This window comes from Lactuca virosa, chromosome 4 (genome assembly GCF_052849685.1).
Source record: "Lactuca virosa cultivar CGN04683 chromosome 4, Lactuca_virosa_CGN04683_v6, whole genome shotgun sequence".
Classification (NCBI taxonomy): Eukaryota; Viridiplantae; Streptophyta; class Magnoliopsida; order Asterales; family Asteraceae; genus Lactuca; species Lactuca virosa.
Window position 1 is genome coordinate 531,150,659 of NC_136429.1, and position 60,948 is coordinate 531,211,606.

The following is a 60,948-nucleotide window of genomic DNA, read 5'->3' on the forward strand; positions in this document are numbered from 1 at the left end:
TCGATTCTATGTGACTTTCACTGACGATTATAGCAGATATGGATATATCTACTTGATCAAGCATAAGTCAGAAACTTTTGAAAAGTTCAAAGAGTTTAAGCATGAAGTCGAAAATCAATTGGGCAGAAAGATAAAGATACTTAGATCCGATAGAGGCGGGGAGTATCTTAGTATCGAGTTTAACGACTATCTGAAAGAATGTGGGATAGTCTCACAATTGACTCCTCATAGGACACCACAGTTAAATGGTGTAGCTGAGAGGCGCAATCGAACCTTGTTAGACATGGTTCGTTCTATGATGAGTCGGGCTTCGCTTCCTATTCACTTCTGGGGGTATGCCTTAGAGACAGCCGCCCACATCCTCAATCTTGTCCCTACAAAGAAGGTTGCCAAAACACCTCACGAAATGTGGACAGGGAAAGTTCCCTCGTTAGCGCATATTAAAGTCTGGGGTTGTGAAGCTTTCGTAAGACGAGAGACTCACGACAAGCTAGCAGCTAGAAGTGAGAAATGTGTTTTCATTGGTTACCCAAAGCAGTCTTTTGGATATTTGTTCTACAGGCCTAGTGAGAACGTGGTCTTTGTAGCACGAAGAGGAGTCTTTCTTGAAAGAGAGCTCATATTCAAAGAGGACAGTGGGAGCACTATTGACCTTGAAGAAATTCAAGAGTCAGCCAATGAGGGAACCTTAGATGACACTAGCACTCAACCAGAGGAAACAGTTCCTGTTGAACCAATTGATAACTCATTACCTCTTAGAAGATCCACTAGGGTGAGTGTGCCACCTGAGTTGTATGGTTTTCATATTACTTCAGATGGTGACACATTCATAAGTGATAGAACACTGGTAAACTTAGATGAACCAGTCACTTATAAGGAAGCAATGGCAGGCCCAGAGGCTTCCAAGTGGAAAGAGGCAATGGACAGCGAGATTAAGTCCATGTATGACAACCAAGTTTGGAATTTGGTTGATAGTGCACCAGGTCGCAAGACAGTTGGGTGCAAATGGATCTTCAAGAAGAAGACAGACATGGATGGAAATGTGCACACATTCAAGGCTCGACTGGTTGCCAAAGGTTTCACTCAAACCCCAGGGGTTGACTATGATGAGACTTTCTCACCAGTAGCTAAGATTAAATCTATTAGGATATTGCTCGCCATAGCTGCCTTTCATGATTATGAAATCTGGCAAATGGATGTCAAAACTGCTTTCCTTAATGGGAAGTTGGCTGAAGATGTTTACATGAGTCAGCCAGAGGGTTTTGTTGATGCAAAGTTCCCCAATAGAGTGTGCAAGCTTGAGAAATCCATTTATGGATTGAAACAAGCATCTCGCAGTTGGAATCTTTGCTTCCATGAGAAAGTCAAAGAGTTTGGTTTCTCTAGAAGTGAAGATGAGTTTTGTGTGTATATCAAGGCTAGTGGGAGTATAGTAACTTTTCTGGTGTTATATGTCGATGACATATTACTCATTGGTAACGATGTTCCAACCTTGAAAGAAGTTAAGTCTTGGCTTGGAAAGTGTTTTGCCATGAAAGACCTTGGAGAAGCTGCCTACATTCTTGGGATTAGAATATTGAGAGATAGAAAGAAGAGACTAATTGGACTTAGTTAGAGCACATACTTGGATAAGGTACTAAAGAGGTTTAGTATGGAAAACTCCAAGAAGGGAGAGCTACCTATCCAGAGCAATACCAAATTGAGTAAGACTCAATGCCCGAGTACAGATGTTGAAATAGATGACATGATTCGTGTACCTTATGCTTCCGCTGTCGGATCGATCATGTACGCTATGACATGTACTCGCCCTGATGTGGCATTTGCTTTGAGCATGGTCAGTCGCTATCAGGGAAACCCAGGTAGAGCTCATTGGGTAGCAGTTAAGAATATACTCAAGTATTTGCGAAGGACAAAGGACTGGGTCCTTGTGCTTGGTGGCAGTGATACTTTGAGAGTAGATGGTTACAGTGATGCCAGCTTTCAGACGGATAGAGATAACTTCCGTTCTCAGTCAGGCTGGGTGTTTTTACTGAATGGAGGAGCAGTTACTTGGAAGAGTTCCAAGCAAAATACGGTGGCTGATTCTACTTGTGAATCAGAGTACATAGCAGCAAGTGAAGCGTCGAAAGAAGCAGCTTGGTTGAGGAACTTCATCGGGGATCTCGGAGTTGTTCCAACCATCCAGGAGCCTATGGAACTGTTCTGCGATAATGAAGGAGCGGTTGCCTTGACAAAGGAACCAAGAGATCATGGTAAGACCAGACATATCGACAGAAAGTACCATTTCATCAGACATAGAGTAGAAGAAGGCCATCTTATAGTAAAGAGGGTGTCATCTAAAGATAACCCAGCAGATCCTCTCACAAAGGGTCTGAGTAGGGCTAAGCATATTCAGCATGCTCGGAGCATAGGACTGAAAGATGATATTAGTTTTAGTAGTTAGATTAGTTTTTGAAACTTGTAACAAAGTAAATGTAATTGACTTTTGGTGATTAAATAATAAAGTATTATTTATAAGTTTGGCTACTACCTTTTGTCGATTGTTTATTATTGTGTTTCATTTTTGCATGTTTTACTTCCTGAATAATGAGATTATTCAAACTCCACAGTCGCTCGTACTCTTGGAAGTAAGTAGTGAATTAAGACTGTCATGAATTGGATTGCAGATTGTCTAAGGATAGACATGGCAATAGAATTGCTGCAACGTTCATGAGTACTCAGAAATTGAGATTTGAGTATTGGATAAACCCTCGCTCAGAGTATTACTTCATGGAATTCATCACGAGTAATACTGAGACGATAATATCTTATAATCTTGAAACGAAGATATATGAGTTGTAATTTACAAGTCGGTTGTGCATTGGTGATACGAAAACGCATCAGTAACTTGGTGTTATAAAACGTATTGTCATGCATAATTTGATGAGTAAAAGATACAAGCATATGAGTCAACGTTTATTCGTTCCTTTTTCCCTAACAGGAAAAGCGATATATGTGGGCCCCTCGATGATTTGGTGTTGACTTATGTGCTGGGCCCAGCCAGGACTAAATTGATGTGTTCGACTAGAAGTCCTACATCATCACAAATCAGGAATCGGGAAACATAGATTCTGGACAAACAGATTGATTACATTCCATGTCTTTTGTCTGGGGATATCAAGCAGAACGAAGGGTTATATGATCACTTATCTTAGGACACGTAACTGACTGGGTCAGAGTTCGGCAGCAGCTTTTTGGAAGCTACAATTTGCTGGTCAAATTTAGAAGGCATACTAGCAAATATAGTTACAGACTTATCCAAGTGGGAGACTGTTGGATTAGGTGTCTAAGCCCATAACTATAATTGGTATGTACTTGAATTGATAGCAGCACAGTCCTTTTGGGTTGCCCTCAACCTAGCAACTGGACAAGGAAATTATGAAAGGAGAGATATTAATTTATAAGATTAATAAATTAATATATATATATATATAAATGATTTATTAATATGTTAATGGATTAATATATTAATTAGAAATCATTATGTTTAATTAATTGTTAGCCAGAAATTAATCAGAATTGATTTTGGGGTTAAAAGAATTAATTATAAGGTGCAGGGACTAGTTTGCAATTATCTAATAGTTGAGTGGAAGGCTCTAGAACCCCCTTGGAAGAGGGTGGACGAAATCTTTAGGGGAAACCCTAATAATTTCGTCCATAGGGGCTTGGATAAGGCCCTTGGGTTTGCTTAGGCCCTAAGCAAAGGATAACTAGGGTTTCCCTTAAACCCTAGATCCCTCAGCTATATAAGGAGCCTCCTGGTTCATGTTTTTGGTCACTCTTTCTTTTGAAGAAACCCTAAGGCCGAGATTTTGCATACTCCCTCTCCCCTCTCTCTTCTACTTTCCTTCTTGCTAGTCATTGGGTGTGATTCCATTAGAGGCATTACACTTGTGGTGCTGAAGCTTCCAAGAAGATCAAGATCAAGATCAAGGGAATATCAATTGTTTGCTATAACAATTGAAAGGTATGTAAACCCTAAACCCTAGTTTGTTAATTTCGAAATTAGCCTCTTTCCTCTAGGGTTCTAGTTTTGCAATTCAAAGTTGTATGTTCAATAGTTAAAACATAGATCCAAAGTAGGTCGCATGTGAACTTAGGAATTGTTTTCTAGTTTATTTGTTGTACCTAAAACCCATCATCTACGATCGCTAGCATATAAGCTCGATCTCTTCCACGCGATGCTCTCTTGCGTGATGTATCTACGATCGCTGGCAGCTGAGCCCGATCTTTTCCATGCGATGATCTCCCACGTGACATCTCCATAATCACTGGCTGCTAATCCCGAACTATTCTTCCAAGTCGCGCAACATAAGTCGCGTATTGTCGCACACCGTAAGTCGCGCATCATAAGTTTATGTCATGCTTAACACCACATTTGGTGTCTCTTCTCTTATAATCAGCATGGTTTTCCTATGCTCGGACAATCAATAAGGCGTTTTGTATGTTAAATCTTGCTATAGCAAGGTTACTCTCCAAGAATAACTCTATCGACAATAGCACTACCACTTATAATCCATCAACATCTATGTTGTATGGTTCTTGGAAAAAGTATGGTTGTCGATTATCACGGAAACAACCTCGTTGTGTATTCTTATAGCAACCTTGCCATATGCACCATAGTCTGATACAGCTACCTACGCTACCCACATCAGACTGGGGGGAATCCAGCTAGGTATAGCTCGAGCAAGAAACACCTTCAGAATGGTTAGCAATGCTCATGAAAAACAAGATATGAAGACAATTATCGATGACATTCCTCCAAGACGATAGAAACGTCGCGATATCCATGTCGAACATTCATATAGCAGCCCTGCTCCGCAATAACATTATTAGCAGCTTTGCTCTGCATAATCGTAGCAACAGTTGTGTTGCATCTCACCGACCGGATCACACTCCTCTCAATGAAGGACTATCAAGTCAGCTCAAGCTGCATAAGCAACGTTTGGTTCGTCACGCAACACCACGACTCCCATGGGCAAGGTTCGGTCGTTCTCTTTATTATTTAATGTATTGGTGCTTTGTCTAGTCCAATCCGATTGTCAGCAATCCAATCACATCGGACTAGGGGACTTGACGACACACAGTTTATATGACTAAGTCCAGTCCAATATCATTGGTCGCATACCAATAACATCGGATTGCGGGGACTTGATGATATATGGTCCATTAGCATGGCCTAGACAGCTCTGGCGTGCCAGCCTTGCTTGGCGCTCTCTTGCTAGTCTTGTTGGGGACTCTCTTGTCGGCCCGGCCTGGTGCTCCTTTGCCATCCTTTCCTAGTGCGCACCCACTAGCCTTGCCTGGGGCACGCCCGCCAGCCTCGCCCGGTGCCTCCGGGTAGCCTTGCCTAACTCCTTGCTAGTTGGGCCTGAATTGGGCTGGCCCAAGGCCTGACCTATTTCCCGTTGACCTAATTGTCCACTATAAATAGAATGGTGCCTCCTCCTTGGAAGAGGACCTTCCCCCAAATGGCTCAGTCACCATTAGACTTTGGCCAATGGCTAAACCGCCACCCACACTTCTCCCCTTGGCTCAGCCGCCACACTATACTTCGGTCGGGTGGCTCAGCCGCCACCCGCCCCCGTCAGCCACCATACACCACCACCAACACGGTTCTCTCCAGCTAAGGAGAACCATCTCATATCTACCAGCTGGTCTAACTTGATAGTCGGAGCCTGCTCCTGGGGCACAGTCCCTAGGGCGGTTCTAACGCATCTCTCTGATTGTGACCTCACAGATCCTCTCTGGCGCATAAGCAAATCCTCAGAGCAGGTGATCGGATTTCTATGTCACATCACCCTTCATCGTGGCATGGGACATCTAGCATGGCGTTGGTGAATCTAGTGAAGTATTCTTACACCGTCTCTTTCTTTCTGTTTGCAACCATGATCGAGTGTGAATCTACCTTGTATTTACGCAATTGCATGAAATTTGTCAGGAAGAGGTATTTTAGCTAGCCGAAGTTGTAGATGCTCCCTGGTCGCAACGTCTTGAACCATGTTCTAGCGTTGCCATCTAAGGTTGTTGGGAAGTACGTGCACCAGAATCGCTCATCTAGTTTGAGCGAGGTCATCGTCTATTCGTAAGTATCGATGTGGCTATCTGGGTCTGTGGTTCCATTGTAGGTCTTCAGGTGTGGTAACGTTGTTGTGTTTGGAATTTCATAGTCTAAGAGTTCCTTTGCGAACGGAGATGTCACACTTCGTGATAAATAATATTGGTTTGGAATGGGGAAACCACCTTGTGAGTTATATTGTTGGGTGGGCAGGTGAGGTTGCATTAGCATGCTGTTATATGCTGAGGGGTGGTTAGGGTTCGGTCCGTAGAAGGTTTGCTGTTGAAACGAGAAGGTTAGTATTTGGGCGGACGGGAGGGGTGGTGTTTGTAGTTGCGAGCTGTTAAGCATTAATGGTTGATGGTGTGGGATTGTGGTATTGAAGGACATATTTTTCACAAACGGAGATGTTTAGAAAGCCATTGGTTGTCCTCTCGTCGTTTGGTGTAGCGATGGTGTTTAAAAAATCGTTGGTTGTTCGCCCACCATCTGGTATACTAGAGATGCTTGCGAGAAAACTGGTATGCTACTGACGTTGCCTACCGTTGGTGGTGTTGTGCTGCTGGAGATCACTGCCAGTTGTGGTGTTCTCACGGAGGTGTTTTGTGCCGTTACGGCGGCGTAAAGTACTGATCCTTCAGCAACCGGCCTCCGTGGTTCACTTGTTGCGGCGGTGGTTACCGTCAGGCCGCCTTGCTGCGACGTTTCGTCGGTGTTTGGTGTGAGAACTGGAGCGATAACCAGTTCCAACGACATCATGGGTCTGATGGGGTTGTCGGTGTCCCACCAGTTCCGTCGGTGTCATCGGATGCCATCGTCGAGTGTTGATTAGCGTGCTTTTGGTTTGTTGTTCGTCACACAACGGATGACACCAAATGATGTGACATGGTCACCGGACCTTAACACCTTACTCCTCTGATTGTTCCCATGAGCCTGCAAGGTCACAAAGAAAGAGTGTCGCCAGCCGTTCGCCGGGAGGAGACTCTCGGGAGAACGCTCCGACTGTCAATTCAGTGGGTAGACTTGGATGTGTTGAGGGATAAAATGGGAGATGATGACTTACTTTCCAGGGCACCGGAGGTGGCCTTTTATACTGGATCCCTCTACTAGTCCGTACGGGACAAGGACATCAAACCCCACATGTAACATCCTGGCTCCGGGGTATAACATTTCTATTGTAATAATGAGTTTCATGGGTGAATCGATGAGTTGGTGCCTCAACTAGTCGAGTAGGGTCGCGTTGGGTGACGAGGATTAATAAGCTTACTCGACGAGTCTGTGTTGCGACTCGCCGAGTCAACGCTGGTGAATGAAACCCTAAACTTTCGGGCCTGTGACCTATTTAAAGGCACTTATAGCCTCATTTGTGGCTCATCTTCTGATCAACTCTCCTGTGGGAAACCCTAGGCGGCCATGGAAGCTAAGTGAGAGTCCTTGAGCTTGTAGCAAGTGTTTTGATGGACCTTTTTGGAAGAAGAGGAGTGAGCTTCAAGCAAGGAGTGGGATGAGGCTGTGGGATCTAGCATTTCTTCTCAAAGAGCTTCTCTGGAAGGTAAAAAGCCCACACCTTTCTCATCTATTTAGTTGGATCTCATATCTATGAAATTTAGGGCTTTTTTCATTTTGGTTGGGTTTTTGAGTAGCATGTGTTATCCAGAAGTCTAGACCTTAGATCTGGACCTTGTGAGGTCCTTAGAGTTTAGATGTCCCAGCTTTATTCATCCATATGAGGGTTTTTGGGCCTAATCATTCATGAAAGGCATGTATTAGTATTTTGGAGCAATAACCTCATGTATGAACGTAAATATCGAAGCTTTTCGTGATCTTTGAGCCTTGAGATGATAGATCTAGTGTTTGGGGTGATAGATCTGATTGAAATCGTCTGAATGAACATTTGGTCTGAATGAACTCGCCGAGTCAATGAGCCGACTCGACGAGTTGGTTAGCGTTTGTCCCGAAGAGCTGAATCATGCGATAGCTCGACGAGTTAGGGGGGGTCAACTCGACGAGCTGAGCTGGACTTTCACGAGACTTCTGAGGAAATAAGTGGACTTGACGAGTCACAAGGGTGCACTCGGCGAGTCGGGTCAAACGCGGACTGTTGACTCGAGTTTGACTTCTGTTCACTTTGGGGCTTTGGTCAACATAAGTAATAGAGACCATGGAGGGGTAAAATGGTCTTTTATCCACTTCGAAGAGTTAAAGAGAGGAAGAATAGCCTTCGGTCATTAGAGTTGTGATTTGAGTATTACTTAAGTGTTGTTTGTTTTTTCTGAGGCAAAATGTCTGCAGTCTGCGGACCACATATGTAGACCTCTTCAGTAGAAAAGGTGGACCAAACGTCTGCAGTCTGAAAAAAGAAGACTGATTGTTTTTTTAACATCTGCGGGCTACTAAAATAAACAGAAATCTAAATAAACTGATTTTTTTTAAACTTCAAAGTGATTTTTTAATATTTTTATGACTTTGTTATAAATAATTATGTATTATTGTATAAAAAATAAAAATAAAAATGGTTGCAAAGTTATAACTAATTATGTCAACTTTTATGTATTATTGTATAAAAAATAAAAATAAAAATGGTATGAATTAACGTATATATTTGATAAAAAAACCAACAACTTTGGTTGCAAAGTTATAACTAAACATTATAATTAGTGATCAAAGAATTTGATACATAAATGGATGGAAATAAACTTCGATTTTTTCAATTAAATCCATTAAAAACGTACCATAAATATTTTTTCTCGAGAAATTGACGATACTGTATTAAATAATGTTTTACAAAATTTGGCAAAAAAATATAAGAATATATTATGATTTTTTTTCATATTTATATAAACAACTTCAACGACTATTATTGTAATAAATATTTATTTATAAATTTGTCAAAAATATCATGTTTGTATCGTCGAACGTTTTTTTTTTTTAAGTTTTGTAATTTTTTTTTTCAAATTGTTTATCATTAATAAAGTTGGAAAAAATATAAATTAAAAAAAACTTAAAAAAATAAAGATATATATGTTTTTTTAGGCTAGAAGATGTCTGAAGTTGTTAGAAGACTCTAGTCCACATCTGCGCCAAGAAGAGGGCGCGCAGACATTTTTAGGTCTGCAGTCTTCAAAAAAACAAACAGTCTGCAAAGGCTAATGTCTGCGCGTCGCAGACAGAAGAGGCCACGCAGATCTGCAGACAAAAAACAAACACTACCTTAGAGATATTCATCCCTTGTGTTAGGCGGAGGCTAGTTCGAGATTCGGGAGCGAGGTCTTTACTGGCTGCTTGTTAGGTTAGTCTTCTCACTATACATTACCTAGAGTGGTATCTATGTGCAGACCGGAGGGTCTTATGTGTTATGTGTATGTTTGAGATTATGTGCATTGTGATATATGTATGCTATGTGTTATATAGACCGGACCGGAGGGTCCAACGACTTACGAGGCCAGAGGGTCCTCGAGTAGACCGGACCGGAGGGTCCAACGATTTAGACCGGACCAGAGGGTCCAACGAGCTAGACCGGACCGGAGGGTCCAACGAGCTACGGGATTGGAGGGTCCCGCTGAGACACATTGACCAGAGGGTCTTACCGAGTTATAGCCTCGAGTGGCTTATGTGCTGTATGTGGTATTTTGGGGAACTCACTAAGCATTTATGCTTACCGTGTTATGTGATATGTGTTTCAGGTACTACCGAGGATCACGGGAAGGCGCCGGCATGATTTGTACATACTGGCAGAGGATTATGTTTTTTTGAGATTCTGGGATATGTTTTATTGTGATGACATTTGATACACATGAGATTTTGAGAATATTATATGAGTTTTATTGTGTTTGAAAAATGAAAAAAATCGTTTTAAAATTTACGTCGTTACAAGTTGGTATCAGAGCCTTGGTTTGAGGGATTCGGATGCACCTTCGGGTAAATCTGGACTCAAACTGAGGATTTGAGAAAAAATTTCCGAGAAATGATTTTTTTTTCTAAAGCGAGAAAGAGTTTCTAAGAGAAAACGAGGAAGAGCAGTTTGTACAATCAGCTAGAGCCCGAACGGTGATTTCCCAAATTACCCTTACTTTTGTATTATGAGATATTTATGAGATATGTTATGAGATATTATGCATGATAGAGGCAGGCTAGGTATTTCATATTTTAGGACTAGAGTGGCCTGATTTGTGATGCCTTAGCCTAGGAGTTGCTATTATATGTGATGTGCTTCCGAGTATGTGCTGAGTAAGAGTATCCAACAGGAATCCTTTTAGAGAAGGAATTGAGTAGAGGAGTAATCTAGGAGAGATACCTAGATGATCATTTGTGGAGCCTATTGAGAGAGTAGTTAGATACCCGCGAGGGGTAGAGTTGCTGAGTTCGGTGATATCTTTTGAGTATGAGTACAGAAATTGAAGTTATCACCCGGAGTGGGTTTTACGTGTTTATTCGATACCCAAATGTTGCCTGCTTCGTGCTTTATAGAACTCCCGATGATGGGAGTCAGCTACTAAGTGAATGTGACGATATTCAGGAGGTAGATGACTGGCATCATAAAGATTTTCTCAGCAGCTGATGGCGGAGAAGTGTGAGAACCTAGGAAGAGCCTAGGAAGTGACATTAGTCAGATGAGTACGCTGACAGAGTAGAGCATTTTGCTGGGAAGCGAGCACGCGTGACGGGATTGGGAATTGAGAAGGTTGAGCAGCTACTTAGGGACTCTGGGATGGTCCGTGTAGAGAGTATGGGTAGATGTGGCAGGTAGTATGGGCCCGTACTACTGAAAGCAGAGGACCCATACTCGATGCAGGGAGTATTCCGGAGGATCTAAGTAGCAGATCGAGAGGTGATGTCATGGTTCGAGTACCATGATTTGAGGCGGATTGAGAAGAGAGAACATGGTTCGAGTACCATGATTCATAGCAGATTAAGAGGAGATAACATGGTTCGGGTACCATGATTCATAACAAATCAAGAGGTGGTCACATTGTTTGAGTACCATGACATGTGGTGGTTAGTGCTTCTGGTTTTACCGGTTATTCCGTGGTGATTGTCTAGGCTGAGATCAGATGTGAAAGAGTATGGGGCCATAGGGCCGTGATGAACGCGTTTTAGTGGAGCATCCCTTGGGAGGGAAATCGAGTTAGCTCCGAGGGAGTGTTGGTGAGACGCCGGTTGGAGTCGCAAGACTCAGGAAGGAGTAAGGATGGTGCGTTATGGGAGAATTCGGTCTGGGCTGAGCGACTGGCCGATAGTGGAGATGTCACTTTCTGTGACCTAAGTGGTGCTACTTCAGTTTTCTGCGAGAAGCAGGAGAGATACTGAGTTTTTGGTTCAGAGTTGAAGGTAAACCCTCTGGGTAGCAAGCATGTTGACCTTTCCACCAGAATGTTTGGGCAGTATGTTGACTGCGAGGTATTCTTATACCAGGAAAGAGTCATTAGTGGGACTAAGACGGATGAGAACAAAGAGGTGCCTTGTTGGGGAAAAGGTGTTGTTATTAGTAGTTTCCGGTGGTTAAAAAGGAGTATATCGGGGCAGTGGCCCTCGTGGCTTACATTGTGTATCAACAGTGAGAATGAGGTATGTGCTTTTATGATTATTCCCGATTTGGGAGGCGGGCCGAAGAGATAGAGTCGAAGTGCGCGATAGGGCACTATTTCCGAATTAGAGACAGATTGGATTCGGAACAGTGGGGTTTCTGGCGGTGTGTCAGCCCGAGTCTTCAAGGTGACTAGATGCAGTCATGTGGGGAGGATACCAAGATTTTGTCAGGGACGAAAATTTGGAGAGTGTTTGGTCTCCTTTGGGAAAGCCCTGGGATGATTGCGTAATACTTTTAAGAGTCAAGTGTGTCATGATTGGTGAGACAATCTTCTGAGTAGGTTGTGGATGTGCCAATTGGTGATTGTTCGAACCCCGAGTGGGGGAGAACTGGTTTTCCAGTTAGGGGACCAGTGATCCATTCATGTGCGGTTAGAGAAATGGTATGGGAATTTGCGGTGCGGACGCATGAGCCCGAGGAGGCGGCGAGGTGCCAGATGGGAAGATGTATGAGTTTGTGTTTAAGAAAAGATGAGTGGATCCACGACAGGTGGCCGTGGATTGGAAAATTCATTGTGGCCTGTGATTTTCGGGGTTAGCATATGTCGAGTTCGAGTGCGACCGGGTCGCTGTATTGCGGATGCAATAGCTGAGATTTGCAAGTGAGGGTATAGATTCTAATCTATACCCCTGGAAGGGCAGCAGTGGATTCGTCAGCCAATTTCAGGGTCGATATGAGTAGTTCCGTAAGGGTAGTGACCAGTAGAAGGGGAATTTCGGGTTTTCGACAACATGTTCTGGGCCATTGACGATGCCTCGGTATTTCAAATTGGGAGATAGAATACTCTGAGGTTACAAGTGGTGCGAGAGGAAGATCGGGTGAGAGATTCTGGAAGAGCAATGCGGTATCCAAGCACGGTGTCGTGAGTATGAGATCAGTGGATTGGGCAAAACATCGTGAGATTCTGTGTTGGTGTACCGAGGTATCTGGGTATGATGTCCTTATTTCTAGATTATTCTGAGTTCTGAGTCGAGAGCTGGCAAGTGGTGTAGCAAGTATCTATGGTTCCAATGGGAGCACTTCGACTATTTGATGTTAAACGAGATTAATTAAGAATGAGGATTGCAGTGAGAAAATGAGTTTGTCATGACGGTTGCCGTCAGGAGTAATAACGCTTATTTTTGGATGGGTATGTGTGCATCTATCTTTGTGGGCCGTGGAATGTGGGTTAATGGATGCAGTGTGTGGCGTCAACTTGAGGATGAGACTGTGAGTGGTAAGAGAAGGTGTTGTAAGGCTGCAGGGAGCTGCAGCATCCATGAGTTAGCAAAGGGATGTGGTGATACTACGGGGAGCCGTAGTATTCACCAGTCAGCGAGAGGTTGTTGTGATGCTACGGGGAGCCGTAGTATTCACCAGTCAGCGAGAGGTTGTTGTGATGCTACGGGGATCCGTAGTATTCACCAGTCAACGAGAGGTTGTTGATGCTGCGGGGAGCCGTAGTACTCACAAGTTAGTGAAAGGTTGTTGTGATGCTGCGGGGAGCCGTAGTATTCACCAGTCAGCGAGAGGTTGTTGTGATGCTACGGGGAGCTGTAGTATTCACCAGTGTAACGCCCGTGCTTCTGGGCTAGGCATTAATGTTGATGTAATAGTCTATGTTAACCTTTGTAACTCATTTTGAAATAATAAGAATGTATTATTTGAGTATTATGTGTTTTATGTTTAATTTTGTGGCTGAATTGAATTAAGAATAAAAATAAGCGTAAAAATAAAATGTTAGATAGAACCGATATCGATACATGAAGACGAAGTGGTCGTGACAAGGTTTCCGAATATATAAAGAATGCCGAAATCCGAGTTATAACGAAGAAGTTATGACTTGTCGAAGTTTTGCGACAAAACCGGCACGACGCTGAATGACGTAAAATATGAATTTAAGATAGAGCGATATTTAGCCTTAGTGATCTAAACGAAAGTCGTAGAATACGTTAAACCGACAGCGTGCATAGAAAGAACGTCTAAATCTGACTTCGTATGAGGAAGTTATGATTTTTCTAAGTTTCAGCTTAGCAGTATGCAGCCCGAAGTTCGATTTTGAGATCGAGTGATTTCTAGCCGAAACAATCTAAACGAGAATCGAAGATCTCGTCGATAGTAGTCCAATGGTGAAAAGACAGACGAAAACAGATGTCAGATGAAGAAGATATGATTTTCTAACGGAGTTTTCCTGTCCCGGCCTACTAAAAATAATATAATAAAAATAAATCAAAATTAGCCAACGGAGTCCACACGAGAGTTATAGAGCATGATCTCACCTACGCGTGGATATAAAGAACGTCGAAAACGGAGCTCGTATGCGAAAGATATGAATTTCTGAAGTTCGTAACACAAAATTCGAGGCTGTGTCGGAGCTCACGACGTGAGCACATTGTTTACGACGTGAGCAAGTGATGGATGTCTTCCACAACAAGTGGATGAGTGACGAACGCAGTGACCTACTAGGCTCACGACGTGAGCATCGGAAACTCACGACGTGAATCCCGGATGTTGGCCCTATAAATAGAAATCGAGGGTCAGCCGATTTTGGTTGCTCTATCCCTTCTCTCTCACTCCCGATACTCTCTCTAAGCCCTATTTTAACCCCCCGAAGCCCCGGTATCATCCCGAGACCCGAAGCGAGTCCCGAAGCACCGAAGATTCTGAAAAGAAAAGAGTTTCCGAGCCGAAGCCCTGCCCGCGAGAAGCCCGGTGTGTGAAGATCTCCCGGTTTCACCGAAGAACACTACTCTTAGAGCCGTAGTGTTGTCCGATCATCTTCTGATCAAGTGAGTGTATATTCGTTTTCTTCTAACACATAGATATGAAGTATTGTTTATAAAATACGTGCTATGTGTGTATATATTATTTGTTTATTTGAACTAGTTGTTGAATGGATGTTTGTACAGGTTTTAAGCTGTATATAAATGTAAATATTTTATCTACTAATATGTTGGGTGGAACATGGGTAGACAGTTGGTGTGTGATGAAATAAAAATGATGAGAGGCCTCGATGTTGTTGTTGATCTAGTCATCTAGCGGAGTATGGATGACGACCACGGACTCCTTCTAGACAGTCCAATGGAACACTAGCAGGCTCATAACCTGTAGGTGTTATGAACGATGTGTTCACCGGTGTACTCTATCCCCCTCATGGTTGCCTTTAGGACATCTATTGTTAAGGAAACCCCTTTGCAGTAATGTCCGTCCCGATGAAAATCCTAGATTAGGTCCCTTGTAATAGTTTTTGTTTTAGGGACATAAAGTGAGGATAACGGGAATGGGTAATCGGGTTATTGTTGGTCGATGAACTAAATAAAATTGTTTATTGTGGGTTGAAAACCCTATATGCTCACCAGGCTCCCAAGCCTGACCCACTCAGTTTTTCTTTGTATTACAGGTAGTGGCACGAGAGCATAAGTTGGATGACATTGTCAAGATATTTTTGGATTATAGACCAGTAGTTATATGTAACTGTTGTAAGGTCTATTTTGTATTGTTTATGCTTTTGGTCTGTATCGGAACATGACATCCCGAGTTTTGATATATAATGAAAATACATTTCTTTAAGAAATGCTTTGATAAAACTTTTTTTTATCATGTTTTGTTTTGGGGACAAATTTCCGCAACTCTTTTAAATCAATGGATTTACTCTGAAATTATTTTAAAAGCATAAATGAAACCGGTCTTTTCTGGCCGTGATTTTGGGGATGTCACAGTTGGTATCAGAGCATTAGTTTAAGCGAACTAGGAATTTGTAGGATTTCTAGACTTAAACTTAGAATGCTAAGTGAAGATTGTGAGATGAGTATCTGTTATATTTAAGACACGAGCACTGGTTTATTTTAGGAAAGTTGTCTAAAATGCTTTTATGTGCTAAATGTTATATGTTTGCCATATATGATATTATTTGTTCGGATCTATGGTTTGTTGCCAACCGGATCTGGAAACCTTATGTGTTTAGGGTTCTAAGCGTATGACGACGGTATTAGAACTAGCATGTAAACGTTTCGGGGTGATAAGGATGATTTGATTATCTATCGTGATTGAGGATCTAAATTCACCTTGTTCGGTGTATAGATAAACGATGGCAAGAACAAGAAGTGGCGTTGGAAACGCAGACGAAAACAGGAATCAACAGCCTCAACCACCAGTGATTGAGCAAATACCTGTTGTAGCAGCAACACCTGAGCCGGTGACAATGGCTGGTGTACAATTGATGATTCAGACGATGTTGGATCGTCAGATGGAAGAAACTAGACGCCTGCTTCAACAAAATCGTGAAGAACTTTCAATTCAAGTTGAAGAGCCCGAAGTGAATGGAGAGCCGTCGGATGGAGGAAACTTCAGTGGGACTGTTGGTCAAGCCAACCCACCGATTGTTAGACAAAACAATCGTGATGGAGGAAATGATGGAAGAGGATGTAAATACAAGGATTTTATGGCATCTAAGCCACCGTGTCTATCCGGAAGCCCGACGCCGGTGCAAGCTATGGACTGGATCTCCGAAATGGAGACATTGTTTGAAAGTTGCGAGTGCAACAACAGGCAGAAGACCGCTCTTGCGATCCCTTTGTTAAAATCTGGCGTGTTGAGTTGGTGGAAGCTGTTAGCTGACTCGATGCCCAAGGGAGAAGCGAGCAAGATGTCTTGGGAAGACTTCGTGGTGTAACTCAAATTGCAATACTGCTCCGAGCAGGACCTTCTGGAAATCAATAATGAGTTTCAGAATTTGAAGAAGGGAAAAATGAGCGTTACTGAATACGCTGCTAGTTTCACGGAAAAGATGAAGCTTATTCCATACCAAGTTCCAACAGAACTCTCAAAGGTCAATAAGTTTGCCCTCGGATTACCAGCTGTCACACCCCGAAACCGATGGAGGAAACAGTCTTTTATCCACTTCGAAGAGTTAAAGAGAAGAAGAATAGCCACTTCCGTCATTAGAGTTGTGATTTGAGTATTACTTAGAGATATTCATCCCTTGTATTAGGCGGAGGCTAGTTCGAGATTCGGGAGCGAGGTCTTTACTGGCTGCTTGTTAGGTGAATCTTCTCACCATACATTACCTAGAGTGGTATCTATGTGCAGACCGGAGGGTCTTATATGTTATGTGTATGTTTGAGATTATGTGCATTGTGATATATGTATGCTATGTGTTATATAGACCAGACCGGAGGGTCCAACGACTTACGAGGCCAGAGGGTCCTCGAGTAGACCGGACCGGAGGGTCCAACGATTTAGACCGGACCAGAGGGTCCAACGAGCTAGACCGGACCGGAGGGTCCAACGAGCTACGGGACTGGAGGGTCCCGCTGAGACACATTGACCAGAGGGTCTTACCGAGTTATAGCCTCGAGTGGCTTATGTGCTGTATGTGGTATTTTGGGGAACTCACTAAGCATTTATGCTTACCGTGTTATGTGATATGTGTTTCAGGTACTACCGATGATCACGGGAAGGCGCCGACATGATTTGTACACACTGGCAGAGGATTATGTTTTTTTGAGATTCTGGGATATGTTTTATTGTGATGACATTTGATACACATGAGATTTTGAGAATATTATATGAGTTTTATTGTGTTTGAAAAATGAAAAAAATCGTTTTAAAATTTACGTCGTTACACCACAGGATCAGGGACGTTGATTGGGTGATCGTGTTCCTTAATCTGTCAGAGCCAACGATTGGTTCAGGCGGTAATGCTCTAAGCACATGCTTTGTCGCATGGAGCCGTTACACTTTGTCATGGAGTAGAAGGCGCCCCTGGCGGGGCCGGGCCTTCTTCGCGGGCGCCCTGCTCTTAGGGGCGTCTGCGGGCGCTAAGTTCCGTCAAGGTTGTTTCACTGGACGCGGCATGTTTTGAGGGATTCTTTGGCGCGGGGCGCGACTCTTCATTGGTGCTGATGACATGTCATTAATTAATAACAATATGTGTTGATAAAACGTTTCATTACATCGACAACTCATCAACCTTAGAGGGTGTTTGGGAAATCTTTTAAAATGACTTTTAGAACTTTTAGCTTTTACAAAAAGCTAAAAGTTAAAAAGATGTTTGAGCATTTCAAGAAATTCTTTTAGAACAACTTTTTGGCAAGAACAAAAATAAGCTTTTGAAAAGTCATGAATTTGTGACTTTTTGCAACTTTTGAGTTTTTAGCTTTTGAAAAGTCAAAAGATAAACCAAACACATTTTAAAACTATTTTTTGTAAAAAAGCCAAAAAATCAAAAATGACTTTTGTCAAAAAGAATTTTTAGCGTAAAAAACCAATCCCAAACACCCCCTTAATATTTAAGAGAAAAAGAAAGGCAAAGTCCTGCTCTTAGACGAGGAATAAGACTAGTCGTCTAGATGTCTTATTCTTTGCTTGTTAAATTGAATCCGTGGAAACCCCGAGTGCCATCTATGTCTCCTGTCGCACAATCCTCACTCGACCCTCTTCCCTGATTTTTAAACCCCCAAAACGAACACAGAAACAAGATTCTCGCTGCTCTTCGAAAGTTCAAATTTGGAACTTCCATATAATCAAGTATTAAAAAAACCCACTCATTTGTCGAACTATTCTTGGATAGATAATAGAATACAATAAATACAGGGTGTAGTAATAGTATTCACTCCAAACCCCTATGATTAATTATCTTGCCAGAAAGACTTGTGTGTCATCCCTCAACTTGAGTTTATTCAAATAACTTTGGCTTCGGATTTGCAAGATTCGGGTTGGATTTGATGCTGGAAACTTGAGATCTGAAGTAAGTAAGGAGCAGGAGGAGGAGGAGGAGGAGGAAGAGGAAGAAGAAGATACAGAAACCTGCACCTTCAATGGAACCTCCAACAGGGTTTTGGAAATCTTTAGGCCAATTCATCCTTTTCTTGCCTTATTTCATTGGCCTTCTGCTTCTAGGCTTCATTAAAGGTTAACTCTTTCTTTCACCCTTTGTCAATTTTGTGACTTTGATGTTATTTTAGGGTATTTATGAAACCCTTTTCGAATTAGAACTAAATAAGCTCCGTTTTCAATTCTTGAATGCTACTGCTAGTGGGTGTTTTTTTAAAAATTGTTTCTTGATTTCAGAAATCATTTTCGCTCCAGTTGTTTGCATATTTTTATTCTCCTTTTTTGTTTTATTATGTGGTTGTTATTTTGAAACCCTTTTGCAAATTATAACTAAATGAACTCCTATCCTAATTTTTGCAAGGCTGCTAATTGTTGTTGGAGTCTTGTCAGAATTGCTTCTTTGAATCAAGCAACCTTTCTTTTTCCCATTCGTTTCTGTTTGTGATTGATGTTATTTTGGTGTATTTATGAAACCCTTGTCTAATCATAACTAAATAACTTCAATCTCAAATTTTTAAATGTTGGTGTTTAGTAAAAGTTGCTTCTTTGATGTCAGGAACCTTTCTTTTCCCAATTTGTTTTACTCTGTGATTTATTATCTTGCCGTATTTACAAAACCCTTCAGTTAGAACTAAATGAACTGCATTCCATATCTTGAAAGATGATCTTAATGGGTATCTTGTACAAATTATTTCTTTGATTGCAGGAATCATTTTTGCTCCATTAATATGTGCTATTCTGACAATTGGAAACTCTACTATTGTAATTGGTCTTTTCCCAGTACATGTTGTATGGTCTTACTTTTCCATATTGAGGTAACTTCTTCAACCATTTTAGGTGCTTGTTTTGAAAGTGAATACTATTTTCAAAACCCATATCCAAACACCCCCTTAACCCTTAAAATACTTGTATCCATATATAAAGATTCTCTATTTAATTTCTTTAATGGCAGTGCTAAACGATTAGGACCTGTGATGAAAGTGGTTGCATGCATTTTGTTTACACCAGTCTTGATTTTCTGGCCTGTTGCAATGATTGTGGGTAGCATTCTTGGTGGCTTAGCATTTGGTTTCCTTGGGCCAATGTTTGGAACTTTTAAAGCTGTTGGTGAAGGGAAAACTGATCAGTTCCTCCATTGTATTATCGTAAGCAAGATTTTCTTTAATTACTTAAATTGTCGTTGCTGTTGTTTCGTTTGTTAAATCAAGATTTTCTTTAATTACACTTGTCAGGATGGAACTTGGGACACTGTTGAAAGAAGCTTTACACTTGTCAGAGACTTATTAGATGTATGCTTCTATTCATACTTCTCTATGATGGATGACCTTCGAAAACAAGGCCTTCCAGATTCTAAAATTGAGATCAGGTTCATTATGATTTCATCTTTTTGAACCCTACATACCATCTTGAATGTTCAATTTAAACTTGTTATCACGTAGAAGTGATTATTTGGTTATAATTACAGGATAGTCTATTGTCCTGTATCGATTCTGCTAGGTGTAGTTGGAGTGTTGGTTGACTTTCCAGTGATTACAGTTATAGCTGCATTGAAAAGTCCATACATGTTGTTCAAAGGGTGGCATCGTTTGTTTCAAGATTGTGTGGGTAGAGAAGGCCCTTTCTTGGAGACCATTTGTGTGCCATTTGCAGGTTTAGCCATCTTGCTATGGCCATTGGCTGTTGCTGGAGCTGTGTTAGCTTCCATGATATCTGCTATCTTTCTTGGTTTATATGCAGCTGTTGTATGCTATCAGGTGACTGACTACTGCAATTTCTTTTTCTTTATACTTTTTTCTTGATGTATATTGAATAAAATTTGTCAACTTTTTGTGATGTATATTGCCTAAAGTTGAAAACTTGAAATATTTTTTGGATTGATGAAGAAGTTGTTGGGGGTAAATGCTAACTTATTGAGTTTGTGGGAACAGGAATCGTCTTTCTATCTTGGGCTTTGCTATATTGTATCTGCATTGTCCATCTTTGATGAGTATAGCAATGATATTCTTGATTTGCCCGAGGGATCTTGCTTTCCCAAGTAATAATCAGATTCATTCACATATCTTTTTTTTTTTATTGGTAAATTGTAAAATAAGTTGGCTAATAATATATTTTTGTTTTTCAAGGCCTAAATATCGGCGCAACCCTGGATTGTCTGGTTCGAATTCTTTCTCAAGGGCGGGATCGTCTAAACATCAACCGTCTCGGTCTGGATCTCTGCGGGCCCCCATGATTGAATTGAAGCCGTTGGAGGTTTGCTCTTATTATAACTTTAAGTCTTAACAAATAAGTTATAAAGGGGTGTTTGATTTGTCAAATGTTTTTGCAATGAATGATATCTGTCAATGGAATTGGAATCTGAAGGAATTGAAATATGTCATGTGTTTGGTTGGGAGAAATGGAATGGAATTGGAATTCACTTATTATTTTGTTTCTTTCTTTTGAGTAAGTTACATTTTTTTTTAATCCCTGAACATATCTGATTTTTGCAATTTGGGTCCCAAAAAGTTCTCTTGCAGTTTTTGTCCCAAAAAGTTCTCTTGCAATATTGGTTTTATTTGAGCTTCTTGTAATGTTTTTGGTCCCTGTTCCAAGTAAAATGATTGTTTTTGGTCCTTAAGTATAGCTGATATTTGAAATTTTGGTCCCAAAAATATAGTCATTTGACTCTAAACGAGGACCAAAGACATTACAAAAACCTCAATTATGGACCAAAATGGCAAGAAAAAACTTTTTGGGACCAAAACTGAAAAAATCAACTATACTCAGAGACCAAAAATGTAAATTTACTCTATAATGAGGGTATTTTCGTCATTTAATAAAAAATGAAGAATGAAACAGAATTCCTTCCACCCAACCATAGGAATGGTGAATACGAGGGAAGTGAATTGTGTCCATTTGGCAACCAAACACGGCATGGAATGGAATCTCGAATTCCAATTCCGTGGACTGATTATTCATTTGATATACTACGAATTGTGTAGTTGCTGGATGGTTTCTTCTCAGAATGTCGTCGACAGGGTGAATTCTTGGTGTTGGAAGGATTAATAACAGTAAAAGAGATTGTGGATGCAAAATCCAACAAAGAAAGTGGAACCGTAATAACCATCGGTGTACCCGCTTATTGTCTTTACCAATCACTTTTACGCTCCGCAAAAGCCAATACTGCCGGTCTATTGCTCGGTAATTTTTATCATATTTTTTATTGATTTTTTTTACTTTGTTTTTTGACAACTCTTTTTTACACCAGCGGATAATACGGAGATAACCACCCTAAACAGACCCAAAGACACGATCTATGATTGGTTCTTGAACCCGCTTTTGGTCATCAAAGACCAAATCAGAGCACAAAATCTCACGGAAGCCGAAGAGGATTATTTAGGAAAGCTAGTTTTGTTGAGTGGTGATGCCCAAAAGTTGAAAATTTCCAACATTGGTCCCCCACCCGAGTCCGAGCTTAGACGGGCTGAACTTGAGGCCGTAGCTCGAAGGTAATATTAACATTTTTGTTTCTGACTCATTTGACATTTTAGTTAATTTTTTTTTCTATTCGACACATTTGATCCATTAGAGTTTGTTAAAATATAATAGGGATAATCAGAAAAATGACCAAAATGGTATGTTCTATTTTACGAAAAGAAAATGAACTCCTTTTTTATCCTTTACCCAAAACGACCAACAGTGGGCCCATTACTGGGAAATTGCTTTCTGAATGGTCCCCACCACAAAAGACCTGTGAAATATAAGATTTTTTAATATTTTTTAAGGTTTGTTGTGGTGTGGACTATTCAAAAATTAATTTTGCATTTCACAATGGGACCCATTGCAAAATTGGTGGTCATTTTGTTAAATGGACAATACCATTTTGGTTATCTTTGTGATTATCCCTAAAATATAACCAAAACTCAAAATAGCTATATGAGTGTTTTTTTTTTTTTTCTGAATCTTGATGGTGGTGGTTTCAATGAAGGCTTCAAGGGATAACAAAGTCGATATCAAGGTACCCAACATACAGAAGACGGTTTGAGAACGCGATGAAGGCGATATCTGAAGAGCTTGAGGGCAGGGATGGTAGTAACAGAGGACCTCAAACTGTTCCAAGGTCCAAAAGTACATTTGGCCGGATTTTTAGCAGACAGAGATCCTCTAGAAACAAAACAAGTAATCATGGGGTTACACAGGAGGATGAACGAGATGTCAATATTGTATAATCACACCCCTTTGTAAAAACAACGTATATTTCAGGCCATTCAAGATTCTTTGTGTTTTCATATGTTGTTATCTGTAATCATTACAACCGGAAACTTTCCCAAGAATAGTCGATTCTTTGAATAATTTAACTTTCAGGAGCTTTTAGCTTTTAAGAAAAAGCTCGAATTAAAGAAAAAGTTTGAACTAATGAAAAAGCTTTGTTTGGAAGTACCAACTTAGAACTTTTATTTTAAATAAAAAACTCAGAATTCAAAAGCTATTTCAAATAATTTTTTAGAACTTTTGATTTATAGTTTTAATGTTTTGTCATTTTAAAATTTTCATTATTTTTTTCGAACACTTTTATACAAATAAAAGTTACTACTTACATCCAACAACCAAATTTTTGCTGGCTACCTTTAAAATAGCGGTTGAAAAGGTAAACACACGAGCGGGTTATTGTGCACGAGCATTATGATATATCATCTTGAGGTTGGATTCAAATCCCTCATTATAATTGCGTTCCCAAACCTGAGGTTTCGACAATGAAATCGAAACACATTTGAAAGAGCCACCATCTTTGATAAGCCAGATAGATACATTTTTTAAAAATGTATAAATAAATTGTCAACAAAAACATATTTTCGGTTTTCTTTAGATATATGACATTGTTGTCGTGTTCACAAGATTCATGTATTATAATTTAAAAAGTATCTTGGATATTTTACTGATGTTACTGTAGGTAACAAAACTTTTTGAATTGATTTAAATGGTCTTCAAAGCTACTTTATGGCTTTATAAAGACGTAAAGTGGATGCTAACATGTTCTTTTGGTCACTCACATCTATTATAACCGGTTTTATATGCCACATAGGTATTTGAAATTAATGCTCAAATGTTGATGTAGACATACACACATATGTTTAGGGACCATTATCATAAATATAGGGAAAATGAGTACTATAACTATTAACCCATTTAGACAATGTACTTATAGTAGATTCTAATTCCCACTTTACTCAGAAACACATACACATTCAAAATATTATTTTCCTTGATCTTTTCTTTGTTAATTTCTTCCACAATTTCATCCTAGTTATTGATTATGCTATGCAAATGCACAACAAGTGGTTACCTAGAAGGGGGGATTTTTGATCGAATGGACTGTTTTATGGAGTTTTTGGCTGTGTTTTTTTTTTCATGATTGATTGAGGAGGGTGGAGATTAATTGAATGGTGTTTCGGTAGTTATAACTCCACGGTGAATAATCAATCGAGATTTCTGGAACAAGTGAAAAACATGACTGTTTTTTTGTACGTATTTCACGAGATTTTTTTTATCTCGAATCAAGTAACAAATAAGGTCTAATATGTATTGATTTTATTGAGTTGTATTTGTTTTGGTGACTTGAATCGAAAATGAGGTCCCTCAACAAAGAAATTGTGTGTTGAGGTGGAGTTTGTAAGATCGCACACCAAGTATTGGATAAAAGTTCTCAAAGAGGTCTAGTGATGTTTTTGGGGTTCAAGAACAGAGTTTGACTACCAACGAGTACCACTATGGATGGACTTTTTAACCGAAAAAACGAACCGGAACTGAAACCAGTTAGTGTTATTGGGTACGGTTCTTAGTTTACGACTTATTCGATTTCCAGTCTTTTGGTTTCGGTTTGTGTGTTTGGAACCGGTCGAATTATTTTACGAATTTAGTTTAGTTCTTTTATAATTTTAGCTCAATGTTAAACTATTTTTACGAATTTTGTCTATATTTTATGGAAATTAATTTTTTCTCAAATCCTTTTCTTTAGGATGTACGGTGTAGTTACTAGGCTCCAACGAGCAGGCAGCGGTACCGTCTACGTGATGGCTCCGAGCGCAGAGGATACCGCCAAAAGAACCTCCATGCGGGTTGTAAAACCTGCATTCAACGAATACTTTCTTTTTTATTAATCTTTTATACCATTATAAATACTCTCTTCTACCATTTCAAAACCATATATATATATATATATATATATATATATATATATATATATATATATATATATATATATATATATATAGGGCTAGGTTATTTTGTTTCTTACATTTATTGTGTGCTAGAATGCACCAATAGGAATTTAGTAAATTAAATAATTATTTAATTAAATAAATATAAATATTAAATGATTTCCATAATTATATGTATATTAAATGATATCCATAATTATAATTCTTTTTTTATGGAAACTAATTAAATCCGTCATTAACGTCAGCAATAACATTCTTTTAGAATGAATTCGCATCTAGGTTTTTATATATGAGTTCGTATTTTGTTTCAGGACTCACTCACTTAAAATAAAATAAAGTTGCATTGAATATGAAGAACGAGAGTGTATTCTACTAGAATACACTATCATTCTGCTGGAATACACTCTCATTCTTCTAGATATGAATTAATTCTGAAAAAATATTATTGTTGACATTAATGACGAATTTAATTAGTTTCCATAAAAATGAGTTATAAGTATGGATAGCTTTTAATATACATATAATTAATACTAAATTCCTATTGGTGCATTCTAGCACACAATAGATGTGAGAAACATTTGAACCTACCTCTCTCTCTCTCTCTCTCTCTATATATATATATATATATATATATATATATATATATATATATATATATATATATATATATATATATATATATATATATATATATATATATATATATATATATATATACCATTCCATTTTCTTCTATAAATTTCATTCTCATTCTCATTCTTTTTAAATGGATGCTATTCCTACGTCATTCGTATGTGTAGAAGTGGCGTTGGACAAAACACACAACGACACTTTCAAAAATAAATAGGTTACTCAACATAGATCATCATATTTTTGGCGATTAGTTCTTGATCATTTTAAGCAGTAGTTTGGGGTTCGAATCGTTCAACACATCAAATTGCTTCTAAATGGAAAGATATGCAATGAAAAGTGAAAAAATTTAATGTTATTTTCACCCATAAGATGAATACCCGAGAGACCATAGTTTCTAATGAAGAAGTTTTAAACGCAACAAAAGATGAGTATCGTGGATATCATAACATGAAAAGCTTTTGTTACAAGGTAGCATGAAATATTTTAAAAAATTACCCATCTTTTTTTAGAATTTAACATTTTCTTTTAGTTTGTGCGTTTGTAGTATTTCTTTTCATTTTAATTGTCGTTTTAGGATGTAATTTATGCTTTATTGTAGTTTAAGTTTTTAATTAAATGTTATTTTTAATATTCTTTTATATATATATATATATATATATATATATATATATATATATATATATATATATATATATTATTATAAATTAGTAAAAGTTTATTTTAAAAATTAAAGAACTAAAAAAATCTTATGTTTTATTTTATTTTTAATTTTCTAATTTAATTAAATTAACAATAATGATGTGACAAGTGTGTTGAGTGAGTATGCTTTATGGCTTGAACCTTTTCGTTTTCTAGTTTCTTGCTAGAGTTTTAATGAATCTGTTGTTCTAAAAAAAAATGTGTTGAGTGAATCGGAATAAACAAGTTTCTATGTCTCAGGCCGTGGGGTGTCGTAAAGGGTTTACCGATGCCACCTAGATCCACAAATGATTTAATGTTTTGCCTATGAAGATTTTAGGTATTAGGGTGCGGTGTTGAATATTAACACCGGTAAAGAGGGAGGAAGAGATAATGAGTTTCAACAGCAAAAGATGAGAGAGATAACAGTGGAAACATACCTCCGGTAACCTACCGCCGGTAAATCAAAAGGAATGTGGTGGTGTTCACGCCCGGTAAAGGGTGCCACATAGGCATACCGACGGTAAAAAAGGCATGATACCGTTCAACCTTATGGATTGAGAAAGATAGAAAAAAACTGATGTGGCAAGTGATTTGAATGGGTTGGGAATGGTGGATATATTCATTTTTACAACTTCTATCTTATATATTTTTTTTTTAAACTTACATTTTTAAAACTTATTTTTTTACAAATGAGTTTACATATATTTTTTACAACTTTTTTATAAATTCGTCCATACATGTTTTTACAAATTCCCCCATGTTTGCTTTTTATGTTTTTAAAATTTAATATTTTTTTATAAAAAAAGTTTGTTTAAATTTTACATATTTTTTCATAATTTTATTTTTCACAAATTCATTCATACAAATTGAATTTTGTTTACATAATTAATTATTAATAAAATTTTGTTTTTATGCATATATTTCAAAGATATCTTTGTTTTTATACATACTTTTTTTAAAGAAATATTCGCTGTTATGTTTTATCAATTGTATATCCACAGGCCGCAGTAGCAAACAGACTGATACCCTTAATTATAAAATGAATTTTCTAATATTTGCCCTAATGACATACATAAAAATTTAATTATGAGAAATATTACCATAATTAAACATGAAATGTATTAATTATATGAAATATCTTTAATTTAAAAATATAAAATGCATTTTTATGGAAAATATTGGTTATAATTAATATATCTCATATTTAGTTAAGGTGATATTTTTCATAATTAATGTTTTTTATCTGTATCTTTAGGACACAAGAAATTCCAATTATTAAATAAACAAGTAACTAAGCCAAATATTTAGAAGAAGGGGAAAAAGATAAAAGAAATTAAATATCCCCTTACATTTTGTTTTTATTTATCTTCCTACCATATCAAATGTTGACATATGACACATTTAATGAAATTGATAATATTTTTATCCATTTGTTATATTTACATTTAATATGGGTAGGAGAATAGTAGTAATAAAATGTAGGAAAGATAATATTTGAAATAGTAGTGAATTTTTAAATTGAGTTATAAAGGCAAAGGCTTTGGACTTTGGGTGGCTTTTCTAGTTTAATATTTGCATTTAAAGAGATGAACGTTACTTAGATGATTGTTTCCTCCTAATTCAAACAGGTAGGACCCAACCACCAGCTGAAAAAGAAGAAACCCCAGGCGACTTTTTCTATAACGTACGCCTCTTTTCATTTGAATTTCAAATTTTTGAGTAATTGGTCAGTTGCAAGTAAAGATTTTGTAACGAAACCCCTTACCTTGATCTACTTTATTGCTTCTGGGTCGTTTTCTTCTCTGTGTTTTCGTCTTCTTGATAGACATGGGAGAATCGACATGTCTCATGCATTCTCTACCTGAACCCAACAACCATGTAAGTCTCGACAAATTCATCAAGTGATTATTCTTCATCATGATTTTTAGTTATCAACTACCAATTTGTACCAAGTGTTTGTCAAAGTGCTCCAGTGAGTTGAATTTTACTGAAAATGTGTTTTTGTGAACTTTTCTGGGTCCTCAACTGATTTCATATTGTAGTATGTTGGGAGCGAGTTGTTGACTACAAAGTGTTTGTAGAAATGCTCCAATGAGTGGAATTTCTCTAAAAGCATACTCTTAGCAGTTTTCTTGCACTCAATTGGAGTGTTTCTTTGATCTGAAATGATAAATCTGGTAAAATTACTTGTTTACAGGGGAACCATGTACATGTTCTTGGAGATTCAGTCTCTTTTGGGAGGTTCACATCAGAGTCATTAGCTTGGGAAAAATGGTCAACATTTTCTCATAAACGGTATGTTGAAGAAGCCAAGAGTTATGCCCAACCTGGATCAGTTGCCCAAAAGAAAGCTTTCTTTGAAGCTCATTACAAGAAAGTGGCTGCTCAAAAAGCTGCTGCAGCCGCTGCTGCATTGCTTGAGCAAGAAAAAAACGCCATCGCCACCACCACCACCACCAGCCCCAAGTCCTATGATGATTCACAAACATCGTTGTTGAACATTCATATACCACAACCACCATTGTTGAATACACAGAAAATTGTCAACGAAGAACAACCTCTCAATCTTGTTGAATCGGGAACTGAAAAGATTGTAGTAGATGTGGGTTTGAAGAAGAAAGATTTGGTAAAGAAGATTGAGAATCTTGAAGATCATGTTTCTGTTTCTGAGGATAGTAGAACATCTCAAATGGACAGACCTTTGTTGAAGGTAATTATAAATTTATAATACTTGTTCTTTTTTTGTTGTTGATTAGTTTAAAAAATTATTGATTATATATATTTTTATTCTGTTTTAGTCAAAGTCGCACACAGAGCAGGAGGTTTTACAACCAAGAATGAGGAGAAAACCAGCTACACCTACTTTCAGGTCAACATTAGTCAACAAGAAACAAGCTAAAATCCCACCTTCACCATCAAAGTATGTTGCTTTTATGAATCCCAGAAAAGAAAACAACATCATCACTCCAAAATCCAAAAATTCTATTTCCACTACAATGGATTCTGTAGATAAAAAGAGAATAGCTCCAAGATCTTTATACACGTTAATGAATTCTGGTTCTGTTAAAGAATCACAATCATGCAAATTAAACTCTCAAAATGTTCAAAAGATTGAAACCAAAAAACCTGTTCCTAGTGCTCATTCCACACCCAAACGCTACCCAACACCTACAAGGACTCCTTCTAAGGTAAAATTACATTTATGCCACTCCTTTATATGCAATGTAGCTTAAACTTATGTGAATTTTGTTTCCTAGGTTAAAAGTGGGGTGAATAAGCAACCTTTGGCAACACCTTCAGTAAAAAGAAGGTAAGTTACTCTAAATTTTTATATTTCTTTAAATGGTTTAAATAATCTTGCTGTTTCTTTATATTTTTTAATAAAGGGTGGAAACACAAACGCCTTCAGCTGTTGGAAGCAAAACTCCGAGTCAAAAATGGCACATTTTCTCAGCTGTGTAAGTTGTTTCAGGAATTACCATTTTGACATTTAAAGGATTCATACTCTAAATATAAATGGGAAAATTACTGTTTTAACCTTTTGACTTATTGTGTGTTAATTAATAATGTAGTTCAAAGTCACTGAGTGCTTATAGAAACAAGTTGCAATCACCAACTGTATCTTCTCCTTTCACTTTGAGAACAGAGGAAAGAGCTGCACGAAGAAAACAGGCAAGAATAGCAACCTACTTTATTACTCTTGAGCCTTTTAATAAAATATTCTTGTAGTTTAATGAATCTATGTTTTGCATTTAATTATTTTCAGAAGCTTGAAGAGAAGTTTAATGAAAAAGAAGCGCAGAAAGTGCAGCTGCAAACATCATTAAAGGTTTTATAACTTATAATCTTTTCTCATTTGTCAAATTTCCAATTATTTTCTTGTGTTTTTTATATTCGAATAATTTAAAAATACAGGAGAAAGCAGAGACAGAATTTAGAAGACTTCGTCAAACTTTCTGCTTTAAAGCTCGGCCGTTACCCAGTTTTTATAATGAGAGAGAAACACCAAAGAGCATGATCAAAAGGGTATGTATGTATGTATATACGTCTAGAATTTGAAAATAATTAAAAAAAGAAAAATGTATATATATATATATATATATATATATATATATATATATATATATATATATTTTGAGGAATGAATTTTGTGTTTGTTTTTGTAGACTCCACAAGCACTAGGGAATTTGAATTTGAGGTCGGTAAATGTAGTAACGCCTACAAGAAAACCTCCGACAACAACAATACCGTGTTCCATCAAGAAATCTTCTAGAAGACTTTGGAAAAATAACAATGATCAAAATCCGATTAATCATCCTTTATCTGAATTAGCAAGAAGGATTAGCCATGAAAATATGTCTCCAAATATTCTTCAGTAATTTTAGTTTGTGCATATAACTTTTGCTGGTTTTATATGTCTGTCCATTTCCAGTTAAAAGATGATTGATTGATTATGTTCCATATTACTATTTCTCAATTGCCAAGGCCTTTTGGCATGAATGCAAAATTTGTTGTATTTTGGAAAGAGAGTTTTAAATATGATTATCATATTAATCTTTGTCTTATTATTATTGGTCTTGTTTGTATTAAAAAATTGAAACAAAACCCATCAAATGTTGTTTTCATGTTAACACCAGACCCATCAAATTGATAAGAAACAATCCCCACAAAATGATTAAAAACACATCCTTTATCATTTTCATGGGGTTGGATTTATATTATAAATTAAAATGGGTCCCACAAATCAAGGAAATTATAATAAAATATAGTAGTTGTAGATCAATTTTGAAGAAAGTAGTTGTAAATGAATCATTGGAGTTATGGTTTATCTTAGAAACAAACAAGTGACAACAAGAATTGAGCTAACTTTATTCATATAATACACAATTAACAAACTATATGATTACATATCATTAACATATAATAACAATAATTTAAACCAAACCCCAAAATCATCATGCATAATTAGAATATGATGATATGATGAATTTGATCAAAAGAATTTGAATTTACTCCATTTGTCCACCTACCAAATACCAATCATCGTCTCCAGACTCATCCTCATCTTCATGTCCCCAGCATAACCCCACATCACAAAAGCTCATGGCATCATCATCATCAAACTCATCATCATCATCATCAATATGGACATCATTCTCATGCTCATCTGCCACAATCCCAATCCCAATTGCGAATCCAGCACCAAGGTCTATTGCATGAGTACCAACATCATGATCATGATGATTGTCGTCATCATACGCGTAATTATAAGCATAAGTTTCTTCTACTCTACCCTCGTAATCATAATCATCATCATTGTAACCCTCTTCATTAGCCAAATAAGCCAAAACCCTAGTCGCCGAGTTCCCAACAGGATATTTGGTCCACTCGTTCTCAGGATCTATCGATCTGATCTTCATGGCCCCTTTAGCCTTATCTCTGGACTTACAAACCGCGTGTTTATGATGATGACCGGAGCACCGCCCCTTGTGACATTTCCCGGTACACTTTGATTGATTCGTCGGCTTGTTGAGCACCTTGGTGAACAGCCGTGCGGCGGTGGTGGAATCCACCATCTTTTTGTAGCGTTCTTGAGCCAAAAGAGGCTGATTAATATCGTAACACCTGATTGCACCATGTTGACGACGATCTCCCTTCATTTTGTTTGTTGTTTGAGAAGTAATTTGAGTACAGAAATGGTGAAAAGTGTGGGTTTGGGAAGAAATTAATAGGGAAAAGAGGTTAGAGTATAGACTATGGAAGGATGAAAGAGGTTAGATTATTGAAGACGATTTGTTCAGTTGATACGCAACGTGGTTTCTTTTTGGAGGGTCAACTGTGCGTATTTGCCAAGCTGGCTGCCTATCGTCAATTCTATATCTATTTCTATTTATGGTTATCTGTAACTCTTTTGAGGCATAATGGGAATATCCCATTTCTGCAACTCCTTTATTCAAACATGGTCTATATTATTATAAGGTTAAACAAAAAATACCAAAAAAGAAGTTTATTAAAATAAAGAAAATCATATTTTAGTATTTATAAAAATGGCCACCATTTAACAATTTCAAATTTCAAATGATATATAATATGAATTTTTTTCTTTATTTGTATTATATAATTTTCAAAAACTTTTTCTATTTATTTTCGAAATATGTAATTTTCTCCATTTTTCAACCAAAAATTACCTTTATGCGTTTGTATGATATCTACCATCCATTTGTTAGGTTTTTTCTTTTTTTAATCTTTTTGATAAATTCCAATAAAAAAACGAATCATTTTCTTGAAATTTCGGATTTCAATAATTTTCTCCAAATTCTGAAATACCTTCTAAATAAACCTTTTATCTTTTTCAAGAAAATATATTTTTAATATGACATAAAGTTGGTATAAAATATCTCATTATGTTATTTCTTTTATATTCGAATGTTTTTTTTTTTGTGAAATCGAAGGGTTTTTGTTTATCATTTTATAATTTTCGTGTTTATGTTAAAAATAAATTGAAAACCAACTTCAAATTCTTTAACATGATAACTTTTAATTCTCTTTTAGACTAATGACATTAAAATGCATTTTTTCCCTACACATCCCAATAAAAATGGATGATATTGTTAGCATTCTTCACACTTTGCTTTTTTCAAACTCAGCTTTTGCTTAAGTTTTGAATTGATGCCTTACATATGGTCATTCACACCCATAACCTTTTACATACCACCATACTCTATCCTTCTCTTTTTCTCTCTCTCTCTCTCTCTCTCTCTCTCACACACACACACGACCTTTCAAAATACTATTTGGATTTTTTTTGTTGGGTTTTATCAACATCAATACACTCTCTAAAGATAGTTGAAACAATCAAAGATTTACCTAAATATACATACTCCATAAGATCTAGGTTTTCTAGTTATATGAACGAACAATAAAAACAAACTAAAGAGAAATATATTAACCTCTTCGTTTTTTGAGTGGGATCTCGTAACTGCTAGTGAATGCAATGTATAAAGGATCCAAAGTAGAATTCCTCTAGTGTAGTTAGACCCACAAACACCAAAAGCAAAAAGGAAGAACACTAGATTAGGGTTTATGCGAAATTCACTAACCCTAGGAAAGAGGTTATGAATTTTGTCCACTAGGAGAGAGAGAGAGAGAGAGAGAGAGAGAGAGAGAGAGAGGGTTAGACAAAAATATGAGAGATTCATCAACTAGGGTTTGACCCTAACAATTTATTTATAGGATGCAGATAAATTCTAAATGGATTCAAACTCTTCAAGTTAATCCTTATCTGATTCAAACCTGTCTTATCCCTATCGGGGAGCCTATCAAAACCATCCTCCACATGGTCTCCAGGAGCTTCTGGAATATTCCAATTAATCACTAGGATTTAATTAATATTCAAGCTCTTTAATTAACTAAAACTATTTAATTAATTTCTAATTAATTTATTAATTACTTAATAAATTAATAGCTTATTTTACTCAATTTTCTTATTTCTATTTGGGTCATGAGGCCAACCCAAAAGGATGTTGTTATTATTAGAAATATTACCAAAAAGTTAATGACCTTGGATACTGTTTCCAACATTTTCTTCCTACCCTCACATTGTGTATTTGGTTGTCTATGCTACCCCAATCTTTTTGACACCATAAGTCATAAGCTTGATCCCTACTTTACTGCGTATGTCTTCTTGGTCCCTCTCCCGATCATTCGGCCTATCGTTGTCTTGATCTTATTACTTAGTAATTTATGATCTATTTTCATGTCATATTGAAAACTAACATCCTTTCACTCGCTTCCTCCCTTAGGAATATGTAGTATTCAACACGTTGAATGATGATATGTCCCCTTTCATTTCCCTTACTCATATACCTCCCTCTTTAACCATCCATATCAACCCTACTAGCATTGAAAAACCCTGGATTCATTTTCTCATCCTGGTAGTCATCGTGGACCCTTCTTCGTCCAAATTAACCACTACGACAACATCCACCATCCCACCATTTTAGTCCCTCACTCTTTGATTGTGTCTAACCTTTCTTCCTTGACTCATGTCTCCGTTCATCCCATGATAATCATCTTTCAAACCTCGCCAACTTCTTAATCTATTGGGCACAATTATGCATTATATCATTCTCAAGTATCATGCTCATGCTTTGTGTAACCCTCATTGGAGAGCTGCTATAGACTCTGAAATATCTGCCTTGCTTTCCAATGGCTCATGCCAATAGTTTCTCGACCTCCCTGTGTCAACATTGTTAACTATCGAAGGATCTTTTGTCATATATTTGGTGGCCATGGTAATTTTGACCGTTATAATGGTCGTTTAATGGCCACAAGGTTTTATCAACATCCCGATTTGGACGTTAATATGATCTTTAGCCTCTTAGTCAAGCATGTAAACATTCATACCATTTTAGCAATACCGTTTTATGGGGTTGGCCCATTCATGGATTTGATATGAAAAATGCTATTTTGAACGTGAATATTACTAACATGATCATATTCGTCAGCTTCGAAAAGCTCTCTACGACCTAAAACAAGCCACTTGTGCTTGGTATCGATGTTTTGATGTTTATTGTCCTCTTTAGGTTCTATAGAAGCAGATATGCAGAAACAAATATGATACCAAAGGGTCTTTGGTCTAGCGGTAAGGAGTGGCTCTCTCAAATGACAGGTCATGGGTTTAAGTCTCACTAGGAGACATGTGGTGTTTAGGATTAGATTAGGAGTAGGATAGTTTGCCGTTTAAAAAAAAAAGCAAATATGATACCCCTTTGTCCCTCTCTTCATGTTCATGGCTATCTATTGAATTTGCCATGAACTCACCGATCTGGTCATCATTTTTTTAGCATTGTGTCACATTCATCGTCTGATCTCTCTTCTGCAACGTTTTAAAACCTGGGTCAACCCGGCCGGTCCAACCGGTTGAACCTGGAACCGGACACTAGAGCGGGTCAATATACACCGGGTTTTTGCCACTTTTTGACCCGGAGCGACCCGACCGGTTCTCACCAATACGTGGTCGAACCGGTCATAATAAAACGGAAAAAACGTTGTTGAACCGGTCAGCCCAAATGTTTCTTTTATTTTAGCCCAAATGCCTTCTTTTATTTTAGCCCATTGACGAGAAACCTAATTCTTTCCTTCACAGTCTCTATTCTCTAGTCTCTACCAAATATTCGACACCCCCTTATTGGCTTCCATCCCTTTCTCCATTGTCGTCGTACCTGAACCTGTGTGGTTGCCTGGTTGCCCTGTTCCAGAGACGCTCCCAACATCCACCATTTTCTCATAAACCGACGCCAATGTCCCTGTAACTTTGTCGACGTAGCTGCTGCTCCGGCTTGATGGGTTTCCTGTGATGGTATCATGTGGTAGTCGACTTTGCTGGTTTCAATTTAAGGTAAGAAATCTTCACAATACAAATTTCGACTTTGCTTATTTCGAAATTTTCACAGTAAAATTTAAGGTTTTCAGTGATGTTTGAAGTTGATTTCAATTTAAGTTAAGAAATTATGTTTGAAGTTTGAACTTGATTTCAATTTCAGGTAAGAAATTATGTAAAAACAGGGGTTTTACATATTGCAATTCCTATTGTATATTCCAATACAGTTGAAACAAATTACCACCAATTTTAAGATGTTTTGATTTCAATTCTTCTTGAACTCTAGAAATTTGATAGTTTGTGCTCTGTTTTTTCTTGGAAAAACAGTTTCCACTTTGAACTTGATTTCAATTTAAGGTAAGAAATTATGTTTGAACTTGAATATTGGAAAAATTGAATGTTGACATTAGAAAACTTTTGACATCAGACTATCTGTAACTTCTGTTTGAAATTGAACTTGATTATGTTTGATTTTGAGTATTGGAAAAATTGACATCAGACTTTTTTCATTTTCAAACAGTTAAATATGGCTTCTGGATCACAACAACAATCACAAACTCCATCCAATTCTTCGGCTCATACAAATGTACGGACAAAGACAGATATAGGGTGGGATTATGCAACAGTGGTAATTGATGAGAGGGGAAAAAAGCATGCATATGTAACTTTTGTCAAAAAATGATCGGTGGTGGTGGAATAAACAGATTCAAGAAGCATCTTGCTGGTATTAAGGGTGAAGTAGTATCATGTCTAAAAGTGCCTCCTGAAGTGCGTTTTACTATTAAAGGGAACTTGATAGAACATGCCCAAAAAGATAAACACACAAATACTCTTACTATATCAGATGATGATGAAGAGATGGAAGAAGCACAAATACGGAATGTCAAGGCACGATCTACTAAACAGGGAAAAAGGAAAGCTATGCCACCTGTTCATCCTTTCTTGTCAAAAAAACATAAATGATTCTTCCCAACCCACTATCAAATCCGCTATGCAAAGCAAGACAAAGTTACACGATGTTGATTTAGCTACTGCAATGTGGTTTTACATAAATGGTTCATCCTTTCTTTTTTATTTATTAAAATACCCTAAACCGGTTGGACCGGTTGACCCATGAACCGGTCATCACACCGGGTCAACTAAAAACCGGGTTTTAAAACATTGTTCTTCTGCTTTTATACATACAAGCCATTGGGTTCTCAGTCACATTCATCGTCTAATCCCTCTTCCGAGATATCCTATGCTTGTAAACATGTACCTTATCACGACCCTTTAATATAGCCCCATTGGGCTCTATTGGGATCTTAGTCACTAATATTATGCTCTCCACCAACTTTGCCTCTATATACACAATCCAAATGAATACGTTGAACCATATCCTTAGCTATCTTCGGGGTACTCTCTTATGGGCTTCTAATTCGTCCATATTTAATGGTACGTCTGGTGTCTTACACTTATGCAGCCTAGGCGGGATGCCCTATGATTAGTTAATCTACTTCAAGGTATTGTGTCTTTTTAGGTGACAAAATTTGTCTCTTGGAGAGTGCTGCACCGAGGCATAGATAATGCCGTTGCTGTGACTGCTTGGCTTTGCAACCTTCTTCTTGAACTTTATTGTGCCATGTGTCTTGCACATTGTATTTTAAGATAATACCAGTGCCATATACTTATCTTCTAATTATGTTTAAAATCAACACACTAAACATGTTAGATTTACACTTTGTAAGGAAGCGTGTTGCTTTTGGTCATACTCATTTGTTTCTTTTCCGTCTTCACACACCACACACACAAACTACATTGAGGGCGGCCTTTTCCGTATTTTCTGGATTATCGACAAACCAAGTCTTTAAATATTACAAAACTAACCTAAATTTTTTAATACTATTCACTAAAAAACTAGTAAATTTAGGATGGAACCAATGGGGATAAAGATCATCATATGTCCATACATGGATGGCATATTTGAAGCTTTTTACAAGCTTCAATAGTCTGCTTATACATTATCCTGTAAACGGATCATATAACCATCAGATAAACATTTTCGATACACAACATTTTGTAAATAGAACCTTTAAGTTAGCTTCTATGAAGTAAGAACCATGAGATATATTATATACAAATTACAGAACTGCAAATCAGCATTTTTTTTTTTTTACAAAAAAAATCAAAAAGAAGCTGAAAATTATAGCCAAATTGAAACAAAACTTCATGCGTCTTCATTAGATGTAACAAGTGGCTCCTGACTTACCATGCCTGGACTTTCAGATTTCACAATCTTGTGGGCAGGGTAAATCACATAATGTTGCAAGATAAACACGATGTCAAAGAAAATAGACACCTGCATATCATAAAGAAAATCCCCTTTTCTTTTAAGAAATAATATTTTGAGAGTAAAATTGATAAAGAGAAAGTGACATACCAAAGAAAGCAATGTCTTGCCTATATTCCCATAAAAGTTTACCCATGAATCTGAGAAATACAAGTAAAAGGGAAGAATATGTTTTAGGGTATATATATGCTCCTTAACTTTTTTACTCTGAAATTTGCATTAAAAGATAACATACGTTGATCTATAGATTGGACAGTCATTTGCCCATAATTTGCTAATCCTCCAACCAGATCAAGCAAAATGTTCCCAATGCTAAACCCAACTGTACTCTTTCTTTGGAAGTTCATAACTGCCTAAATTCATACAATTTATATAAAAAACAATCTCAACCCATGTATTAAAATCAAGCTAATTAAGAACACTCCTTACTTGGGGTATGTACTTGATCACTGTCATGACAACCTGTAATGTGCTGCAATTCACAAGTTGAACAAGCTTTATTTATATAACCCCAATAAATTTGGGTAAATTAGGTTTGATGATAATTAGAAATAGAATGAAACAAGTTACCTAAAGCAAGACACCAACCAAAGCCATGAATGACTAGGTATAGCTATGAACACGCAGATGATAACAGTTAACCAGGCTACTGAGAGTATTAAAATACTAGTCTTGGAGACCTTCTGACCTCCACGCTGCAAAAAATACAATAATTAGCTAGGGTCTTTTAGTGTATGATAATGATACGACAGTAGTTGAACTGTTGAAGGAATCAACGCATCATCTTTGACTATTCATCAACACTTCAAATCAGATGTGATTGTTGATCATTGTAGATACTTACATCATAGATGCCTATCTGGAATAAGGTAAATGCAGTTAGAACAACTGCATGAATGGAGAAAGCAACATCATTTGCGGCTACAGGTATCATCTGCAAATGCATCAGGCAAACATACATCAACAACGTAACTCATTTGATATGATCTTTCATCTACTGTGATGCCCAAATTCATGTTCGAGGCTTAAATTTCAACTTTTACAAAGATTTGAAAACTTTTACGTTTTTATTGTATTCTGTGTTCAATGTAAGTTGAATGAAATCTGGATCCTTCAATATTGATCTAATTAATGTAAGGAATTTCAATTTTTTAGAAAGGATATTTTACTTTCCATCTCAACGGACATGAATTCAATTTGAAAACACAATTCTATAAGCGACATGTCTACATGACCTTGCTCTTAAACATCTGTGTATGGAAAATGGAAATACAAATGTAGTAGTGACAGATAAAACCTCATCGAGCCCATATTTCTGGCGATACTGACGTTGAACCGCTGAGCTAAAGAAGACGGAGGCGTTGTATATCAGATAAGACGAATGCTTAGTCAGATTCAGCACCACGAAATCAAAATTCAGACCTATCACACTGCAGGTTTCAGTCCAATTCGGAGAAATTAATTCAGCACATAGCAGTGTACTAAGTTGGAAAATACATTGAAGTAGCATAAATAGATCATATAAACTCAATTTCAATCGAACACTTACCTTTTCCTTTTGAAATTCAATATGACTTGTGGATAGAAGCTGATAGACCAAGCACAGAATGCAATCCATCCCAATACACTGGATAAAACCTCCATTTCTGTTGAATTCCATGACCCCATGCTTCCTTGATCACCTGAAAACACACCGACTGTGAGTGTGAGCGTGTGTTTGATCTAGGAAGTTGGGAGTGATTTCGTTTTCCGGGATAAGTTTCTATTGGAATTAGAAAGTTGGTTTCATTTATAGTGGATTGACGTGGGGCGAAATTTAATAATTTATATGGAGTTCAGATCCAGTGCGGAAGGGAGCATGGAGGCTGTAGACAGGACTCCTATTATAGGTAGACACGTGGGAAGTAAGTTGAAAGGTGTGAGGGTTCTTTGGAGATAAGAACAAGGGAAAGTAAAAAGGGGAAATGAATCTTTCCGGTTCCTTTTACTAAAGGGATGCAAGGTTACGCACCCAGAATAATCGGTTTGTCCGGCTATAAATAAATACTCTCATGTTGATTTTCTTTTCTCTAGTCTTTTTATCTCACGGTGTTACATCAAAAAAATATAAGAACAAAAAAAATATAAAACAATAAATATACAGTCACATACATATTCTCTCTCCTCTCTCACCTCGTCATTTAAATGTCATTTGTAGTAAAAAGGCAATGTTTTAAAAACCGGTTTTTTAATTGAACCGGTCGGGTGACGTTTTCCGGTTTGACCGGTTCAACCGGATGGTCAAACCGGTTCTATATTTTTATATGTTTTTAATTATCCTGCATACATTGATTACAAAACTTGTCATCTTTTTAGTATTACAAACGTAAATAGAATGTAACATATAAAAACAATTATTATAGAAGCCAAAATCAAACAAAGAAGCCCAAAACAAACACAAAAATTCAAGACTGTCCGGTTCAACCCGTTCCATTCCGGTTCAATTCAACCGGTTGAACCGGTTTTTTACCAAAACCGGTCGGTTCAATCCGGTCAGGAAATCATTATAAAACCAGTCCAAATCGAACCGTCCTCACCTCCGGTTCCCGGTTCGACCGGTTCAACCGGCCGGTTCGAACCGGTTTTTAAAATACTGCAAAAAAGCTTGGCATGCCACCACCATGAGACGGTGTATGCCATGCAATTATGCAAATACCACAGTCATTCCTTAATTCATATAACATTTTATATCTAAAAACATTCAATGTGAAAAATAGTATTTAAACATCAGAGTAAAAATCACGACTATTCAAATGCGGAATAAACTATGGGGATGTTGTGTAGTCACGCCGGGTCTTCCCTTTCGAACTAGAAGTACTTGAAACCATAAACATGAAACCGTAAGTACAAAGCTTAGTGAGTTTTCTCCAAAATATCAAATATCATACATATCATTGGGCTTAGCCCATAATAATGGGTTTATTCCTTCCTAATAAGTCCAACATATAATTATGCCTATCCCGTCATACAATGAGTCTAGACTAACATATAATGGGCTCAACCCTCTCATGTAGTTAGGCCCAGCCGTACATGTATGTCGTTGAGCTCAGCCCATCACACAATGCAAGAGTCACAAAGACAGCTAACATCCTATATAACATATCCTAGTGGGTCGGCATTGGTGCCTTCGACCCACGGGTACACTGAGGAGGCTCACCTCAAATCGAGATAACCGGAACACACACGGGTTGCAGCTACCCGGCTCTTCACACTAAATATATCTAAAAACATCCCTAATCAATAATTAGGGTAATAACCAAAGGTCCAACTCTTATTCTATCATGCTAAGGGTAAATGACTAATTTACCCTTCCCATACATGACCCAACAATTCCTGGCCCAAAAATGGCCCATAATGACACCTTGGCGAGTACGCCCCGCGTACCTCCCCAATACGCCCGACGTACTGCCCTGCTGACCAATCTCAGCTTAAAAGCTCTTAATGTTTAAGACCACATCATCCAATTTCCATATCTAGCTCTAAGGGACGTCTTAAGTCATAAAGTTCCTGACTTTATGACTTTGCATAGCTTAATGGTTCCCCAACCAAAGCCCTAGATTCACAACTTCACCAAAAGACCACAAACTCATGCATGAAAGAATTATACTCATCAAGATTCGATTTATAGCATCCCAAAAATCAGAGTAAAATTATCATTTTTCCAAAACAACACCAAGGCAATAATTGTTTACAAAAACATTGTTTCAAAAGTATAATTCATAAATTAGAGTGTCCCAGAATCCAATAACATAAATTCGAAGGATGTGCATGATCACGCCTTCGCCTTGCCACGATTATCTGAAGCACCTGAAACAATAAACTAAAACTGTAAGCATAAATCTTAGTGAGTTCCTCCAAAATACCACCACACAAACATATAACAACATGCATACTGGGTCCACAACTAACAGATTGGATTACCCTCGAGCCCACAACATGAGTCTGGCTTGCCTTCCAGACCACAACTCATGTCTGGCTTGCTCCCGAGCCCACAGCATAAGTCTGGCTTGCCTTACTGGCACACAACTTATGTTTGGCTTGCTCCCGAGCCGACAGCATAAGTCTGGCTTGCCTTTCTAGCCCACAGCTTATGTCTGGCTTGCTCACGGGTTTGTTGGCTTCCGCACAAAGCAACATTGCCTCAACCCAACCATAGTATGTCGACATATACATAACATATAACATATATCCAGCAAACATATAATCATATAACCAGTCAACAGATAAACAGGAAAATCTACAAATCACTACCGCATAGCAACATCTTATATACCAAGACACATATCTTAACAAATCACTACAACATAGCAACATCCTCTATACCAGGATACATAACCTAGTGGGCCGGAATTGGTGTCTTCGACCCACAAGTACAGTGAGGAAAACTCACCTCTCGGTCTGAAAGGATAGTTGAACACAACACGATTCTATATACCAACTCTCAAGTCACTTGTACAACAAACAGTGGCCTTGTCTCAAACTATTGTCCAAAATACCCTTTGGTCAAAACCTTGGTCGAAGGTCAAAGTTAACAAGGTCAACAGTCAGCTTAGACAAAGTCAACGTCACGTTGTGACCATTCTTTGGTCACGCCGTGAGAATGTAACGACAAACAATCACGATTCTAGACACTGTCACGTCGTGACACATCCTATGTCATGTCGTGACTTCTGGTCAGAAGGCCAAAATCTTTATTAAGTGCTTAATTTGTTCAGACCAAGGCCTATAACCTCAGGTCTAGTTCCTAAATAGCTTCATAATGGATAAAGTTTCCAACTTTATCCATTAGGATGGTCCAAACAACCAAGATCTAGTCTTTAAGTCTGAACAGGACGAAGAATGTATCTTTCTCAGGTAAATCCATTAAGTCCAAGTCTCCAACCTTCAGATCTGAATCAACATAATGTTTAAATGGATAAAGTGTAACATCCGGATTCCCATGTATCTTATTTTAAGTATTTACCTTGAGTTTTAGGGAGGGACTCGGCGAGTAGGCGCTCAGACTCACCGAGTAGGATCGCGAATTCTTGTCTGGATTAATGAGGGACTCGACGAGTCGATGCGTGGACTCGGCGAGTCCGCGCTGTAAAGTGAAACCCTAAATCTCAGGGCCTGAGCCCTTTTTAAAGGCCTTTATGGCCTCCATTTACGGCCACTTCACCCCTGAGAAACCCTAGAGAGCAGAGAGATCGTTGTGGTGCAAGAGGAAGGCTAACTCACCATTTCTTGTGTGTTTTAGCAAGAAGGAAGGAAGTAGAACAAGCTAGGCTGATTGTGGAGCTTGGATCTGTGTTGTTCACACTGAGATTCACGTTTTGAGGTACAAGTTCCTTCCCATTTCGTGTATTTGATAGATTCCTTGAATCTAGGGTTTCCTTTGCACAATTTTGAGTTAGATTGTGAAGCATATGAGGTCCCTTTGGGTATAGATGATAGATCTGGACCTTGAGAGGTCCAAAAGGTCCCAAGCTTCCAGCTTTATGAGCTTTCATGTGAGCCTTGAGAGTAAAACCCCATTTAAAAGGTTATTTCTCCATTTTTGGTCTTATAAGCATTGCATGAACGTAAAGTTTGAACCTTTACGTGACTTTCGAGTGTTAGAAGGTTGGATCTACTGGTTGGTGAAGCAGTTCTGACCTCAAAGGATCTTTTGAGTGTTTTCATGGGAGGGACTCGCCAAGTCCATAAGGGACTCGACGAGTCGAGTCGGGTTGCCCCGCGACTCGCGACCGGTGACAACCCGTTGAGTGTAGGGTTGACTCAGCGAGTCGAGTGAGGACCAGGGGCGAAGAAGACATGCATGTACTCGCCGAGTCACACGAGTGCACTCGGCGAGTTTGGTCAAAGTTCACCGTTGACTTTTGTTGACTTTTAGGGTTTGGTCAATGTTAGGGTCTTTGGGCCATGAGAGGGGTAAAATGGTCTTTTACCCTTCTAAGAGTACTAAGAGAGGGATTAGTCTAGCCTTGAGGGTTGTATTGATTAGAGTGCTTATTCCATGTGATTAGGCGGGGGGCTAGACCAGATTTTACCGAGTTCGAGATTTACCGAGTTACCCGAGGTGAGTCTTCTCACTATACTTTACTTTGAGTGGTAAGTAGAGTTATGTGACAGAGTATCTTGTATGCTATGTATGTGATGTGTTGCACTGCATTATTTCTATGTGATTTATGCTGTGTGTATTCCAGAGTTTACAGAGTTAGGACCAGAGGGTCCAAAGAGTTAGGGCCAGTGGGTCCACAGAGTTATAGCCTCGAGTGGCTAATATGTGTTATATGTGGTATTTTGGGGAATTCACTAAGCATTTATGCTTACAGTGTTTTGTGTTATGTGTTTCAGGTACCAGTGAGGATCGCGGGAAGGCGCCGGCATGATCAGTACACACTATTGGAGTTTTATACACTTTGATCTTGGGATGTGTTTTTTATGGATTTGAGATGTGATACATTGAGATTTGAGAGTATTTGTGAATGAAATTATATTTTAAAAAGTGAAAAATTGTTTGAAAAATTACGGTGTTACAAGTTGGTATCAGAGCCTTGGTTTGAGGGATTCGGATGCACCTTCGAGCGTATTTGAAGTCAAACTGAGGATTTGAGGAATTTTTCGAAATAAAACAAAATTTTTCTAAAAGAGTAAAAAGATTTTGAAAAGAGCAGAGCAGAGCAGTGTGTACGATCAGCCAGCGCCCGAACGGTGATTTCCCAAAATACCCTTACATTATGTGTTATGAGATATTATGTGGTATGCTATGCATGCTAGAGTAGGCTAGATATTCATGGTTAGGACTAGAGTGGGCCTGATTTGTGATGCCTTAGCCTAGGATTTATTGCTACTATGAGATACTTCGAGAGTAAGTAGGTAGCAACGAGGAGCTTATGAGTGGTCTACCGGAGAGTAGCCTGAGTTTAGTGAGATATAGAGTGCTTGTGATCTAGGATCCTAGGAGGAGGACTTGGGGTGAATACCGATGCGTTGTGGAAGGTAGTATAAGGGTCCGTACTACAGGAAACACCGGATCGGTGAGCAGTCAAAGTAAGAATCCTTAGGGTACTAAAGAGCAAGTAGGGTTGGGTATCGAGTGCGAGTATACTCGAGCGAGTCTCTGATTTCTTTCGTTTGTATTTCAGAGACATCATGTTGGGACGCGCCACCACCCAGGAGGCAGTGGTACCAGTGGTACCAGTGATGAGGAGATCCGTAGGTTGATTCATGAGGAGGTGGCTGCTGCCATCCGAGCCGAGATACCAGAGATGTTTGGGTCTATCAAGACCACCCTGATCGAGACTTTTGACGAGCGTTACGCTGCTCTTACTGATGTTGTTGTTGCTGCAGCCACCGCAGCCGTCGCTGCTACGAGACCGCAGGGGGGTGACTCGTTGCTGTACCGAGAGTTCAGCAACACGAAGCCACCAGAGTTTGATCGGACGCAGGATCCGATCGCTGCGATGAGATGGATTTCTGATATTGAGGGATGCTTCTATACGTGTTCTTGTCCGAAGCATCTGAGAGTTCGGTTCGTGCTGAACCAGCTTCGCTTGGGAGCGAAGGACTGGTGGAAGTTTGTGACAGCGCACTACTCTTCTGCAGAGCTTGCCGCGGTGACCTGGGAGAGGTTCACCGCTATGTTTCGTGATGAGTACGTTCCCCCGGTGGAAAGGGAACGTTTGGCCCAGGAGTTCTTGACCCTCAAGCAGGGTACCGAGTCTGTTACAGTGATCACCAGGATGTTCCATGAGAGGCGATGTTCTGCCCTGAGCACGTGTCTTCCGAACAGGCATGCATGAGTCGGTATTTGAGCATTTTGAGGAGAGACATCCGCGAGTTCGTGGCGAACTCGTCGTACCGGACATTTGCCGAGCTTCAGGCAAATTCCCGTGAGAGGGAGATTGAGCTCGAGACTCAGGCCAGGGAGGAGGCGGAGTCTCAAGGGAGGGATCGGCGACCGGCACAGTCCCAGCCGGCAGCAAAGCGGGCCAAGCCCGCCGATTCGAGATCAGGGAACCAGAAGAGCCGCACTTGTGGCAAGTGCGGAAAGAGTCATGAGGGGGTTTGCAGAGCAGGGTCTTGCTACAAGTGTGGCAAGGAGGGGCACATGGCCATGGATTGCCCCAAGGGGTTTGTAGTCTGTTTTCACTGCAACCAGACCGGACACCGGAAGGCCGAGTGTCCGCAGTTGCGGGGGTCAGCCTAGTGAGCATCACAGGGATCTGTCCTTGCTGCCGTTCGAGCTGCAGAGAGTCGGCCAGTGAAGGCCGAGGCGCCAAAGGCTCGCGGGAGAGCCTTCCAGTTGACAGCGGAGGAGGTCCGCACAGCGCCAGATGTTGTGGCGGGTATGTGTTCCTTCATCTATTTATTTTGAGATTATGGTGTTATGCTTATATTATGATATGCGTAGGTACGTTTCTTGTGAGTTCTGTATCTACTTTGGTGTTATTTGACTCGGGTGCGAGTCGGTCTTTTGTGTCGTTAACCTTTAGTCAGCACATCAGTATCTGTCGAGAGGCGTTGAGTCGACCTTTGCGAGTTTCCATAGCTGACGAGAGAGCGGTGTATGCCACTGATGTGATCCGAGGATGTGTACTCGAAATCTTCGGCGTTGAGTTTCCGATTGATTTGGTCCCGATTGCGATGGGAGATGTCTGTGTCATCGAGGGCATGGACTGGTTGAGCAGGTTTGGAGTGGTTATCGACTGTGAGCGACAGGTGGTGACCATACGAGACCTTAGTGGGGGAATTCTTACGGTTTATGGCGAGGGTACCCGTTCTGGGTCAACATTTTGTTCGGCCGCTAGAGCGAGGCAGAGCCTACAGCAGGGCTGTAGTGGGTTTGTGGCTTATGTGGTGGATACGAGAGTAGATGCAGAGAGACCGAGGTCGGTCGATGAGGTCCCGATAGTGCGTGAGTTCCCGGATGTTTTCCCCGAGGAGTTGTCGGGCGTGCCTCCCGAGAGGCAGGTAGAGTTCCGCATCGATTTGGTTCCGGGGGCAGCGCCTATCGCCAAGGCGCCTTATCGCCTTGCGCCGCCAGAGATGCAGGAGTTATCCTCGCAGCTTCAGGAGCTGCTGGGGAAGGGATTTATTCGACCGAGTAGCTCGCCGTGGGGAGCGCCGATCCTTTTTGTCAAGAAAAAGGATGGTTCACACCGGATGTGCATTGATTACCGGGAGTTGAACAAGTTAACGGTCAAGAACCGTTACTCACTGCCGAGGATTGATGATCTGTTCGATCAGTTGCAGGGAGCATCTTGATTCTCCAAGATAGACTTGAGGTCTGGATATCACCAGATGAGGTTGCGAGATGAGGATATCCAGAAAACGGCGTTCAGGACTCTTTATGGGAATTACGAGTTCGTGGTGATGCCTTTTGGGCTCACCAACGCACCGGCAGCGTTCATGGATCTCATGAACAGGGTGTGCAGACCGATGTTGGATCGATCGGTGATTGTATTCATCGACGACATACTGGTGTATTCGAGATCCAGAGAGCAACATGAGGAGCATTTGAGGGAGATCCTCGGAGTTCTGAGATCGGAGAGGCTTTACGCCAAATTCTCCAAGTGCGATTTCTGGTTACGAGAGGTCCAGTTCTTAGGACACCTCGTCAACCAGAATGGGATATTGGTCGATCCGGCCAAGATTGAGGCGGTGATGAGTTGGGAGGTGCCGAGATCCCCCACCGAGATCAGGAGTTTTCTGGGGTTGGCTGGCTACTATCGGAGATTTATCAGGGATTTCTCCAAGATCGTCGTGCCTCTCACCAGGTTGACCCGGAAGGGTGTGGCTTTTTCATGGGGACCGGAGCAGCAGACCTCGTTTGAGACACTTCGCCAGAGGTTATGCGAAGCCCCGGTGTTAGCCCTCCCGGAAGGGATGGAGGATTTTGTGGTGTATTGTGACGCATCGATATCAGGGTTGGGTGCAGTACTTATGCAGAGGGGCATGCGATAGCGTATGCATCGAGGCAGCTGAAGCCTCATGAGACGAGGTATCCCACCCACGATCTGGAGTTGGGGGCAGTGGTGTTCGCCTTCAAGATCTGGCGTCACTATTTATATGGGGTTCGGTGTACCATATACACATACCACAAGAGCTTGAAGTATTTGATGGATCAGCCCAATCTGAATATGCGCCAGTGGAGATGGTTGGACATGGTAAAGGATTACGATTGTGAGATCATGTACCACCCGGGCAAAGCTAATGTTGTAGCTGATGCCCTGAGTCGCAGGGCGAAGAGTGCCCCGATACGAGATGTTTGTTTGAGATTGACAGTGATGACTCCGGTGTTGGACACCATTCGGGAGGCCCAGGCAGAGGCCGTGAGACCGGAGAACCGCAAGAGAGAGCGGGGTGATTGGACAGGTACCTGAGTTCGTTGCCGATAGCCGTGGGCTTATGACCTTTCAGGGTCGGATATGGGTGTCGTATGCAGGAGGGACGCGCACCACTTTGATGGAGGAGGCACACCGACGAGGTTCTCGATCCATCCCGGGGCCACTAAGATGTATTTGGATCTGAAGAAAGATTACTGGTGGCCCTGTATGAAGAGGGATGTAGCATGGTTTGTTGAGAGGTGCTTGATCTGTCGCAGGGTTAAGGCTGAGCACCAGCGTTCGCACGGCAAGTTGCAGCCACTTGAGGTTCCCCAGTGGAAGTGGGAACAGATTTCCATGGATTTTATCACCAAATTGCCAAGGACCGCAAGGGGTGTCGATGCGATTTGGGTGATTGTCGACCGACTGACGAAGAGCGCTCACTTCCTTGCTATCAGTGAGAGCTCTTCTGCAGAGAGATTGGCAGAGTTGTATGTGAGGGAGGTGGTATCGCGACATGGAGTACCGATCTCGATTGTGTCAGACCGAGATGTACGTTTCACTTCCAAGTTCTGGAAGAAGTTCCATGAGGAGTTGGGTACGAGGCTGCATTTCAGTACCACTTACCACCCAAAGACGGACGGGCAGAGTGAGCGGACGATTCAGACGCTCGAGGACATGCTTCGAGCATGTGTGTTGGACTTCGGGGGAAGTTGGGACACGTATCTGCCGTTGGCTGAGTTTTCTTATAACAACAGCCACCATTCAAGTATTGGTATGCCTCCCTTCGAGTTGTTATACGGGAGGAGATGTCGGACTCCCATTTGCTAGGGAGAGGTAGGGCAGCGCGTGATGGGCAACACTGAGATAGTGCTTCAGACGACCGAGCAGATACAACAGGTTAGACAGAGGTTGTTGACGGCTCAGAGTCGCCAGAAGAGTTATGCGGATAAGCGACGATCCGAGCTTGAGTTCCAGGTGGGAGACTTCGTACTCCTGAAAGTGTCCCCTTGGAAAGGAGTGATTCGATTCAGGAAGAGGGGCAAGATGGGGCCCCGGTATATTGGCCCGTTCAGGGTGACCGCGAGGGTGGGAAAGGTAGCATATCATCTAGAGCTACCCGAGGAGTTGAGTCAGATTCATGATACCTTCCACGTGTCTCAGTTGAGGAAGTGTATAGCCGATGAGTCGGCGGTGGTGCCGCTGGAGGATATTCAAGTGAATGCGAACCTGAATTATGCTGAAAGGCCAATCGCGATCCGGGATCGGAAGATCAAGGTTCTGAGGAACAAGGAGGTGCCTCTGGTGCAGGTCCAGTGGCAACATCGGAGAGGGTCCGAGCTGACTTGGGAGCCGGAGTTGGAGATGCGGGAGCAGCATCCAGAGTTGTTTGCTGAGCAACACTTCGAGGGCGAAGTCTGATTCTAGTGGGGGAGAATTGTAACATCCGGATTCCCAGGTATCTTATTTTAAGTATTTACCTTGAGTTTTAGGGAGGGACTCGGCGAGTAGGCGCTCAGACTCGCCGAGTAGGATCGCGAATTCTTGTCTGGATTAATGAGGGACTCGACGAGTCGATGCGTGGACTCGGCGAGTCCGCGCTGTAAAGTGAAACCCTAAATCTCAGGGCCTGATCCCTTTTAAAGGCCTTTATGGCCTCCATTTGCGGCCACTTCACCCCTGAGAAACCCTAGAGAGCAGAGAGATCGTTGTGGTGCAAGAGGAAGGCTAACTCACCATTTCTTGTGTGTTTTAGCAAGAAGGAAGGAGGTAGAACAAGCTAGGCTAATTGTGGAGCTTGGATCTGTGTTGTTCACACTGAGATTCACGTTTTGAGGTACAAGTTCCTTCCCATTTCGTGTATTTGATAGATTCCTTGAATCTAGGGTTTCCTTTGCACAATTTTGAGTTAGATTGTGAAGCATATGAGGTCCCTTTGGGTATAGATGATAGATCTGGACCTTGAGAGGTCCAAAAGGTCCCAAGCTTCCAGCTTTATGAGCTTTCATGTGAGCCTTGAGAGTAAAACCCCATTTAAAAGGTTATTTCTCCATTTTTGGTCTTATAAGCATTGCATGAACGTAAAGTTTTAACCTTTACGTGACTTTCGAGTGTTAGAAGGTTGGATCTACTGGTTGGTGAAGCAGATCTGACCTCAAAGGATCTTTTGAGTGTTTTCATGGGAGGGACTCGCCGAGCCCATAAGGGACTCGACGAGTCGAGTCAGGTTGCCCCGCGACTCGCGACCGGTGACAACCCGTTGAGTGTAGGGTTGACTCAGCGAGTCGAGTGAGGACCAGGGCCGAAGAAGACATGCATGTACTCGCCGAGTCACACGAGTGCACTCGGCGAGTTTGGTCAAAGTTCACCGTTGACTTTTGTTGACTTTTAGGGTTTGGTCAATGTTAGGGTCTTTCGGCCATGAGAGGGGTAAAATGGTCTTTTACCCTTCTGAGAGTACTAAGAGAGGGATTAGTCTAGCCTTGAGGGTTGTATTGATTAGAGTGCTTATTCCATGTGATTAGGCGGGGGCTAGACCAGATTTTACCGAGTTCGAGATTTACCGAGTTACCCGAGGTGAGTCTTCTCACTATACTTTACCTTGAGTGGTAAATAGAGTTATGTGACAGAGTATCTTGTATGCTATGTATGTGATGTGTTGCACTGCATTATTTCTATGTGATTTATGCTGTGTGTATTCCAGAGTTTACAGAGTTAGGACCGGAAGGTCCACAGAGTTAGGACCAGAGGGTCCACAGAGTTAGGGCCAGTGGGCCCACAGAGTTATGGCCTCGAGTGGCTAATATGTGTTATATGTGGTATTTTGGGGAACTCACTAAGCATTTATGCTTACAGTGTTTTGTGTTATGTGTTTCAGGTACCAGTGAGGATCGCGGGAAGGCGCCGGCATGATCAGTACACACTATTGGAGTTTTATACATTTTGATCTTGGGATGTGTTTTTTTATGGATTTGAGATGTGGTACATTGAGATTTGAGAGTATTTGTGAATGAAATTATATTTTTAAAAGTGAAAAATTGTTTGAAAAATTACGGTGTTACATAAAGTTTCCAACTTTATTCATAATAATGTTTCAAGCTTTTAAGATCTAAACTTTAATACACCAAAATGGCCTACATGACCAAAATAACTTGCATGGCTGAAAAGGAAGGCAAAAGATCAAAATCTTCCTAGTCCATGAGGTCCAAAAAAACATTATAAACTTGATCAAAAGGTGTTGGAGTCCAGATATGAAACATACTGCACTTCCTAGGCTCTCCTAGGTTCTCGGCCTCACCCTGCCATCAGTTGCTGAAGAACTCCCACTAATGTCAGCTAACTACTTCATGAATACAATCACATGCAACAAAGCTTAGATAATCCTTCGAGTAAAAGACTCAACCCTACAATGGTTAGACTAAAACGAGAGTTGCGCAATATAGTCGAATCCATCACTATGAGATTATTTAACCTTTGTAGCATGTGACTTAAAGTATTCACTTAATAGTTGACTCACATCACTAAGGGTCCTATAGAGCACAAGGCAAGCAGCATTCTTGCAGTAACACTCCAAGCCACAAGGCAAACAAAGGACATCCCAAGCTCACTTACTACTACCATGCTAGGAACTTCTACTCTTACCGTCGGTTGCCTTATGTATGCAAATTATACACAATACAGGATCAAAATAGATTGTCGAATAAATTGATGGGTTTTGAGCATTCTAACACTCCTAAGTGTACATGCAACCCTAGAAAACCTTGGATCTATGTTTGTCTAAAATACATGCAAAATACTTTTCCAAGGTTCATAAACCTATCTAGCATACATGGGGAACATTATAATATAAAAAGATAGCTAGAATTACATACCTTGTAGTTGTTATGATTCCTTGAAACCTTGAGAGCCTAGCACCCCAAGTGTGATGCCTCAAATGCTTCACACAACACCAAATGCTTTGGAATGACTTTGAGAGAATGCAAACACTTGTAAAAATCGGCCTAGCCCTCTTGTAACTATGTGTAGCCGATTTTGGTGGAGAACATGTTGCTTATATAGTGTGTCACATCTAGGGTTACACCATGTAAACCCTAATGTGACATGACTCTTCATTTCCATGACCCATGGGTTGGTAACTCCCATGGAGCCTACATGGAGCATCCAATGGGTTTAACCCAACTTGATAATCCATGGAGCCTTTTAGCCCACTATACAAGTTATGGATGATTTACATAATCAACCCATATATTTAATTAGTCACCTTTTGATCACTTAATTAATTCTAGATTAATTCTTGATCAATACTAATTAAATAATACTATTAATATATTAGAACTTATAATATATTAATAAACCACAAGTGTTATTTCTCTCATTTAGTCTATCCAAATGCATGATGCCATGCAACCCAAATGGACCATGCCGGGTCGGGTCAAGTACATACCAAAAATAGTAATGGACTTAGACACCTTATCCAACATAAATGACTCTACCCTAGGATCACAACCAGACAAGGAACATGAAATAAGGCTAAATCAATCAATCTAGGCCTATATGATCCTAATCGTGTACGATTTTTAAAGCATAAACTTAGCAATTACTTCTACCAACATAGATTCTAAATCTAGCATAACATCCAATTCCTCATAGGCTACGAGGCATCACATATCAGGCAAGTCTATCATGTAATTCCTGAAAGTACCCTTAGCATTATCCTAGCATGCAAGCATTCATATCATATAACATAGCAACATGTATGGATATTCTGGGAATCACTTACTTGAGCTCGGTTGATTGCACGCATCACAACCCCTTTTTCTTTATAAAAATCCTTTCATAAATTTTTTTTCCTTTCAAAAGATTACCAATTCATCAGTTTGAGTTCGGTCACACCCGAGAGTATGCTCGAATCCCTCAAACCAAGGCTTTGATACCAACTTGTCACAACCCAAAAATCAAAGGAAAATTTTCATTTTTAAAACATCAATTCATATAACATTTTATTCGCAAAATCATTCAATATGAAAAATAGTATTTAAAAATCAGAGTAAAAATCACGACAATTCAAATGCGGAATAAACTCTAGGGGATGTTGTGTAGTCACGTCAGGCCCTTCCCTTTCGAACTAGAAGTACCTAAAACCATAAACATGAAACCGTAAGCACAAAGCTTAATGAGTTTCTCCAAAATACCATATACCATACAGATAATTGGGTCTAGCCCGCATATTGGGTCCAACCCATAACAATGGGTCTAGCCCTTCCTAATCAATGGGCCCAACCTAACATATAATTAGGCCTAGCCCGTCATACAATAGGCCTAGCCTATTATATAATGGTTCCAACCCTCTCATGCAGTTGGGCGCAACCCTACATGCATGTCGTTGGACCCAGCCCATTATACAATGCAAGAGTCACAAAAACAGTTAACATCCTATATATATATATATATATATATATATATATATATATATATATATATATATATATATATATACTAGGTTTAAAACCCATGGAAACCACAGATTATAAAGAAAAAAGAAAAATAACAAAAAGAACACTTTGTAATTCGGAATCATAATGACTACTCAAATATATGAAAAAAAACTATATGCAAACAGTTATTTTATTCTATAAATTTTTTTATTAAAGAATTATACTTTGAAAACTTTGAACTATTTATTTATAGTTATAATCCATGGTAAACATATCATCACCAACTTTTCCAAACTGAAGCAAAACCGTTTCACCATCACCTTTCCCACCTGGTTGACTCGGTTCCAATGTTGCCACCAACTGAAAATTCTTAACCGATGCAACTGTCACCCACCCATGGAAATTCAAGCACCAACACTACAAATATTCATGCCACCTTGGAGCTTTGTTTCTCAAAAGGGTTTGAGTTTGACCAGAGTCAAACTGTTGATCTGGTGATGTTGATGTGGATGTTAGAGAACACATCATTCTTCTTGGACCCCTTGATTTCAAAATATTGAATTTGTATGAAGTTTCTCCAATTTCAAAGTTGCTTGATGGAACTTGTGGGCTTATTTGTTTGCTTGCAATTTGCCTCACAGATTTGTTACTTAAGTGTTTTGCACCATTGTGTGGTAGTTGCCTGTCATATATTGTGAAGTTTGTGCCAAGAAAATCTGACATGTGATGTAACACCCCATTTTAAATAGAATAATTAAATGGTTAGTGGGGTGTTGGTTTTAGGAAGTCAAATGGCAAGAATTGAATCTCCAGGGGTTAAAGTGTAATTTTGGGACTTAATTTGTAAAGATTTTCATAAGTCAAGGAGTGTTTGGTATTATTTGGGGCTTAATATAAAAGAAATTATGGAAACAGGGGTTAAAAAGTAAATATCGGATTTATTTTGTAAGGATTTTAGGAGACAGGGTGGGAATGGTAATTTCTGGATTGAATTTGAAGAAAGAAGGACAATGAGGGACTAAATGTGTCAATATGGGATAATATTTCAATGGAGTCGGTATTTAACGTCCACCATTCCGTAACCCTAACTCTAAATGCTTCATTCGGCCGCCACCTTCACTTTACCTCTCTCCAGCCGCCATGCTTGTCGCCATCAGAGCTCACTGGAGCACCATCGCCAACCGCCGACGAAGTCAACCTTGCACATCCTTATTATCGGCGGTACCGGAGATTGACGTGAAGCTTCCCCGGAGACTGACGTCGCGGCTGGTGGAAGCGCACAGACAGTGTAGTCGTCGTGCATCGCTACCGTCACCCCAATCACACCTTCTCTTCGTTCCAGTCGTGCTACGCTTGGCTGTACCCGACGCCGCCGTAAGCTCTGAGTGACCACCTCCTGTGGTATTTCCGTCCGCCGCACGCCGATGGGGGATGGTGGTTAGGTTCGTGGTTGGATATACGATTTCATGTGGGAGTGGATTATGTCAAGCAAAAGGCGTGATGAACCACCATGGCAGCCGGCCATGGTGGCTGTCGCCAATAAGGAAGTTGTTGTCGTCTCCACACTTGCGGTTGTTTCCCTCCGGCGAGATCGAGTGGCCGCCGGGAACACCCGCTGCCACCCTCTTCTTCTTTTCCATTCGTTAACCACTGTTGTTGTGCGTGTTCTGAGTCTACATGTGTTCGAGTTGCTGCTGCCGGAGAAAAAGCCAAGGAAAAACCACCATGGCTGCCGGCCATGGTGGCTGCCGCCTAAAGGACCACCATGGAGGGTGTGTATGCTTTTGTAGGGTGTTATTTTTTTTTGTGTGTGTATTAGTGTTTGTATGTGTGTTAATCGGATGGTATTGTAAATTGTAACAAGTGGAATAATGAAAGAAAAGTCTAAACCACCACCGTAAGGTGGTGGCTGCCGCCTCCTGCAGCCACCGGCCGCCGTGTCGGGTGGCGGTGTGCTTTGTTTGGTTTGTGACTCGTTGGGATGTTTGGACAAGGGACTACTAAACCCTAATGGGCCCAATGGAACCCTAATGGGCCAATAAGGCCCAATGTGACCTAAAAGCCCAACTAATGGACTAATGGGCTAGTATTGGGTTGGATAACCCTAATTAGGGTTTGGAAAACCCTAAGGGCATAAAACCCTAATTGTGGGAATCGTTTGGGACACATACAAGAATTAATTATTAAACCTAAAATAATAATTAATAATCATTGGCAAACTAGCTTAAGGCAATAATGGACTTAATGGATTAAGTCCTTAATGGATTAAGTCCTTAATGGGTTAAGTAAGAAACACTTAACCCTAATCATCAATTTATGTGAAGCCCTAATTTCAATTGGGCTTTGTGTTGGGCCTTTCTTTTGGGTTTTGGTGATTGGACTATTAATGGGCTTTCCAAGAATAAGTAAATGGATTAAATAATTGTATGAGTTTTAGGATAAGGCCCATGTCACGACTTGGGCCCAATTTGGAAAATTGGGCCATAGATGGGCCATAATTGGACCTTTATGATTATGTGATATTGGGCCACGGGAATTGGACTGGAATAATTGGATGGGCCTTAAGGAAAGACCATGTAGAGGTCTGGGCCCAATTTGGAAAATTGGGCCATATATTGGGCTTTGGCCCATTACTTGACTTTTGGGCCTTTGGAGTGTGAGTTGGACTTTGGGCTTGGAACCCAATTATTAATTGGGTATTGTTTGATTTTGACAGTTTGGGAATCTATGAATCAGCAGCTGGAGTGTACCTGCGGGACTTCAGCAGTGCCATGTGAGTTCTCCTCACTATATCAACAGGGTCTAAGGCACCAAGGCCGGCCCTTTATGGATTGTATTCAGATTATTGCATGTTATGCTTACTGATTTATATCCTGGTAGTTAGGATGGTGATGCTATGTTAGTGACTTGTTAGGTCGATATCCTGATTATAGGATTGTTGCTATGCTTTGTGATCTGTTAGATCGGTTTGACTGTTATATATATACATGCTAGTGTTATATGATGTCTATGTGCACATGATTGTCCTGGTTATAGGATGATGCTATGTTAGTGACCGGTTAGGTCTGTATCCCGGTTATTGGGATGTTGCTATGATTGGTGATCTGTTAGATCGGTTTGACTGTTATATGAAATAAGCTAGCGTATGATATTTATGTGCACATGTTTGTTTGATTAGGGGTTGGGTTGAGGCGGTCCTGCTTTGTGCTGTAGGCCAACATACCCCGACAAGCGGTCCGGATAGGCTGTAGGCCCTGCATGGCGGTCCAGACGTGCCGAAGGCTCGAAGAGCAGTCCAGATAGACTGAAGGCCTGTGAGGCGGTCCAGTCAGGCTGATGACTCATTATGCATGCTGTTATGTATTTGTATTGATATGATATTTGTTCTGGCTAGTATGGGTTGGTATTTTGGGGGAAACTCACTAAGCTTCGGGCTTACAGTTGTTGATTTTATTTCAGGTATTTCTGATGATCGCGGGAAGGCGAAGGCGTGATCGTGCACCTCCTCATATTTTCATGATTGATTCTGGGGATACTCTGATGTCTGAACCATTTTGAAAACAAACTGTAATAACTTAATGGTTTTAAAATGTATTAAAAAGTTTAAATTTGGCTTGAATTTTATGGGTGTTACATGTGAAGGGTAAAATAGTCATCATGTACATATTATGTCATAAAGAAACATCAATGCATAGGTGTATAGATTAAGTGCTTAACCCATTAAGCTCATTAAGTACAAAAAAGAAATAGTCACTTACCTTAATTTACCAACATAAGCATTGCTTCCTTGAGATGAATCATCTGGATCAAGTGATATTATGTATTCCATGTGAGCACCATGTCTATATCTTCTTGCAGCTAAAATAAACTTACCCTTGTTTGTAAATGCTGCAAAAATGGAATCCAAATGATTAATACTTCAATTACAAGTTACCAGAAATATCATTTTCTGGCATGTCTGGTTGTATAATACATGATTCACAAAGAGATTAAAGCTATCGATGATGCTTACATGGAGTAGCAGCAAGATAGAGGTAAAACACTGAGTTCTTCTTGTTTCTTTTAATCACGCATTGAATCGGAGAATCACCTAAACCAGGCTGCAAAGACATGGAAATTCGTTAGATAAATCAAGCATGTTCATCCATTAACAACATTGATAAATTTCAAGGATCTATTATAGCGTAATAAGTGAATAATGGAAACTTAGAAGGTAACAATTTGCAGAAATTATATACGAAGCATCATTAGGCATATATTCCCTAATTTACCATGTGGATTCGACGATGAAGTAAACAATATTATAATGAACGACGTGGTTACTGGAGAATACTTCAAAATAAGACCTAGTCAAAATTGGCAACCGTGGCCACAGGCGAGCATCTATAAAACTGTTCCTAATCGTTATCACAATAGAATTGACTTTATGGAGTTTTGACTTCTGTTGCTTGCTTTTAGTTGTGTGAGCTAATCAAAAGCTTCTCCATAACAAACCAGATAATCATCTGGATAAACATAAGAATCTAAAGCAATTTAACAAAAAAAATGAAAAAAATAAACTAACTACATTTAATTCATTGATTCAAGCCTCTGTGGAATCAACGACATAAAAATCAAGGTATATAGCTTGAAACATAAAATCAGATAAGATACAGCCAAATCGTACCTGCTTAAGACAAAGAAAGGAATGTGATCTTCCCGCTGTGAATAGGAGGCTTTACGATCTCTCTCGTAACTTCTCTCCAACTTTACAAACACATCCACAAGCAACCAGATTTCGACGGAGCGACCACCGGTCATCACTCGTTTCCACTCGTTTGATTATCTCGCCTAAGAGCTCTGGCAACATATTAGACCACGAACCTCTTCCATTATTCTCGCCGATGTTCTGTTCACCAACGACGTCATCGTCTCCGGGAACAGCAGCAATGTTAATTTCCGGCGGTTTTGATAAGGGCGTCAGTTCCTTAATCGAATTCGATCGGCCGCTGGTTCGACGTGATAGGAACGATTATTGACACCAATAAAGAAAATAAAATGATTGTTGGCATTACAGGGAGAAACATACCCCCTCATATTGGAGCTCTCATTTTTTTAATCAAGAAGAGGATTACTGTTGTTGCTGCTTGCTAGAGTTTATGTATGAAGTGGTTAGGGCAAAATAGAGAGTTAGTGACAGGAACACTTACAAAGATGTGAGAACCGGAGGAATATATTGGGATGAGAGAGACGAAGGTGAGGGAGATGGTTTCGATGGAGATGTATATGAAATACATAGCAAGTATTCATTTGATATATGCAGCTTGAAGCCCTAGCCAATGGATTTCAAATTTTGAGAAGATTAAGTATTTATTGTCTGTTACATCGTTCTCAAATGGAATTTAGAAAGGAAACAAAATCCCTGATTATTTGGGATATCAGTTACTCAGGATTTGAAATTGAATCATCAAAAATCCGTGATTAATTGGACGGGATTTTATGCCATCAGAGTGTAAAGGAAAAGTACATTGGACGGGATTATATACTAGCAGCATACCCGCGCGATGCAGCGACGTCGAATAGTTTGAAGGCAAACGATTTTTTTGACATCTTATTTTGAGTTGAAATGAAAAGTACATTGTTGTTTGTGGTAAAAAATAAATTTAGTTATAGTTTTTGGATTTCAAATAAAAACATGTTATTGTTTTAGATTAAAAATAAAAATATATCGTTTTTTCTTTAAAATATATGTGATTTGTTGTTTTTGATTAGGAATAAAAATGCATTTGGTATTTCGAACAACATAGTATGCATTGCCGATTACTTTGTTATAGGCGTTCGGCGAATACTCCAGTGTTCATGTTTAATTTCCGTTTGATGGGTAGCGATACGCCGATACCATTATAAAGTGGCAGTTGTAAAACCACACCCTTTAGCCTTACATGGTTTAGAGTTAAGTTTTAGCATTTATGGTTTAAGTCTCATATTTTCCTATTTTGTTACTAAACAACAAACGGTTACTCCAAAATCCTTGAAAGTTTGAACGATTACATTTTTATAAATATTAATCATATTATTAAATTACGTAAATAACCACTGGCTTTATATATCAATTATATAAACATTCGTTAACGTTGTAGTTAAGCATATTATTATTCTTTATTGTGGTATGTATACACATGTTTCATAATTCTCCTAATTTCATAATTTTACTAGATTTATGAAGAAGAAATATTCAATTATTAATCAAATTTTGAGGAAACGAAAATTAAAAAATAATGACGTATTAATATGTATTTTAAAATATACAATGTTTGTAAACACACTATCTGATTAAAATATGTAAATATTTATAAAAAATTTATAAAACGACATAGACTTGTATAAAAGGCATCCAAATCATTTTTTATTTCATATTTTTTCTTAATTAATTTCTGTATTTTTTATTTTTTTATTACTGTTATTGATAATTTATCTCCTATTCTAATAAAACAGTACCAAAACGCCACGTGGCAGTCATTCAGCCTCCTCAAATCGAATTTTCTCGCTCAAATGTCTATGTGAATTTCCGAAAATGCCCATTTGCTTCATTAAACTTCGAGCTTAGCAAATCAGGAATGTGATCCGCTTTCCAATTTAAACTCAATTTCTGAAACACCTTCATCCGTTTTATCTGCATTTAAATACCAAAAAATCAGGGATTTCATATTTAAAACACAAAGATAAGATTGCATATTTTAAAGAATAAATACTCCCTGCAATTCGAAATCAAAATATACCTTCCATATATTCAATAAAAATTTCCATATATTCCATAAAAAATTATGCATTCAAATTCAAATAATATTTTTTTAAACTTTGATTTTGACTATTTAAATAAATCCCAACAATTATGCTTACAAAAGATAAGATTGCATATATATCAATCATAATTTATTGTCCTTTCACTTATCTTTCTGCGCCCCTTCGATCAATTCTTCTGGAAATACGCTTTTGGTTCACACATTTGCTAAGCACATCAGGTATGTTATTTCGTTGTTCTTCTTTAACTTATGTTCTTTGTCGCTTTTGGTTCACACATCTGCTAAGCACATCAGGTATGTTATTTCGTTGTTCTTCTTTAACTTATGTTCATTGTCTTTCTTCCATCTCATTACTATACCGACTGTAAATTTGCATCATTTGAAAAAACAGTTAACAAAAATGAATTGACATTTGTTTGAATAGGCAAAAGCGAATATACATTCAAATATGCAAGAGCAATTCACATTTGTTTTTTATGTTAGCATGAAAGTATGCTTTATAGCTTTGTATTTTACTATTATGTGTTTTTTATGCCACATGGACCAGTTATGTTATTTTTTCTACCAAAGAGACCCGTTTTGTAAAATAGCATTATACTTTCATGAAAAAACGAAAGTTTGGATTTTTAGTTTTTTTTCTCATTATAGTATTGTACTTTC

General features: G+C 39.2%; 4 protein-coding genes and 1 pseudogene across 4 annotated transcripts; 2 read left to right on the top strand and 3 right to left on the bottom strand.

The window, feature by feature from the left end:
• The first annotated feature begins 17,991 nt into the window (after nucleotides 1–17,991).
• On the top strand, nucleotides 17,992–22,765 carry LOC145109538 (putative membrane protein At3g27390). The gene is made up of 10 exons (XM_079046719.1): nucleotides 17,992–18,575; nucleotides 19,204–19,312; nucleotides 19,450–19,642; nucleotides 19,730–19,863; nucleotides 19,963–20,251; nucleotides 20,426–20,532; nucleotides 20,621–20,747; nucleotides 21,479–21,677; nucleotides 21,745–21,985; nucleotides 22,465–22,765. The coding sequence occupies exons 1-10, from the start codon at nucleotides 18,482–18,484 to the stop codon at nucleotides 22,703–22,705; spliced, it is 1,734 nt and encodes a 577-aa protein (XP_078902845.1). The 5' UTR covers nucleotides 17,992–18,481; the 3' UTR covers nucleotides 22,706–22,765.
• Nucleotides 22,766–27,609: 4,844 nt separating this feature from the next.
• LOC145109540 (protein WVD2-like 7) lies at nucleotides 27,610–30,558 on the top strand. The gene is made up of 9 exons (XM_079046720.1): nucleotides 27,610–27,886; nucleotides 28,206–28,718; nucleotides 28,807–29,196; nucleotides 29,266–29,318; nucleotides 29,395–29,466; nucleotides 29,581–29,680; nucleotides 29,775–29,837; nucleotides 29,924–30,034; nucleotides 30,175–30,558. The coding sequence occupies exons 1-9, from the start codon at nucleotides 27,836–27,838 to the stop codon at nucleotides 30,385–30,387; spliced, it is 1,566 nt and encodes a 521-aa protein (XP_078902846.1). The 5' UTR covers nucleotides 27,610–27,835; the 3' UTR covers nucleotides 30,388–30,558.
• A 295-nt stretch (nucleotides 30,559–30,853) lies between these two features.
• LOC145109541 (uncharacterized) lies at nucleotides 30,854–31,882 on the bottom strand. The gene has a single exon (XM_079046721.1). The coding sequence runs from the start codon at nucleotides 31,666–31,668 to the stop codon at nucleotides 31,018–31,020; it is 651 nt and encodes a 216-aa protein (XP_078902847.1). The 5' UTR covers nucleotides 31,669–31,882; the 3' UTR covers nucleotides 30,854–31,017.
• Nucleotides 31,883–37,466: 5,584 nt separating this feature from the next.
• On the bottom strand, nucleotides 37,467–39,496 carry LOC145109542 (PQ-loop repeat family protein / transmembrane family protein). Its single transcript, XM_079046722.1, has 8 exons — nucleotides 39,269–39,496; nucleotides 39,017–39,149; nucleotides 38,564–38,653; nucleotides 38,290–38,414; nucleotides 38,149–38,191; nucleotides 37,955–38,072; nucleotides 37,810–37,859; nucleotides 37,467–37,728 (listed from the first exon to the last, which is right to left on the bottom strand). The coding sequence occupies exons 1-8, from the start codon at nucleotides 39,385–39,387 to the stop codon at nucleotides 37,597–37,599; spliced, it is 810 nt and encodes a 269-aa protein (XP_078902848.1). The 5' UTR covers nucleotides 39,388–39,496; the 3' UTR covers nucleotides 37,467–37,596.
• Nucleotides 39,497–53,749: 14,253 nt separating this feature from the next.
• LOC145107175 (tubby-like F-box protein 7) lies at nucleotides 53,750–58,582 on the bottom strand (annotated as a pseudogene).
• Nucleotides 58,583–60,948: the final 2,366 nt, after the last annotated feature.

Excerpts from the sequence above, each read along its gene's own strand:
- LOC145109538 (XM_079046719.1), top strand. The coding sequence starts at position 18,482 with ATGGAACCTCCAACAGGGTTTTGGAAATCTTTAGGCCAATTCATCCTT. Across the intron at positions 20,252-20,425 it reads CAGCTGTTGTATGCTATCAG|GAATCGTCTTTCTATCTTGG; the intron begins GTGACTGACTAC and ends TTGTGGGAACAG. Across the intron at positions 21,678-21,744 it reads TACTGCCGGTCTATTGCTCG|CGGATAATACGGAGATAACC; the intron begins GTAATTTTTATC and ends TTTTTACACCAG.
- LOC145109540 (XM_079046720.1), top strand. The coding sequence starts at position 27,836 with ATGGGAGAATCGACATGTCTCATGCATTCTCTACCTGAACCCAACAAC. Across the intron at positions 29,197-29,265 it reads CTACAAGGACTCCTTCTAAG|GTTAAAAGTGGGGTGAATAA; the intron begins GTAAAATTACAT and ends TTTGTTTCCTAG. Across the intron at positions 29,467-29,580 it reads TGGCACATTTTCTCAGCTGT|TTCAAAGTCACTGAGTGCTT; the intron begins GTAAGTTGTTTC and ends TTAATAATGTAG.
- LOC145109541 (XM_079046721.1), bottom strand. The coding sequence starts at position 31,668 with ATGAAGGGAGATCGTCGTCAACATGGTGCAATCAGGTGTTACGATATT.
- LOC145109542 (XM_079046722.1), bottom strand. The coding sequence starts at position 39,387 with ATGGGGTCATGGAATTCAACAGAAATGGAGGTTTTATCCAGTGTATTG. Across the intron at positions 38,654-39,016 it reads AGAAATATGGGCTCGATGAG|ATGATACCTGTAGCCGCAAA; the intron begins GTTTTATCTGTC and ends ATGCATTTGCAG. Across the intron at positions 37,729-37,809 it reads GCAAGACATTGCTTTCTTTG|GTGTCTATTTTCTTTGACAT; the intron begins GTATGTCACTTT and ends TATGATATGCAG.